Below are 72,089 nucleotides of genomic sequence, written 5' to 3' on the forward strand. Positions count from 1 at the left end.
TGCAAGGCAAGTGCCCACTACCTTCCCACCTCTACACAATCTTACTTTTGATGCAATTCAAATACATTCACTAGTTCAAGTTTATGCGTCCCATAAATTCGTTTAATGTTTTCACTATACATTAACTTTTACATAAGTTAGAAATAAGTTTAAAGTGTCTTTGCTAAATTCGACAAATATAACCTTGTAAGATGAAGTACCGTTTCCGGCGTATAAGACGACTGAATGTTTAAGGTGACTCCCTACTTTTCCTGTTAAAATATAGGATTTGGGCTATATTCACCATAAAAGACTATCTCTCTTTTAACACACACCCAATGAAAATTAAAAAACATGAGAAAAAGTAGAACCCTCAAAAGTTAACAGTATATTTTTAATAAAGCTAGACTTTGGAGTGCCAACAATCATTTTACATTTGTCATTTGTAGTGAGTGACTGTGATTTTTAAATTGTGATCTACATTGAGAGCAGGGAGAGAGGGGGTTCCTCCAAGAGCAACTAGCCTGGGGTGCAGTGATTAGTAGGACAGCTAGAGGAAGACAGAGTGCCTCCTGTGTCCCCTAAAAGCTAACAGAGGACTGAGCACCTGAAAGCTGCATACCCAGCAGCTGGATGAGATTTGATGCTGGGTAACTCAGCTCCTCTGTGTGTCCTGAAAGATTAATCAGGACTGAGTGATGATACCTAAAGCTGGATGGGATGAGGAGGTAAGAGGGTGGCGGATCACTCATCCCTGAAGCTGGAGTAAATTTCAGCATGCTATATACTGGTGTATAAGACAATCCCCGACTTTTAAGAAGTTTTTCATGGGTTAAAAAGTTGTATTATACGCCAGAAAATATAGTATCATTTTCTTTCCTTTTTTTTTTTTTGGTTTTTGGGCCACACCCGGCAGTGCTCAGGTGTTACTCCTGGCTGTCTGCTCCGAAATAGCTCCTGGCAGGCACGGGGAACCACATGGGACACCGGGATTCGAACCAACCACCTTTGGTCCTGGATCGTCATTTTCTCATTTTTGGATGCCAAAATTGTTTTGAGGATATATGTGTCTTAAATAACAATTCTATATTAGGGTATCATCTAGCATATTTTTGAGATGGGTGGTGTTAGATGATTATGTTAACAGCTTACTCCTTTATAATGTCATGGTAATCTTTTGTCAATGAAACTACAAATTATTTGTTTAATGTACAGCTAAACTCTTCAGGTTGGGGGTACTATTCATGTAGTTGATATAATCATTGTTTTTGGGGTCACAACTGGAGCTCAGGGGGCTTTATGTGGTGCCAGGAATTGAACCCAGGGGTGTTGCATCCAAGGCAGATGCTTGACTTGCTGTATCTCTGCCATAATCATTTTTGTAAAAACAAAACAAAATACTGTGAATCATGCTTTAACATGTCCTGTGGTGATCAGAAGCTACTTCTGGCTTGGTGCTCAAGAGTTGCTTCCAGGGCCCGGAGAGATAGCACAGCGGTGTTTGCCTTACAAGCAGCTGATCCAGGACCTAAGGTGGTTGGTTCGAATCCTGGTATCCCATATGGTCCCCCATGCCTGCCAGGAGCTATTTCTGAGCAGACAGCCAGGAACAACCCCTGAGCACCGCTGGGTGTGGCCCAAAAACAAAACAAAAAACAAACAAAAAAGGAGTTGCTTCCAACACGGTGGTTCATGAAGCCTTAGGACTCAAACCCAGGCCTTCCCACAGGTATACATGCACATGCAGAATCCCTTGAACTCCTCAAACATCTGGTCATTAATCTTATATAGTTGCTCATTACAGTCAAATACTTCCTATGATTTTGCCTTTACTAATTTTGAGTTATATTCATTGAACTCTTGAAAAGGAAGGTGTTCTTATAATAAAACCTGTTTTAAAAAGTTATAACCTTCTATGTTGATAAATTTACTGAAATTTTAAATTATCCCTTCAACTCCTTCATTTTCTGGAAGAATTTTTAGGATTGTTCATTCTTTTTATATTTGATTAAATTCTTTAATGAAGTCGTCTGGTCCTGAAATACTAGTGAGGTTTTACCGTTGAAATTTAATAAAACATAAGATGATTAACTTAGGCTTCCTCAATTTTGGTAATGTGTGCCTATTTCTTAGGTATTGGACACATATCATCAAAGAAATTTTGTTCATTACAGTTCATTCAAATTGAAGATACTGATGTATTCACAATATTGATATCTATGAAAACTAATATTCCCTTTCATTCTTTCCCTTCCTTTTAACAGTCTTATCTATTAAAGATTTATTAGTCTTTTTGAAGATGTAATTTGAGTTCTCCATTTTTGTGTTACTGTTGCACTTCAATTTTTTGTTGTTTTCTTTTAATCTGATTGCATTGGATTTAATTGCTTCTTATTAAGGTAGAAATCATGTAATTTATTTGACTTGACTTGTCTAAATAACAAACATTCAGTCCTACATTTTCCTTTCATGTTAACTTCTATAGAATTCCACAAATTTCATAATGTATCACTGGGTGCAATCCTGTAGGCATTGCTGTTCTGACCCCTATTTAGATTTGTTTGTGATCTCTGGTGCACCATAATTCAATATATGAGGGCTGTAATCAAGTGCTGTGATCAAGTGTGGAACTGATGGTAAGCACAAAGTGAATAAACCCTGTTATTGCAATGACAAAGGAAAAGAAAAAGTTTAAAAGTTAAAAATTATTTATTGTATAAAACAATACACAAGAATTTTAACATGTTTCTTGTTCACTGAAAAATGTAATTAAAGGTTCTGATTCAAGACAGCAACATAGGAAAATCCTGAAGCCCCTTCCTTTCAGAGACTAACTGTACATGATGTGGATTAAAACAAAATAATCCTGAAAATCAACTAACCTGTCAAATGAGAAGAAAACAGTAAAAAGTCTGAGATACACTCTCATAAACCAACCTTACTCTTACGTTTATAAGCAACTGATTCACTGTTTCAATTTATTGTTTTAAATATTTTTTACCTTCAGTGAGATTTATACTTTTGTATAAACCCAATTTTTTAGCTTAAAGAAATCCTTTATGTTTTTTTGTTTTTTGTTTTTTTTTTAGCAAAGCAAGATAGTTTTCACTGAATGAGACTTGCTTAGAAAGATGCAAGAGAGAGAAAAGGAAATGTGTTCAAGTGAGAAAATAGGCTTTTCCAGAACTGAAATAAAGAGAAAAACAAGAGAAATGTTTTTGAGGGAGAACATGGGCTGAAAGAGCAAGCCCCTGTTGATATTTCTTAAAAGTATACTTAGGAATTAATTTTTAGCTGTTATCTTGGGAAGCTCAATTCTTTCATCTACATGGAAGGTTGGTCAATAACTATGTTAGAAATCGTTCTCGAGAAGCAATAATGAAAAAAACCCTGATTCTGGTGTTAAGGGTAAGGCTCAGTGGTAGAACACTTTGCCTTCCATGCCTGAGGTCCTCAGTTTGATTCCTGACACTGCCAAAAAACTCAGATTACAATAAACATAGAACTATCAAATCTAGGGGGCATTAAGAACAAAGGATATATGGGAAGTTAAAGAGGAACTGGGAGCATTGGGACAGTATCATTAAGTTCAAGAGTTTGTTTTTTTTTCCTTTGTGAGGGGCTACACCAGGTAGCCCACAGAGGTTATTCCTGGCAGACTTGGGGGACCCAGGGATCGAACCCAGGTCAGTCACATGCAAGGCAAACGCCCTACCTGCTGTGCTATCTCTAGTCTTAGTGTGACTATAACATCAGTCTAAGAATGCAAGTTAAATTACCAGTGATAACATTTGATGGAAATTTTATATCTTTGAAAAATTCCTATCAGATTTTTAAAACAGTGAGGTCTGAGAGAAATCAAAGAAGAAAATGAATATTAAAAACTGCCATGATCAGTGGACATCTTATTTGTCTTTTTTTTGTTGTTGTTATATTTTTGGTAGTTCTATTTTAGATAAGGGTTTCTGAAACCCCATTTACAACCCTTTTCACATAAGAAATTTTTATGACTCTGGATATATAGAGATATAAAACAGGAATACAATTCAGGCATATATAGATAATTAAAAATATAGAAATTTTAAAGCTACATGGACTCAAGTTGGGGTCAAAACCCACAATTTATGAAACTGGGGGGTGGTTATTTTGTTTTTTTTGGTTTTTGGGTCACACTCAGCGGCGTTTAGGGGTTACTCCTAGATCTACACTCAGAAATCGCCCCTGGCAGGCTTGGGGAACCATATGGGATGCCGGGATTCAAAACACTGTCCTTCTGCGTCTAAGGCAAACACCCTACCGCTCTGCTATCTCTCCAGCCCCCGAACCTGGTGTTTTGATAATATAATGATAGAACTTTAATCTTGGTCTACTCCAATCTGAAAAAACTGCTCTGACTGGTGGCTCAGGAGTCAATTCTACCACACCCTTTATTCTAAAAATCCTGGAACATGAGAATAAAAAAAAAGTAAGTCTGTCCAGAAGAATCTTGGGAGTTAAAATGTTTAATTCTTAACTGAAATGTGTTATTAGAAACTACAAAAAACACCTAACTGAAACCAATGAAAGGCTACTGATTTCCAGAACAAGGAAAAGACATATAAATGTGAGAGAATGGTACAGTAGAAACTTTTCATAGTCCTCCCCTGCAAATTAGTCTGGTATTTGTTAGATGTTCTAGAAGAGCATAAGCATACATTTATTTTAGTTAAGCATTATGTATGAGATCTATATATATATACACACACAAATATTGAAAGTATAGCTATATACTAACAAAATCCAAATGAAAGTGAAATGTTCTCAATCAGAAAAATGATGACCCTTTGTACCATAAATAAAGTCTAGGCCTTGCACAAGGGCTCATGCGGTAGTAGAGCAGGTAGGCATTTCCTTCCACTTGCACTTGGCTGACCCCCAAGCACAGCCAGGAATGATGTCTGAGCGCAGAGCCAAGAGTAAGCCCTGAGCACCGCTGAGTCTGGCCCCAAAACCAAACAAGAAAGGACTTGTAGCCTTTGGCTAAAGCTCTAAAATGACAGTCATACAGTTCTAAGTAAAGTAGGGATGAACCCTATCTCTTGGCACAGGAATCTGAATGCGCTGAAAGAGAAGTGCTGAGAAGTCTTTATCCAGAATTACTTGCAGTCCAAAGATGATCTGAACATGGTTACGCTATATCACTTTCCTTAGGTATAGTGTTCCCAGTCTTTTTATTAAGAAATATTTTTCATTAGTTTCTATAAAAATGTCATGCAAAAAATAATCTTATGCATAGACTGGTAAAATATATTGTCATCGAGCAACAACATACCACTTAAATATTTGAGGCATTTTATTTAATAAATAACTTCAGGAAACAGCATGGTAAAAAGTGAACTATTAAAATTAAAAGGCACTTTAAACAAAAATGTGACTAGTAAGAAACAAAATGGGTAAAACAAGCAGTGAGAAATATACAGTGGTCTGTTAGAGCACTAACTGAAATGAAAGTAATGCAAGTGAGAGCTGCTGCTTAAGCCACAGTTCCATTTCACATGTTCCTAAAAGGCAAATTTACAGCCAACACATCAAAGAAACAGGACTAGTAAAAAGTCTCACCCCAAATTACAAACAATACATTTAAGGATTAGAGAAGTCATTAAAAAAAGCACCAGGCTTTAAACAAAATAAAATGAATGAAACAAACAGAAGTTCAGCCCTCAGGTCCCTAATTCAGCAAGTAATCCATAAATTAAGACCTTTATGTCAATATGCTAAATCAGAGACATTTTTTGCAATTACTACTCCTGCAAACTATTTACCCAATTTTGAATTTTGAAAGAAGGTATGAAAATGATCATAATTAACTCAACATCTGGATTTGACTAGTCCAGGAGGAAAAGGTCAAAAAGGCACAATGTGACCTTAACTGACAAGATTAACCATCCTGTCTCAAGTCTTTAGTCAGTCCCTGGCATTGATTATAACATTATTTTCAAAAATAATAAGTCTTTTAAATTATACATATTGTACATTTTCAAAACCTGGCAATATTTCCCTCAAGCTACCTAACTGTGACTATGAAAATGACTATCTTCATTCAGTGTTGCGAAATTTGCTTATTTTCCCTCATATTTCGGATTGACGACAGTTGTCACGGCACTCTTATAAATAGGATTTTCACCCTAAAAAGGAAAAAAAGGAAAAGGAATCATCATTTACTCTATTAAAATTGTGTTATTAGCTTATAAAACATCATAAAGTCATGTTCAGATGTCATTTGTGTTTTGTCTATAAAATATCACAATCGACATTTTTAAAAAAACCCTTTTAAGATAACGGTTTACAAAGTTTCAGAAAAAACTGAAGGTTTTCAACTGCAAGACTAAAGGTGTCCCAAGATCTGGCATTTCATTATTGAGTGCTGCTGCTGCTTCTACAGGCTTGGTTTAAGAAAGTCCTCCATGGCAGAGAATGTGGTATTAGATGGTTTCCGAATTCCTTTCTCAAAGAAGATTCAACTTTTCTGCCATCAGTTGCCTGAAGCTTAACTCCTGATTATGCATGAGGTCCTTGGAAGTTAGCAAGAATCCCTGTTTTTCATCTGTGCTAGGATGTACTCCTGGGGCTCTTCAACAGAAAGTTTCATGGGAAGGCAGTCACAGTCACTCAAGGTACCGCGGCTCATGCCTCACCAAGTCATCAATTGTATTGACAAAAATGCTTATTATAATGTCAACAAAATAATTATCATGAGATAATATCATGGTGAGTGGTTTAATTTTAATGCAATACTATATTTGTAAGTAAAAAGTAGTAAAAGCCAAGCCAAACTAAAATGAAACTTCTAAAAATCCAAAATATACCAACTGCGGTGCACTGACCAGAAATGTTAAGACAAAAAGCCAGGCCACCAGTTTCTTTTAAATTCTATATTATATGAAGACATACTTTTAAGTATCTGCTATAGAAAGTCAATTAAAAATAAAACCAAATATGGAGCTGGAACAATAGCACAGTAGGGAGGGTGTTTGCCTTGCACAGGGCTGACCTAGTGGATCCTCAGCATTCCTTTCTCAGCAGGTCCCCTAAGCCTGCCAAGAGTCCTGGGCACCACCATGAGTTAGTAGCCCAAAAACACAACAAAAAATACAACCAAATAATATCGCAAGAACGTATAGTAAATACAAGTGAAAAATTTGGGGGGAAGAAAGTAAGATTTTGAAATGTTAGTCTTGCTAAGCATGGAAATCAATTAACATTTTGGAAGTACAGAGAGAAATATGTATATTCTATAAGACTAATGAGAAAAAAAAGGGGGAGACCTAGGCTATTTTCAAAATAAAATTAACTAAAAAATGTCAAAAATTAAGCAAACATATTAAAGTTAAGTGTATGTCAAGTCAAAATGTATAGAAAAATAGCAATTTATACAGAAATACGTTCATCTGAAAGTCTTCATGGTCATAAAGTTGAGTATATGTTTTGGAGTGGGGAAAGGAAGGAAACAAATAATGAAAGCAGTGCCAAATCAGAAAAGAATGTGTTATGCTAAAAAGAATGAGATTTACCCTGCAGATATGAAATCATTAAGGGACATACAGAATGTAAGAAATACCAAGTAAGTTACCATGACTCCAAACCACCAGTTAAACAAAATACCAATCAACACACAGCAATGTGTCTTATTCTTGCCCCACTCTACCCCATAGAGTACAACTTGGCCAGATACTTCAGAAACATGGAAGAACTCAAGACTTAGAACAAGCAGTATTGATAGATTCTGGATGATTAAAAAATAACTATAAATTCTGAGCTCTATTCCACCGTAAGAGAAATAAAACACTTTACAGACATTACAGAAAACATTTTCCAATGGAAATAGGAAATGATCTAAGAAATTACACTTCTAGCAAGTTTATGGTCCAAGTAATTTATACATTTCATTTCTATCTTCCTATCTATATATAATGGTAGTACTTTCCATTCTTTCAAATAAACTACCACTGAGTTTCTTTAAATAACTCTTAATATATATCTCTAGTATGCAGCAATACATATTTTGGGAGATTATAAAAAATAATCAGAAAGAAAAATCAACTGTGTCCAAAGTACAATTTATATGGCAGAACTTACCTCTGGAGAAAAGTTTGTCTTTTCATATATAGAAACATTTTAAATTATCATTTCAAAGTCCATTCAAATAAAAGTTTAACATGCAAAATTAGAACAAGAATTAAAGTATTTGCATTAGGCATCACTCCCAATGACTAAAAGATTCCAGATTAGTTGCCACCATTCAGAATGCAACCCATCCCATCCCAACAAAAAGCAAAGCCTTGTAAAACCAAGAGGACAGGATTATACTGAGAAGTGATGTCCTCTGTTGTGCGTAAACTGTTATTCTTGCACTGACACTGCAATGGCTATACATATAAAGTAGTCTAATGCACACTGGTGTGTGATTAGGAATTTGCATTTAAATTTGCAAAGCAGCACAGGAGGCCAGTTCAAGTGGTTGGGTTTTGTGTTTGTTTGTTTGTTTGTTTGGGGGCCACACCCGTTGACGCTCAGGGGTTCCTCCTGGCTATTCGCTCAGAAATCACTCCTGGCTTGGAGCGACCATATGGGATACCAGGTGATCAAACTGTGCCTAGGCTAGCACTTGTAAGGCCTTACCTCTAGTGCCACTGCTCCAGCCCCTGGTTGTTTTTTTGTTTTTTTTATATATATACATTAACAATTCTGGTTAACCATTTAATTTTTTTGAATGTACCTACATGGTGTTCTACCACACTGAGATAAACAAAGCCTGCCTATCATCCAAAACATAATAAAGATCACTGGCAAACCTTGGTCTCCTATCAGAAATAATTCCAGGGTTTGTTTTCAATACTGGTGGCTCACTCATTAATTTATTTTCTAATTTAAAAAACTCTCAATGATCTGTTAAGTTACTTGTCTGGATTTCACTAGTATATAAGCATTAAGTTTCATTATTAATCATTAATGAAGCCCTTCAAAGTACACTGTATCGCACAACAAGAGTAAAAAATTCACCTTTTGGTAAGACAGTGAAATTTTCTTCATGAAAAATTGTTAATATTTAATTACTGATGTAACATGAAAGGTAAAGTAAAGAAAAACCCTAACAAATCTTTTTTTTCCCTCAAAACACTACTTCCTTCAATATATATATATATATATTTTTTTTTATTTATTTATTTATTTTTTTTTTTTTTTTTGGTCCACAGCCAGTGATGCTCAGGGGTTATTCCTGGCTATGCACTTAGAAATCGCTCCTGGCCTGGGGAACCATATGGGATGCTGGGAATGAACCCAGGTCCATCCTGAATCTGCTGCGTAAAAGGCAAATGCCTTACCACTGTGTTATCACTCTGGCCCCTCGAAATTATTAAAGAAAAAATATCCAGTGTCTGAAAATGCATCGATATGCCTGTCTGTGGATTTGATAATATTTTCCTCCTACTGAGTTAACCACCATTTAGAAAGCCTAAATATTGCTAGAAATAAAAGGAGGGGAAGTTGACAATAGGTATCTATTGGTATTAATCAAACCAGGAGTAGCCCTTGAGCATTGCTGGATATGACTCAAAAGCAAAACAAACAATAAATTCAAGAATCAATAACATTATAGTTGTATAATATAAAATGCTAGCTTACATTTTTTGTTTTGAAATTAAGATGTATTTATTTTTGCTAGCTAACCCTGAAGTTCAAATAATGTAGGTATTATTAGAGAAATACCAAGTAAAAAAGCATAGCACAACCATAACTAGAAACTGACAGCTGTAATTCGATCATCAAAAACAATGGCACCACATAACAGATTTTAATACTGACTGCATTTAAAGATACATAAAAACAAAGGTCTAGGAAGTGGAAGAGATGGAATTTGGTCCCAACCAAATGCTAACCATAACATTATTTCAACATAATACAGATGATGTTTCTACTCTATAAAGCGTATTTCAAAGCCCTTCTAAACACACAAATCCTAAATAAACACATATAGAAAAGTCATGTAAATAAAGCCACTTTCAGAAAATTGAGATAGTAGTAAAGGACACACAGTGCAAAAAAAAAAAAAAAAAAAAGATAAAGTTTACATGCAAAGACAGAAAGTGAAGGAAAATACGAACGGCAATTTAGAGACCAGCTTTACGTCCATAGTTTGGATTCTTGAATTTATTAATAGGACTCTTGTAAATCGGATTTTCTTGCTAAAGTAAAAGAAATAATTTCTAGTGATTTTTATCAGAAAAAATATATACATACATATAGTGTTTAAGCACCATAATTTTTTTTACTCTTTTAGTAAGCTTACTTGTCTGAAATTAATTTTAGCACCCAAACAAATGATGGTAAAATGCTAATGACAAAAAATATTTTACAATTTTAAATCATCACTGATTTCTTTTAAAAAAGATGACTATAAAAGGGTAAAGTATTTGATCATACAATCAAATGAATCTTTTTCAAAATAACAAGATTAAATAAACTACCACAAACTTAAAGCAATGTGTACTGGATAATTTGCAGACTAAATATGCCTTAAGTGTAGAGTTCCTGAAATATCAATGACATGCCAAGATTTATCATGCCCACTGGACCCCACTGCAGTCCCAAGAAACCACTGATTTCTGCCTTTTCTAGAATATCACTTGACTGAACTAAACAGTATGCTGCCTTCTGAATCTGGCTGCTTTCCAAATAAGACTTCTTCTTGAAAAAAGAAAAGAAAAACTATCCACTGAATAGCTTGCCGCACGGAAAACATTATTTGGAGCTATACAAGATGGGGAGGAGAAAAGCAAAACAGACTTAAGATAAAAATTATGAATAAATAAATGTAAAGACGATACCAAAAGATATTCATTTTTTAACTATCACAGTGATTTAATTTAGTGCCATTAGAAGATAAATGAATCAAAGATATATTTTTTATAAAGATAGATTCTTACATAATACTGCATTTTAATAGAACAAACTTATTTTAATCTAATGCAGATTCTTTGAAAAATAAACTATAGTAAAAAATGTGGGGCCGGAGAGATAGCACAGCGGTAAGGCATTTGCCTTAGATGCAGAAGGATGGTGGTTCGAATCCCAGCATCCCTTATGGTCCCCCGAGCCTGCCAGGAGCAATTTCTGAGTGTAGAGCCAGGAGTAACTCCTGAGCACTGCTGGGTGTGACCCAAAAACCAAAATAAAATAAAATAAAAAAAATACACACACACACACACACACACACACACACACACACACACACACACACACACACATATATAAAATTCCACTGATCAGTTTTAGAATGAATAACTTATTAGAAGTATTGTATTTATTTTATGAGCGACCTTACTATTTGATGCTTTGCAACTTACCGTATCCCATTTGGCATTCATTTTTTCCTTTTCAAATTTGGCAAATTCCCTTCTGTCATGAATTATCATCAAAAGCTTCCAAATTAAAAGCAATGCAAGGCCAATAAGAACAATTCCAGCCACAACACCAGCTACAATTGGTATGATGTCTGGTCCAGTGGGACATTCTGTAAAAAATTATGAATACACTAGGTATTAAAATATGCAGAAGTAAAAGAACAACATAGTATCTTTAAAACATACAATAATAAAGCCAAAGTAAGAACATTTGCTCCAAAGCATCCAGAACAACCTAGTGAGTTCAAAAGGTCAGAGCATATATAAAATCAATTACTGGAAACTGAAAACTAGAAAAATCATACCTTTGATAGCATGAAAAATAATTAAATGCTTGTGTATAAATCTAATAATAGTATGTATGATATTTCTTTTTTTTGGGGGGGGGGCATATCTGGCAGTACTCCTGGTTCTGGGCTTAAAAATCGCCCCTGGCAGGCTCATGGACTATATGGAATGCTGGGATTCGAATCACCAACCATCCTGGGTTGGCCGTGTGCAAGGCAAACGCCCTACCACTCATTGTATTATCTCTCCGGCCCCTGTACAATATTTCTATACTGAAAATCACCGAATACTAATGAAAGAAAGACCAGAATAAAAGTACAGCTATTCCATGTTTACTTATTGGAAAACTCAATATTGTGAGTTTTTCAATTTGATTTATAAATTATCTCAACAAAAATTGTGGGATTTTTATAGACAATAGCAAGTTAATTCAAAAATTCATGAATAAGCCAGAACTACAATGGGCTGGAGAGATAACACAGTGGCAGGGCATTTGCCTTGCAAGCAGCTGACCCAGGACCGACAGAGGTTCAAATCCCGGAATCCCACATGGTCCCCCGTGCCTGCCAGGAGCGATTACTGAGCGCAGAGCCAGTAGTAACTGCTGAGTGCCGCTGGGTGTGATCCCTCCCAGATTTTTTTTTCTAGAAATGCATATACCTGGGAACCCACATTATCCTATGTCAAGAGTAGTCTGAAGTAAGAGTGTGCAGTGTGCAATGTGTAAAGGAAATAGCCAGAAAGAAGCCCAGATAGAAAGTTGTTTAATCCTCAACAAAATTAAGAAAGGTCAGTCTTTTCACCAAATGGTGCTATAACAATAGGGCACTTGAAAAAGAGGAGGAAGAGGAGGAGGAAGAAGAAAAGAAGAAGGAAGACAGAAGAGGAAGAAGAGGAGGAAGAGGAAGAGGTGGAAGAAGAGGAAAAGGATGAAAAGAAGAGGAAGAAGAGGAGGAAGAGGAAAGGAAAAAGAGGAAGTGGAGGAAGAAGAAAAGAGGAAGAAGAACAATGCAGATACTAAGATTAATAAAAAATGATACATATACGAAGAAAAAAAACCCATAAAACTTCTAGAACAATGTTGTCTAAGTAATGCTCTCTGGAATCACTCAGGGACAACAGTAGTAGCCTCAGGAGCAACTGAGAAGCATTGTTGGCTCACTAGAAAGGTGGCACAAACTAGAGTGATAGAACAGAGGGTAGGGCCTTGCACGTGGCCGACCTGGGGTCCCCCAACCCTGAAAGAAGTAATTTCTGAGAGAAGAGACGGGTAACCTCTGAGCATTGTGAGAGTGGCCCAAAAACAAACAAACGAAAAGGTGGCAGATTCCAGGACTGCAGTGAGTTTTTAAAAAGGGGTGGAAATAAGTCGGGTAAGTGTAGGATCCTCTGCAAGAATCCCCAAGAAAAGGCCTGAGGCTGCACAATGGGCTGAAGGCAAAGCTCTGCACTAGAGGCTGAGGCTCTAGTGTCAGTAGGAGTGACCCCTAAGCACTACCACGTTTGGGCCCCAAACCCAAAATCCTTCCCTTCCCCTGCCAATAATAAAAACTGCCAGAGGAAAATCCATAGCTTGCAGGGGTCCTCAAACTACGGCCCGCGAGCCACATATTGTATTTATTCCCATTTTGTTTCTTCACTTCTAAATAAGATATATGCAGTGTGCATAAAAATGTGTTCATAATTTTTGTTTTGACTATAATCTGGCCCTCCAACAGTCTGAAGGACAGTGAACTGGGTCCCTGTTTAAAAAAGTTTGAGGACCCCTGGAGGCAAGGAGTCCTTATATTAACAGTAAAAGCAAGACACTTTGTTAAAAGAAAAACTTGAAAAGTTGCAATTCATCAAATTAAAAAAGCTTCTGGTCTTCAAAACCCACTACTGGAAAATTAAAGGACGAGGAAAAAATGAGTAGGTGACAAGCTTTGCAAAAATGCATTAACTTCAGTTGTAAAATATACAAAGAGTTTTTTTTGGTTTGGTGTTTGTTGTGAGATTATTTGGGGGGGGGGGCACACTCAATGATGCTCCTGGCTATGTGCTCAGAAATCTCTTTGGGGAGACCAAATGGGACACCAGGAAACTGAATTGCGGTCCGTCCAGGCTAGCACAGGCAAGGCAGACGCATTACTGTTTGCACTACTGCTCAGGCCCCGTTTGTTTAATCAAAACCAGGGTAGCCATATGCAAGGTAAGCACTCGGTACTATCTCTCAGCCAGTAACTAGATTTAATCGTCAGTTTCCATCCATAAAACTTAACTCGTTTCTTTTTTCTTATTTCTTTTTTTGTTTGTTTATTTTTGGACCACACCCATTGATGCTCAGAGGTTACTCCTGGCTATGCGCTCAGAAATCGTGCCTAGCTTAGGGGGGACCATACAGGACACCGGGAGAATAGAACCGAGGTCTTCTTAGGCTAGCACTTGGCCTTACCTCTAGCACCACCGCTCCAGGCCCTTTTCTTATTTCTTATATACAATTTTAACAAATTTAAAAATGCCTCAAAAAGTGCTAGACAAACAGTACAGCAGGTAGGTCACATGCCTTGCGTGCATCCAACCTGGATTTGGATCCCTGGCATCACATAAGGTCCCCTGAGTACACCAGGAATGATCACAAAAATATCTGGGTCTGACCTAAAACCCAAATAAATAAATAAATAAATAAATAAAAAGGCCTCACTCAACTTGAACTTAAAACTATCCAATTAGAGGTTAGTTCAGGATATCAGTGAAACTATCAGAAAGCCTAAATCGGAGAAATAAGGCATAAAAGAAAATGTAAGGAATTTTGACACAGATTCCCTCCTACCTGGGGTTTCTACAACGTAAACCATGCTCTCCTTGTGCCCGTGCACTGAGTATGTGAAATAGAACCAGCAATCATCGATATCCTTCTCCTTACAATGGGACATTTGGCTAAACTGCCCAGGTTGGGGCAATTTGTCCCGACTGTCAACTATGGTAATGTTGAAATGCGAACAATCTTGTTCACACGTGTCTTTCTTTTCTCCCTTATTGAAGACTCTGCACTGGACACAATCTCTGTTAAAATACAAATTGCAGTTAATTATACCATTTTTTGTAAAAATTCTCCGCATGAACATTTTCTAGGATAAAGCTAAAACCATGGGGGCACGGGGTCACATATAACTGACTGTGGAGGCTGTGAAAAATCTACCAACAACTCAAAATTTCTTCACACATTAGGACCAACAATTGATTTAAAACTAAACATAATAATGAATCCAAGGTGTTTCTGGCAGCATCTTGAGTCTCAGTGGTAGCATGGGCTCTGAACACACACAATCTCTACACTGCACATGTTCTCACACCTCCAATGACAAGGAGTGTTATCAGAAACACCACACCTTTGAGCTAGGCTATTATCTTTAACGGTTGCAGTGGTCTTTATTGTATGTGCAAAATGTCCTCTTACAGAAACATTATTTAATTATGGAAAGTTCTTCATGTAAAAACAAAGATGCACATCATGTCAGTAGTGCAAATTTGCTTTCATTAACAGCAAAATTCTATGTATACCAAAGAACTATTTTAGTGAATTTATAAATTTTTTTTGTTTATTTGGGGGGGTGGGGCCACATCCAGTGACGCTTAGAGGTTAATCCTGGCTATGTGGTCAGAAATCCCTTCTGGTTTGGGGGACCATATGGGGTGCCAGGTATCAAACCTAGGTCTGTCCTGGATTGGCTGCATGCAAGGCAAACGCCCTAACGCTATGCCATTGCTCTGCCCCCAAATTTATAATTTATTACAGTACATGTTTTATTTATATACTTAAATTTATCTACAGTAGATATACAGACACTGAATAGGTATATGCTTAGATATATAATAAAGATTTCTTGAGAACAAAAGTCAAAACCAAAAAAAAAACAAAAAACAAAAAGAAAATATTTAAAAAGGTTCTGTTAGATTCAAAATCTTTAGGCAAAAAGGTAGACAACATTTCTAAACTGGTGAATTTACCATCGGTAAATAACATTTTATTGGTAAATGAAATATAAAACTACCAGCATGCACGCTTTATGGTGTTGAGTTAAAACTCAACTATGATTAACTTTATTAAATCAGTGCCTTATTAAAAATTAATAAAATGGATCTATACTTTTAAAAACTGCTAGCTTAAGATGAGTTATAGGTAGACCCAATTTGTGGACTCAGAAACTCAGGTCTTTTAAGACTTGAACTGGTGCCAATACAGGCCCAGAAAGTACTAAAGCCTTCCTGCGCCTCCCCCTCCCCCCCCCCAGACACAAACACACACACTGTCCTCTGGAAAGAAGCTCCAGCAGAAACAAGGGCTGTGGGAAGGACATGAAGAAGGACCACCCAAAATTACAAATTCTTCTGACAATGCCATGGCAATGGGCTCTCATTTAAGAAGGCAGCCCTTGTGGGGAGGCTTGAGAGAAATTCTAGAAAACAACTCTAGAAAGACAAGCAGGGCACCTCCTCATTCTCGGGGTGGCCCACATCTCCACCTCAGATATGTTTTCTCTAGAAGGCACCATTCTCTCCTTATAATCTCAACTAACACTCACTTGACAAAAATATTGCTGGCTTTCAGTTAAAATTATATTTCCAATTAAACTTTAAAAAAGGAAATAAAGTAGTAAGATAAACTAGTTCTTATAGACAGTATCTCACAAAATATTTTAACCGGCAATTAAAAAATCAAACACTATTTTTTTGTTCAATAATATTTTTTCAAGGAGTAAAAAGTCTTCAATTTTGCTTTGAAGTACTAACCAGCAATTGGTAATGCTAATTTGACAAGGTGATTCTGTTATATAGCAATACAAATTAAAAGAAAAAAGCCAAAGGGGGGAAAAAAAAACCCAAAACCACTTTTCTATGAGACATTTCACTTTCATGTGACAAACACTAGCTATCGAGAAAGAATTTTCAGAAAAGTTTTTCAATGTAAGCAGGAGTTTTACAACACTGCTGTGGTAATAAGGTATTACAGTTAGGACAACAGACAGTAAAAAACTGTTTTCAAGAAACAAGAAATACTTACTTATGCTCAACACAGACACCAATGCAAGTCTGACACAACTCGCAAGTCGAACCTTGGAACTTTGGATCTGTGCACTTACAGGTACCACACTCACAGATGCCGCGGCCATTGCAGATCTGTCCATTTGAGGCCAGGCATGTAGTGGTATCCAAAGAACAGTCACACGCACTGCCAGTGTAGTTGGGGTTGCATTCACATACACGGCACTTGCAAACACCATTCCCTGCAGTGAAACATACATTTCTCAATACAAATATAAGAGCAAAATCTAGCACTGATTTAAAAGTGAAAACAGTTTAACTATAACATAATATTGCCCCTTTTGCTATTTATTCACTTTATTGTATCTGATGCATCATACTTTGGAACCCTTTCTCACCTCCACAAATCAAGCCATTAGATCTATCACAGTTGAAATTATCACACTCGCAGAATTTTCCAGAATAAATTTCATTTGTATTATCCCTCTTCCTACAAACACACTGTCCACAGACGCACTCTCCGTTGTTACTACAGATTTCTGAGCTGTTTTCTTTCCTGCAGTATGCATCCATGTCTTCACTGTTAACTTCATCTGTGCTACATTCACAATGCCTACCAACACGTCCCTCGTCACACCTAAAGAGAGAGTCCAAAATTTCAATCACAAAAAATAATTTCAAACAAGTCATACTGTGAGGAAAAAGGCCAGGAGAAAGAACATGGAGACTATACACAGTATTCTTACCCTTCAATTTATTATTTTACAGAGTAATCTTCATACCACAGATGTCATTGGTAAGCAAAACACACAGAAACACACACACACACACACACACACAAACACACACACTACATATGGAAAAGAGCCATAGGGCTAGGAAAAAAAACTTTGATAACATAATGGCATTATTTCCACCAAAATTAAAAACATGATCTGATAATAAACAGGTCAACAAAACATTATGCATCTCAGGATATACTTTCTAAGAGTATTCTAGCTAATATACCTTCAAATGATACATTACACTATTACAAGTAAATGATCTCTAAATATAAAGCAATAGCATATTTATATTATCAAGTATCATAAATTCACCCCAAAAATCAGATTCTCAGGTTGAAGAAAAAAGTAAACATAGCAACCAAAAATGTAACTATGGTGGGGGAAGGGTGATAGTAAATCAGGTCGGGGTTTGCCTTGCACACAGCCAACCTGGATTTGATCCCCGGTATTCCATATGGTTCCTGCAACCCACCAGGAGTGGTTCCTGAGCTCAAAGGCAGTAGTAAGATTGAGCACTGCTGTGTGAGGCCTCAAGCCCAAAAATAAGTAAATAAAAGTTTTTAAAAGTATCTTATGGCAGATTGTACAAGCATACTCTATTTTTTAGAACACCTAATGCTTAAAGACATAGAATACACTAATTCCCTAACAAGAATGTAAAAGGAAAAACAGTAAAAACATTTTCAACATAATTAATTTGGTTAAATAGTTTTATGAAAAGATGCATCGATCAGACTCAATCATGGTAAGTACACCATGTAAAAAAGTGTAAAATTTTGTTTTTATAACAGACAACCAATAATTGATCGGAAGTATAATCATTTGCTATTCTCCTAAGTGGAAACGCTTCAAAGTTGACATTTCTTTTAAATGCTCTCCCTCAATATCTTAAAGGGGAACATCTACTGAGAATGTTATTTTTTTCTCGTGTTTTTTGCTTTTTTGTTGTTGTTTTGTGAAGCAAGATACTTTTTATTGAACAAAATTTGCTTAGGATAAAGATGTGAGGGGAGAAAAATGGAAAAGTATGTGTTCAACAAAGAAGCTCATTCTTTCTGGAGAAGTCAGGCTTCTCCAGGGTGGAAAAAGCAAAGATACTAAGAGACAAGCAAATGAGATATGTGTTCAAAAGAGAACATAGGCTTGAAGAACATGCCTACATTCAATTTTAGTTTTTAAAGAACTAGAAAGAAAGGACATGGGGGTAAAGTGCTTGCCTTTGTATGCAGATGACCCAGGCTTGATCCCTAATACCCCATGTGGTACCCAGAGCTCACCAGAAATAATGTCAGAATTAGAGCAAGAAGTAAGCCGTGAGCACTACTGGTACAGCGCCCCCACTTAAAAAAAAAAAATCAGCCCCTCAAAATTAATTAAAAAAAAAAAAAGAGCTGCCTTAAGAAACAAAAAACAAGAAAACTTTAAATGTAAAGAACAGTCTTAAAGGTGGAAAAAGATAGACTGTATCTACCAACTATAGTATCATGAAATTAATCTTGCCCACTGATAACCATTCAAGCCAACACAGCTTTACTGACATTCTCCAACAACTGCAAACTTACCTGCAAGCTCCACACTCAAAAGTCCCATTTCCTTCATGACACTTGGGACTATGAGGAATTCCTTCCTTTTCACATTCACAATTACAGATGAAGTGAAGAATGATCTCTACCTCTTCGGTGAAGCCCAGAGGTTTAATTTTAATTGTTTCAGGATTCCTACTTGGGCATTTTTCTGAAGTTATGTTTATTTCAAATTGAACCTTGAAGATAAAAATAACAAGTTAACTAAGCAATTTATATCTACTGGAAATATTCGAACACTATTTGTTTCTGAAATAAAAAATGATAGTGTATATTCCAGCAATTATTTTCTTTTCTAGAGAAACTATTTCTACAATATATACCTCATCTCCAATGGAAATATTGGAGCATTTTCTTCCATTTTCCTCTGTTCCATTCACACCATTTTTGCAGAAAGATTTGTAACTTATTTTCACTCCTTCTGGCAACTTGCTGTTCTCCAGAATGACTTCTGAGGAAAGAGACTAAAAAAATAAAAAAGATGAATTAGATATAGAAATGCCAAACAAAATGATACTATAAAAAAATAAAGACAGAAAACCTTTAGGTCTGGTAAAAAACAAGTATCATTTATAAAAAATATTTGAAGCCAAACCTGACTAAGTGATAAGAAAGCCAAGAAAGCATACATACATACACCCCCACACACAAATTGGCTCTACTTAATAATAACTTCTTCAAAATAATGACTTCGAAAGACATTTGCTTCAATTATGAAGTCATATGGCCACATGGTACAGAAATCTGATAATGAGATCTAGTAACTCACAACAAGCATTTTCTTTTCAAATTGGTAATATAATATTAGTCTCCCTTCTGGCCTTACTATTTCCCAAAGGAAAATAAACCACTGTATAGTCTGGAAATAAATTTGATTAGGAACTATTATAACTCTGGCCAAATAAACAAATCAGGAATTGCTGAAGGGGGGATTCAAGCCAGTGTCCTATCAACAAATCTATCAACAGAACTTTAACAACAAATGGAAGGAAAATGCTGCATACCTAACTTTTAATAGAATTACATGATAGAAGTGAAAAAAAATTTAAATGACTTTTACAGACCGAAGCAATAGTAGGGCATTTGCCTTGCACATTGCTGATCTGGATTCGATCCCTGACATCCCATATGGTTTCCCAAGTCTGCCAGGAGTGATCCTTAAGCACAAAGCCAGAAGTAATCCTGAATGCTATCAGGTGTGGCCCAAAAACAAAAATAAAAAATTAAAGTATTCTTTAAGACAGAGAAGACATGAACAGCTACAATTTTGATAATCTTTCTAAACTTGTCTGTTTACTTAAAATGATTAGAAATCGATGTTGAAAGATGTTCTGAATCAAATTCTAAAAAGAGAAAAGAGCTCTTCTTTAATTTTAATTCAAATTCTCCTGTAAGTTAAAAAGTCTTTTATAAATCTTATAAAAAAGTATAGCTTTAAATATATAAGACAAAATTTGGGATAAAAGGGGTTTTCCTTTATATGCAGCTGACCTGGGTTCCATTCCCAGTATCCTCTATGGTCCCAAGCATTGGCAGGATTAAGTCCTGAATGCAGAGCCAGGAGTAAACCCAAGCATCACCAGGCATGGACAAAAAGACAAAAGGATAAGCAAAAGTTTTTCAAAGGGATGTCTTAGACTGTGGGCCACATGTTCAAACAGATCTTTTGCAAGTGGAAAGCCCTGGATTTCATACCAATTTCCATTCCATTTCCAGCAAGAAATCCCAAGCACCTGCTGGTATAAGCCTTATCCTCACAACTAATACCAAAGAGAAACTTCAGAAACTTTCGTTATCAAAGTAGATGAACCTTTATATGACACTGAGGAAGAAAAGGATTGAGCGAATTCTAAGTATATAAATGTAAATTAAGTGTCATATTTATATTCCAACAAAGAAAGTTACTGCTTACTATAATTCAAACATTTACTGGGACATTGTCCTCACAAGGCTTTATCATATTTATTTTTTAGCTTATGCCAATAATTATGCTTTTATGTCAGAATAAATTTTTCAACAGATATATAGCATTTAAATGTAATATAAATATTATATGTGAAGAAAATTTTATTTTATAGAAAGTTTTCTCAACAGGATATTGTACACAGATCTTAAAATATACTTACATTGTATGCATCAATGATCAACTGAATTACATTGCTAGAATTTGCAGATAATGTTCCTACTGCTGATTTAGGGATCAAATTTTTCAATTCCTGCAATTAAAAGATAAAGCGTTCTTTAAAAGCCCAGTTATTCAACACCTCCTGAGCATCTACTATTTCTTTTTAAATACCACTTCCCTATATATTTACTAAATAACTTGTCTTACTTGAAAGAATTCATTCTGTATATATGATTAAAAATTAGTAACTCAATTTTATAAAATACAAAGTATATTTTCTCACACTTTAATTCAGACACAGATTTACTTTTTTGGATTTTGGGTCACACCCAGAGCGCTCAAGGGCTACTCATGGCTCTGCACTCAGAAATCACCCCTGGCAGGCACAGGGACCATATGGGATACCAGGAATCGAACCACCATCTGTCCTAAATTGGCTGTTTGTGAGGCAAATGCCCTACCACGTACTATCACTCCGGCCCCAAGCAATGTTGTTTTTAATATCATACATATTTACCTTATAAACAGGCTGAAATTCCTCAGTAACTGCAAAAATCGTCTGAATGTTATTTTCACTAAGCTTTTGGACAAGGTGAGCAATTGAAGGGTAATCCTAAGAAGTAAAATGATAAAATTCAGTATGTATTAACATGTGATCTATTTTAATACTTTTTAAAGAAGCAGTGGTTTGTACACTTACATCTAACTCAACTATTGCTTAAAATTTGCAAACCTTAAAAAACAAGCAACTCCATCCAAAAAAAAAAAAAAAAACAGACATGTCCTCAAATAAGACAGACATCAAATAGGTAAAGTGTTAGTCAACATCAGGCAAATAGAAGCAAAACCACCATGAGATATCACTTCATACCTGTTGGACCAGCACACATCAAAAACAACAGAAAACAAATAGTGCTGTGTATATGTGGGAAAAGGAACCCTGAGTTACTGTTGGTAGGAGTGTCATCTGGCTCAGCCACAATGGAAAATAGGATAGAGCTTTCTCCAAAAAAATTAAGAACTGAGCTTCCTAATGACTAACTTGGTAATTCCATTTCCTATCATCTTCTCACAATACAAAAACAGTATTCTGAAAAGATATTTACAATCAACACCACTATTCACAAGGGCTAAAATCTAAAAACAACCCAAGTGCTCAAGAATAGTAGAGTGACTAAAGAAATTGTGTTGCATATACAGAGTGGAGTATTGCTCAGTTCTAAGAAAAAAAAAAAAAAAGAGAATATATGATATGCCACTATCTGGATGAAAACTAGAGGATATTATCAGCAGAGGGACAAACAGAATAATCTCTCATATGCAGAATATAAAGAAACTAGTGAGAGATTAGCAACTAGTCAATGGCAAAGACCCTAGAAGTTGGCCAGCAAAACTTGAGTTTGCTTAGGGTATGGGAAGGAGTAGAAAGGGGTTTTGAGACGTTCACTGAGGAACATTAACCTGCAGGTAGTGGATCTGGTGCTGGGAAATTGTGTACTTGAATCTTTTTTATTAATAATATCATGGTGCTTGTTCCTCTTGAAATAACAAAATTAAAGTAGATAATGTGTATGTATGGATTTCTAATCCTTTTCTTTCTTTGTATAAAATAATTCACAATATAAAGTTTCAAAACAAGGTTTTGGAGATGCCTCCCAAAGGAAAAAGCTGTTCTGAGAAAGAGGAAAAGGGGAGAGGAACCTCTGGAAGTGACAGTGCTGACAAGAAGGCTCGGGGTCCCAAAGGTGGTGGCAATGCAGTAAAGGTCAGGCACATTCTGTGCAAAAACATGGAAGAATCATGAAGCCATGGAAAAGTCTGGACATGCAATTTAATGAAGTGGCCAGTATAGTGAACATAAAGCCAGGCAAGGGGTGACTTGAGTTGATGACCAGAGGACTATTTGAAGAAGCAGCATTTGCCTTGCCTGTGAGTGGTCCAGGTAAACCTGTGTTTACAGGCCCTCCAGTTAAGACTAAATTTGGTTATCATATTATTATGGTAGAAGGGAGAAGATAAAAGTGTATAAGACGTTGAAAAAAAGTTTCAAAACAAGACTATACAATATTATATACCAGTGCTATGAAATTAAAGAATTGCCAGAAAATAAAGGCTATATTAGGAAAAAAAAAAAAACAAAGTTTGAATTTCTAAAATTTTATTTAACTTTCCAATTTTCCTTTTCAATAGAGGTAAGATACATCCATTTTAAAAATCATATGCAAGAAGTATAAACAAGGCAATTATTATTTAGAAATAAAATGAGAGATATGTAAGCAAAAAGTGAAGTGAATGAACAAAACCCCCAAAATTGGAAAAATCCATACTCAGTCATCTACATACTCAGTATCAAGTACTAAAATTGTGTAAGAACTCATTCCAAAGGTAAGGAATTAATTAGTTATTACTTACATAATAATGACTCATCGTGTACACATTATTCTCCAGATGGCACTGCCCGTCGTTTGGTAAGACAATGCCACCAAGTTTTCCATCTCCAGCAAAGTGAAATCCAGCATCCGTGGAGAACACCAGCAGCCGGGTAACATTCCTCCAGCCAATCAATGACTTGTAAAGAAAAGGATATTAAATATTACAAGAAATTCAATGTAAATCTTCTTAATCTGCACACAGGGTTCTCTAAACACTGCCAGAAATGGATTCTCAGCACAGAGCCAGAAGTCACTGAGCATTGCCAAAATAAAAATTCTTAACATACAACTCTATTGATATAAAAAAAAAATAACACAGCAGTTAGTGTTTATTAAGTACTTAAAGGCACTTTATATACATGTTTAAACTTCACAGAAGTCCTATGAGGTATATATCTTTTGTTACTCCGTTTTAAAAATGGGGCTGGAGAAATAGTCCTGAGCACTGCTGGGTGCAGCTCAGAAACAAAACAAAACAAATGAATGAAAAACTCTAGAGTAGCTAGTAAATAAAATCCTCAGATTGGTAGTGAAAGGAAAATCTGAAGCCACATTTTAACAATCTAAAGAAATATCTTAAGCACTACACCACTGTACTCCACTTATAATCCTAGGTATCTGCTAGAATCTTGCAAAAAATTAGTTGGAAAATAATCAATCATTAGAAAGCATCTTGAATCAAGGAGTTCTTTTGAGGGATAGGGATACTCTTAAGTGTGAAAGGGGAACTGTGAGGCACACAGGGAGGGAAAACGAGGCACTCTAATATAGGACAATAAGTCTTAGGACTTATCCACATCGAAATGTTTTCTAGTTTGATCTTCAGAGATAACATTTGGGCCATCTCAAAATTCTTAGCTGGCCACTGATTCATAAAATTCTAACCACCATTACAAAAAGAGATGAGACTACTACTTGTAATAAAAATGTTGCAACTGAAATCACAAATGTGACTTCAAAATCCAAGTTTTCACATTTCTTACAAACTAGGACTTAAAAGTCATTTCTTTTTGAATTATCAAGATCTAAAGATGTCTTTCAAAGACAATGAGCAAATGGAAAACACACCAAAGAAAATAGTACATAAGTAGCTGTTTGCATTTTAATGCTTTCAATGCTCCTAGTGGGATCTCAGAAAACCTCAATTCCATTTCTGACACAAAAGCCAAAAAGTCAGAATACTTGGACTGCTTTTCAACCCCAGTTAGATTACATAGGCCAAAAGTGCCCACTGTCAAATGCTGAGCATTCTAGCTCTTAAAATTTGTATAGTGGGCTCAAGAGATAATACAGCTGGAAAAGCATTTGCCTTGCATGCAGTAAACGATCCAGTCTACCACATATGGTTCCCAGAGCCAGCCAGGATCCTGGAGCACAGGATCCTGTGTAAGCCCTGAGACAGCCCCCCAAAACTCACACAAATGTGTATTTAGTTTTGCTTTGTTGTGGAGTCACACCATGAGGAACACAGTGCTTATTATCATTATTGTGGTGCTCAGGGGACCATTGGGGTTCCTGAGGATTAAACCGTGGTCTGCTGCATACAAGAAAAAATACCTTACTTACTGTATTACAAATGTGTGTGTGTGTGTGTGTGTGTGTGTGTGTGTGTGTGTGTGTGTAAATAAATGAATGCACTTACTCCACAAACCGCAACTTGCATAATGGCATCAAAGCCACCTTCCGGAGAATCCAAATTTCCAGATATGCGCTGTTTACCAACAAGGTCATTGAATACTTCTCCTTTGTCAGTAAGACTAAGCACATTTTTATAGCTGAAGGGACTGGTGCAGTTCTGTTCACTTGTGCAGGGATTCCTGAGTTTAGCTGGTGTTGTACTAATATAAGGCATCACAGTTTTCTCCACAAATGAGCCAAACCCTGTAAAGAAATTGTTTATGTAGATACATGGAAACAGATACATGGACGCATGAACTTGCATTTAAAAAAGTGACTATTATCACCTGGTAGACAATTTTTTCATAATAATAAAGTTATGCAGAATACTGCCTAATTCATTACTAATAAGGTAAAATATGAACTTTGTATGTTTATAATATTTATATGAATTAACAAGGGCCAGAAGGATAGTACAGTGAATGGGCAAACCTGGGTTCAATACCTGGCACCCTATACGGTTCCCTGAGCTCCCCAGGAGTTATTCCTGAGTACAGAGCCAGAAGTGTAACCCAAAAACAAAGAAACCAAATAAAAAATAATAAATCCTTTGACAAACAGCACCTTTCTATCTTGTGACATAGTATGTGTCAAATAACACAGTAGTGTTTGTACAGGGACAACAAGGAGGCAGGTACATTATCAGATGTGTGACAGCAGTCAGTACTTAAGGGACTGACTTCACTCAGAAATAAAATGATAAAACTGATTTGCTAGGCTGCAATAACAGTAGTGTAGGGTGCTTGTCTTGTAAACAACCAATCTAGGGTTGATCCCCAGCACCATATATAGTCCCCAGTATATCATAAGAAGTGATCCATAAGCACAGAGCCAGGAATAAACTCCGAGCACCACCAGGTATGGCCCCCAAACCAAATACAAACCCTAAATAAATGGCCTGTTAGACTCAAAACTATGTTGTAAAAAACAAGAAGTACCAAGAATTGCACAAATGGGGGCTTCAGTGACAGACAGTGAGTAGAGCACGAGCCTTGCATGAGGTTGACCCAAGTTCCATTCTTAGTACCCCATAAGCACCCCATAAGTCCAACCAGGAGTGAACCCTAAGCACAACTGAGTGTAGCCCCCAAACAAAAGGAAAACCAAAAATTACACAAAGGAAAATGATTAACTTTCTCAATAATCCTACCAATGCGAAAGTCTGAAGTAATCCTCCTCATTTCATTCATCAGGTCTGTTCCAAGACTTTTCACGTTCTCCAAATCATCTTTCATAGAGTAAGAGAGGTCCATCAAGTAGTAGAGATCAATTGGATAGTCTTCAGCTCTCTTGAATTTTAATTTGAATGTCTGAGGCTCCCCTAATTCAAGAGATTAGAAAATTTAAGTTGCCTTACCAGCAATCAAAAGCAAGGGAGAAAAACCAAATAAATTGTGTTTGCAAAGCAAATCATTTAAAATGAAATATATCAGAATTCATCAATGTTTCAAATAACCTGGCAATTCTATAAGGCAGCTCTCTTGGATGTACACTCAAATCCACTCAACAAAATTTTAAAATACCAACCCCTAAAAATGTAAGATGAAAAGTCAATATCCCCAATCCAGTGAGAAAAACAGACCATCAGTCAACTGATGACTAAAACAGAGGGAAAAAAAATAGATGGAACAACATAAATTAGCCTAGAATGAGAACGGTAAGAAATTATATGACACCAGAATTAGTAACTGAAATGGACTGATGTCATTATAGATAGAATAGAATAAGTTATGAATAGTTATAAATTATATCTACAGAGATTATATCTATCTGAATAGATATAAATTATAAATAGAACATATTATAAATAGAATAAACTGAAATATATTAAAAAATAGATTATATGTTATCTGGTGGAATTATGATGTTCTCTATTTAGTGGAATGCTACTAAATAATAATAATAGTGGAAATTGGAGCATTAAGCAAAATGACTTTATAAATGAATAACACCATTTTGTTTAAGATTGTCTGAGAATTTATTGTTCTCTTTATTTCTTTAGATGCAGTTACCACAAATTCCGACAAAAATCTATCTTGGGCTGGGCAAGAAGGGCACTTGTCTTCCATGCAGTGAACTTGGGTTCAATACCCGTCACGCCATGTGGCCCCCTGAGAACACTGCCAAGAGTGATCCCTGAGCAAAGATAGATACAGAAATAAGTCCTGAGCAATGTTAGATGTGGTCCATAAACAACAACAACAACAACAACAACAACAAAAAACCACTTAATAATATTACGTTTCTTTACTTTCTGTTATTATACCCTATAAGTGGACCTTTTCATTTTTAAAACACATGAAATCTAATTCTTTATGTATCTAAACAGGACTCTATTTCAGACATAATGCAACATTTATTATCAATATTAACATGTAGATTTAAAGCATATGTGTCTTAGAAATTATGTCTCAAAAATGTCTTTCTAAAATTAAACACATTCTATATTTCTATTTACATGTCAAAATAAAATCTTCAAAAGAAGCCCTAAGAGTTTTCTCTGCTCAGAAACAGAGTCAGTGGGCCCGGAGAGATAGCACAGCGGCGTTTGCCTTGCAAGCAGCCGATCCTGGTTCGAATGTCCCATATGGTCCCCTGTGCCTGCCAGGAGCTATTTCTGAGCAGACAGCCAGGAGTGACCTCTGAGCACCGCTGGATATGGCCCAAAAAACAAAACAAAACAAAAACAGAGGCAGTGAGTTTACAGTACCTGATCGCAGCTGCAGGACCAACTGCTGTGGCTGTATCTGAGTGATGTCTTCCGGAAGGAGTTTCTCTGCTGTTCCTTTGCTCCGGTTGGTCACATTTTTATTTTTCTTGATCTTTTTTGAGCCCCTGGGGTTTTCTATGTCATTTGGATGGCAACCCTTCTTTTTTAAAGCTTCTAAATCATCACATCGTGCAGACGTAGGCATTCCTTCTTGTAAAAATGTCTAAACGATATATAAAATACAAGTTACTTTAAAGGTTTATGAGTCAAGTTGTATAAATAAGAGTATATGACCCAATTACAAAAATGAAGCGACACATAAAATGAAATTTATTTCTGCTTTTAAATAAAATTTAACTTCATTCAAATTCTAAGTGTTTTTTCTTAAAAGCAAGAATCATTTTCTAGAAAGTAAAATCTTCATTACCTATATATTATAAATTTATATTATAAATGTATTTATTATTCTTTATGATTGAATTAAATATGCATTTAACTGTTCTACTTTGAGATCCAGAGAACCTAACCCAAAGAAATTTCTTCTGGGGCTAGAGAGATAGTACAGGGGTAATGTATTTGTCTTCTTTCTATGTGGCTGACCCAAGTTCAATGCCAGGAATCCCATATGGTACCCAAGCCCACTAGGAGTGATCCGTGTGCACAGAGGCAGGAATAAGTCCTAAGCTCAGCCAGATGTGGCCCAACACCCCCCAAATTCTTTCAGTAAAATCATTTATAAAACATGATTAATAATTACTATTAAGGAATACACCACAAATAGCAAGTGTTTTCCCAATAAAAGTCCCTCATATTATATAGCATTTCCATTATAATAATATGAACTCAGAATGTTTAGAGAAAATATGTTATATTAGAAGCATCTCAATTAATAATGCTACTTTTAGAAAGAAGACAGGCTGGAGATACAATACAGCAGATATGGTGCTGGCCCCCAAACCAAAACATAAATTAAAAAATTAAAAATAAAACGAAGAAATGTTGCAAAGTTTCTGTATTCTTGAAGTTTTTGAATTCTTATTTTTTAAGAATTCTGTATTCTTAATTTTGAAAAAAATTGCAAGGAGCTAATACTATTATAAACAAGCTTTTAAAAACTTAAATATTAATTATCTAATAAGAGTCATGAATATATTTCCAAGGGAGAATTAATGAAAAATATATGTATACATGTGCAAATAGTGGGAGAAAGGGAGAATGCTTCAGAGCTGGAATGCAGGCTTGTATGACCAGAGCTCTGTCCTGGCATCACAACCTCCTCCCCCATATAAACATGGCCCCTAATGGTCCCAACACTGCTGTGTTCAAAGACAGTCGTATTTCTGAATCCTAGAATCTGTTCATCAGATGACCAGGCCAAATATGATAATCGGCAGTCCAATAAAACATATTAAAGTGCAGTAAAAATGTCCAAAGAGCAAGCTTATGGTACTGATGCCTTACGGTAAAATTCGCAGTATTGATGTGATTTCAAAATGTATTTATACCTCAAACAACAGGCATAATTTTTTTTGATCACAGACTAGAGTGACAGTACAGCAGGTAGGGTGCTTATTTTGCATACAGCCAAACCAGTTTTGAATTCTGATATCCCAGATGGTCCCCCATGATCACCAGAAGTGATCCCCTGGGTACAGATTCCAAAGAAAGTGCTGTGCACATCCAGTGTGGCCCCCAAAACAAAAAGACTCCCCCCAAAAATTTAAGTTTTATCAGATAACTTGAAGAAGTAAAAAGGCTACTACAGAGATATATGCAAATTATTTTCTTTTCCAGGAAAGTAAAATAATGTCATAAACAGAAATTTGCCTAGGGAAATTTGAGGGGGGAAGCTACAAGCTTTTGTTTTAACTATAAAGAACACATGAGCTTCTTTATAGTAGAATAAAATCATATATAAACTTTTTTCAATAAAAGTTTTCATGATGTGTGAGAATAGAAGGAACAATGACATCAGAATGTGCATATGTGGGGTATGTGTGTATATCTCTAGATATGTAATTTGAAGGTGTGCACATACAATTAATTACTAGAAAAGATTCACTTTATATTTAGTGGAACATAGACTATTCTTGGTTTTCTTATTGTGAGATAACATCCACCAGACACTGACTTCCAGAGATGGCCATTAACCCCTGGATGACATCCCAGGGGCTTAGGGAGCTATGCAGTGCCAAGGATCAAACCCACATGGCTCTACTACTTAAACCACATATTCATCCATCTCTGTACATTTACTTTTGGCCTTGGATGAGAAACCTCTTATTTGGAGTTACTTTATGTTTGGTTTTCTTTGGCTTCTGTAAATCAACTTCCAGTTTTATATTGCTGTAGAAAATGAAAATATTGAAGCATACAGAATATACAATTATTTTGTTACTTGTTTTAATTTTTGTGTTGTTGTTGTTACTGTTTTTGGCCAAATTTGCCGTGCTCTATACTCAGGGATCTCTCCTGGTGGAACTAGAGGGGCTATATGCGATGCCAGAGATCAAACCAGGATCAGCATCATGCAAAACAAGCATTCTGTCTGCTGTATTATCTCTCTAGTCCCCATTAGCAGCTATTTTTAAAAGGAAACATAACTACCGTATGTTCTGGCATATAAGACAACCCCCTACTTTTCATGTTAAAATATAGGGTTTGGGCTATATTCGCCTTTCAAGACTACCTCTCTTTTAATGCACACCAAATGAAAATTAAAAAACATTAAGAGAAAATAGTAGAACCCTCAAAGGTTAACAGTATATATTTAATAAAGCTAGGTTTTGGAGTGCCAACAACCATTTTACATTTGTCATTTGTAGTAAGTGACTGTGATTTTTTAATTGTGATCTACATTGAGAGCAGGGAGAGGGGGCTCCTCCAAGAGCATCTGGCTAGGATGCAGTGATTAATAGGACAGCTAGAAGGAGACAAAGCTCCTCCTCTGTGTCCCATAAAAGCTGAGCAGAGGACTGAGCACCCAAAAGCCGCATACCCAGTGGCTGGATAAGATGTGGAGATCGGTATCTCAGCTCCTCTGTGTGCCCCAAAAGATGAATCAGGACAAGCAGAGAATTGAATGAAGATGCCTGTCAATTGGATGTGATGCGGCTGTAAGAGGGGGGGCAAATCACTCGTCCCTGAAGCTGGAGTAAGTTTCGGCATGCCGTATACCAGCGTATAAGATGACCCCCAACTTTTAAGAAGTTTTACATGGGTTAAAAAGTTGTCTCGGGGCCGGAGAGATAGCATGGAGGTAAGGCATTTGCCTTGCCTTGCATGCAGAAGGACAGTGGTTTGAATCCCAGCATCCCACATGCCCCTGCCCCCCCCCTCCATTGCCTGCCAGGAGCAATTTCTGAGCATAGAGCCAGGAGTAACCCTTGAGCTCTGCTGGGTGTGAACCAGAAACCAAAAAAAAAAAGTTGTCTTATACAGATTCAATTGAAAGAGACTACCAGAAACAAAATGAAAATATTTCCAAACCTAAAATACTATTCAAGGACAAGGAATCTCATGCCATTTTTTACTTTCAAATATTAATAAGAAAATTAAGGTCCTAAGTCCCATATAAAATTTTACAAAACATATTCCAAAATAGCCTTCAATAATGTATGAACTACTGTACTGTACCAATAATTATCACTCCCTGCTTTTTTGGGCCAAAAATGGGTTGATAACCTTTTAAAAATAGCTTTACATAATGACTACGCTCCCCTTTTTGGGAAGAAAAAAAAAACACAAAATCTGTGAAATACAGTATTAAAATCAAGGGCTAAATTCAAAAAAACAGTTTGGCTAATAATTGAGAGATCCTAATTCCAGATAAATCATAAGTTATTAATTGAATTTTAGCAAAATATCATTTAAAACTTTCTAAACAAAACTAGTTAAAAGTTCAGTCCTAATTGTTTCAGAGACACAGATAAAACTAGGTTTATCATGCTCATTTTCGTAAATGAAAGAGCTGGGGGAAATATGGAGAGCAAATCAGTTTAACAAACTGCCTGAAATAATTCACCCACCCACCTCTTGCTCCCTTTTCTTCATTCCTACTTTAATTCTGGACTGACACAAGTGAGCAGCCATAAGATTTTTCAGAATGATAAAAAAATTTCTTGTTTTGTCTTTTCTGTGATCAAAATTGCACAGAAAAACCTGGTATCTGACCAGCTAAGTATATAAATTAGGCATATGAAATATAAAAACAAATAAATTTGACCTCCTAACATTAACTACTCATCCTGAATATATTATGTATCTTTGATCTATCTTCTCTTTGCCTCCTGTTCTGACATTAATTCATTATTTGATGAGATCTACAGAAGGTACATGGTATACAACTAATTACAGATTAAAAAAATGGATAAACTTTTAAAAAACCCTATCTTTTATCAGGATGAAAGCCAATTCTAACTCAAATATAATTAAGATTAGTTTACTTTCTTACATGAAAAAAGGGGAAAATCTAAAACAGTCTAATGAAATGGCAAGGAATTGGAAGGAATGGGGAGCAATCTTAATAGAAATATCAATGGTAGGGGGTGTTCTTGCTATGACTGAAACCCAAGTGCAATTATATTTGTAATCACAATGCTTAAATTATAAAAAAAAAAAAGGAAAGAAATATCAATGGTGGCCATAATGTTTTGTGACCTATTTTTAAATTTTTTTATGAGCTATACTAAGATTAATTTTAACAGTATACAGAAAACATTATTAATGATTTTATCACTTTTCAAATTTGAGGCTTTACCATTTGGACCACTCAGATTTCAAGTGCTCAAGGTATATCTACAGTGCCACTGCCAGCTGAAATGTACAAATCTCAATACAAGAGGTTTTTAACCATGTTGCATTTCATTAGGTTTCTTAAGCAAAACCCTCTGCACACCAGTCTATATGGACTCTCAAGCAACAATCACTGCACGAGTTAGCAACTTTCAATGTTTTATACCTGTAGACTCTGGTCCACTGAGTTAATGACTGAAAACTCACTACTTTAGACCATCACACTTTTACAATTAATGTTTCCTAAATGAACACTGACTTACGTGAAAACTCCTGTTTAGCACTTCCTCTGGATACAGCACTGGACAACAATAAATTATTAAGAAATAAATGGAAAGAAAGAGTGATCTTACTTACTGAGTTTGTGCACCATCCACAATTTGGCCCTGCTTGTATACACTCTCCACAAGATTTGGCATTTGCTTTTAAACATTTATTTTCATCTGGCATAAAGGAGAAAAGAATAAGAGTATTTTCGTGAATTTTTCAACAGTAAAATAATGGAAAATCAGGGCCATAAAATGTAATATATATTGTTAAAAAATGAATGGTTAAAAATGAGTATGAGCCTAGTTACCAAGCTCACTGATTTAGATCAAAGCCCAAACAAAATCACTAAGACTGTTAGATCACATTGTCACAGAGCATCATAAACAGACATACTAATTTTTCTTTTCTCCTGCAAAGACAGGTATCATTAATCTCTCATTCTTCTTTTTCAAATGAATGTTTTAAGAATTGTCACACTGAATGGTCCCGTCAAAATGTTTACAACTGTGTAAAGTATCATTTGTTTTCATTAATTCATACTAGCCCTCACTAGCATATTCAGCAATGTAATTTTAAAATTGTGAAATATTAGAAACAGCCATATTCATACAAGCCATGAGCCCATTATTTTTCAAGTTCTGTTCTCACATTCTTTGACTTTACTGATAGAACACCACACTTTTCATGTGGAACTATCTCTATATATACTGAACTATAGTTCAATAGGAAATGTCTCTAATATATACTTATAAATTATAAAGCTAGAGATGGAGAGCTAGTATTATAAGCCAAGGGATGGAGAGCTAGTACATCAGGTAAGTTGCTTGCCTTGCACATGTCCTGGATTCGATCCACAGCACAACATATGGTACCCTGAGCACTGCAAGAATGATCTCTGAGCATAGAACTAGAAGTTAGCCCTGAACACAGCCAGTTGTGGCACAAAATAACTTATACTCATAACATAGGCTCCTGACAGTGAAACTTAGAAAACAGAAAAAAAAAAAGAGCATTAAAAATTAGAAATCATCCATTCAATAAGAGGTTACTGTACAATTTGTGTCAGAAATCGCTCCTGCAGGCTTGGGGAACTATGTGGGATGCCAGGAACCAAACCTGGGTCCGCCTGGGTTGGCCACATACAAGTCAAACTCCCTACCGCTGGGCTATCACTGTGGCCCCTCTACTACGATATTATTCCTGTTCTATGCAGTACATTTTTCATATTTGAAGAACAGAACTATACATCTATTTCCAGATGTAGCTATATTTCATTAAAAAGTGAACAGTTCCCAGCTTTTTCAGATGAAGTCAATAATTTACTAGATCTTTAGATCAAAAAGAAAAAAAATTCTTCTACAAAGTTTATTGTTCCTTAATTGGGGTATATGTGTGTGAGAATGTAACAGGATTGGGCCATATCCAGAATATTCAGGGCTTAATCCTAGTTCAGGACTTGGGGACTTTATGGGTTTAGGGATTGAACCTAGGTTGGCCACATGCAAGCAAGAACCCAACTCACTAAACTTTCTCCAGTCCCTGGATTCATTTATTGTAACAATAATGACCAATTCACAATGCACAAAATATTCACTTAGTTTTATTCTAAGTGTAAGGTAAGTTTTGCTTGCATGCATCTCAGAAGATCTTCCTATAATAGAGTCTATTATATTTTATCATTTTACTAGCCCTGGGACCTATCATCATTCAAGATAGCAAAGCTGAGGGCTAACACAAAGAGTCCTGCAGGTCACCATTAGCACCTTCCTTTTACATAGTGAGATGGGGCAAGGGAAGAGCTTCAGAAAGAGTACTTTGGTCTGACAGAGGTTTTCTATAAACCTAACTGGCCAAAAAAAGTAACAAAATACTAAAAAAATAACCCCTTTACCTGTTTGGCCAAAAACACAGCAAATTGAACTGCACAGGCCAATCCAGATGATCAGTTGCAAATTCATCTGAAATAGAATATATTTATTAACATATTAATAAAAAGAGTCAACATAAGAATACATTTATCACAAACATTTCCATTCACATTATCTTAAGAGTTCTATACATATTAACTCACAGACCTATTCCTCAACACCTCTCTATAATCTGATGCTTCCTAGCTACGTCTCTTTTACCTCATAATGAAAACGTCTATGCCCGATTCCTGGAATCCATTCTTTGCTTTCTCTAAATCAATGTTTCAACATTTAACTTTTAAAAATTTTCAATTAACCTCCTATATCAAAAGCCACAGAAACTTTCTACAACCTAAAAATTTCTCAGAAATTCATTCTAATCAATAATAAAAAATAAAAAAATCACAAACACATATGAGCATGCACACACATATACACACAAATTCTAGCAAAAATACACACATACTTTGGTCAATGAGATAAAGGCCAGCTTTATCAACTTGATGGGTTACGACAATCATTAAAATAAAATGCAGTCACTTCCACAGACTTACAGAACATTTCTAAATGCAAAGTATCTACTAAGTTAACAGGTATGCAAACATAATAGTAAAAAAGCATAGAAAGTAAGGAGAGCTTAAAGATAAAAATTGATATGCATAGTACATCAATGATTATGAGCTTTTCTCAGTTATTTTATTTTGTTTGTTTTCTTGATAAAAACAAATATTGTGGACAAACTGTGTGGATTTCTTGGTAAATTTTCTTTAATAAGAAAAAAAAATAGGGGCTGGAGAGAGAACATGGAGGTCAGGCGTTTGCCTTGCATGCAGAAGGACGGTGGTTCAAATCCCAGCATCCCATATGGTTTCCTGACCCTGCCAGGAGCTATTTCTGAGCACAGTACCAGGAGTAACCCCTGAGCACTGCCAGGTGTGACCCAACAACAAACAAAAAAAATTCTTTTAGAATCTTCCATCTTCAAGTGTTTCCATGTTAAGATACTATTTCCAAAGCACCTTGAGAATACACTCAAGTTGTGCTCAGACCATCTGAGATAATTGAGTTTCCTCAGCTATTAATATTATCTTTAATTGGATTCCCAGAGAAAAGCAGAAAAAATAACTTGCATAGAAATCTACTTTGCAACTTATATCAGGTTCTAAAACCTATAGTTTTGCTTACCAAATACCATCTTATGACTATATCTAAGAAACTACTAAAAGCTGAATTTGACTGCAAAATATCTAGGAGATCATTGCTTAAGACCTGCCTAAATAAGTTTAATGTGTGATCAACCTTGAAGACTACAAGTAAATGCAATATAAAAACATTTTCAATTCCAAAGTACTGACAAAAACAAAACAAAACAAAACAAAACAGGAAAAAGACTTTTTTATTTATTTTTATTATTTTGGTATTTGGTCCACACCCGGTGACATTCAGGGGTTACTCCTGGCTATGTGCTCAAAAATCGCTCCTGGCTTGGGAGATCATATGGGACACTGGGGATCGAACCTCGGTCCATCCTGGGGTAGCCCCATGCAAGTCAAATGCCGTACTGCTGTGCTATCGCTCCAGCCCACAGGAACAAGGCTTTAAAAAAAAAAAAAAAAAAAAAGGAAGACTAGTGAGTCTGGGTAATTTCTAGATAAAAATAACTGGCCAAGAATTTGTTCCAAATATGGGCTGATGACAGATGTTTCTTCAGGACACTAGTATGGACTGCCTTTAGACATCTCTCAAAATATCACACAACTCAGAGAATCAACCCTAAACTGATTACTAGATTAGTAGAGAACATTTCCTAACACAATCAGGCTACGCATCTTTAAAGATTAAACACCATTTTCTTTCCTCTTCTTTGACAAACCAAAGATTATATTTAAACTATCTTGACCTTCAAGGAGGGCCCTAAACCTATAAGCAAGAAAAGCAAGGCTGCAGTGTTGAACAGCTGAGAGAACAAGGGGAACAGCTGAGAACAGTTCAAGGACAACTGACAACTTTCCCTTTGCCCGGCAGCACACTGACAGAAAACAAAGAAACTATGAGGAAGATGCTTAGAGGAGACCAGGGTGAACAGAGGTCATGAGGGAAAGTAGAGAGCGGGGCAATAACAAGGGATGGCAGAGAAGATTCAACTGCCTCTCTCACCAACCCAGATGATCTCAGAAAGAACTGGAGACCCCATACCTGTAAAAGGAAGGACATTTCCTGGGAGAGTACATATCTCAAACTGAGGCCTGGAAAATAATTTTATCAATACCTGAATGCCCATTCTTGGTCTTAAAGCCTAACCCTGAAGATAAGGTCTACATTTCAGATGATTTGCATGGGATGCCACAGAGTTTGTTATGATGGGACAACTGGGAATACTTTCAGATACAACCCTATTTCTATCCGGTCTCCTCTTCTTCCTTATTAAAAGGTCTAGAAAGGGATATCCAAACTGGCTTCCATCTCAAAACTTTTTTGACTCCTTTTTCAATCTGCTTTAGTGAAAGCATCATGCATATGAAACTGCTGCTAAGCAAGGAAACTTTCTAGGCCTATCTTACTTTCTGCATTTATTCACTCATTCATTCCAAAATTAGATGAATACTTAAAATGTGACTTGGTAAAATACCGACAGGTTTATGTAGAACAACAATCGGTACATTCCAGCACTGTATTTTAATATAAGATATTGTTATCTTAACATAAGCTCTATTCCCTGGACTTTACAGGTTTTTCTACCTCTCTGGAAATTTGCCCAGTCACAAAAGGTTTTTTTTTTTGTCCACTCTGCAGCTACAAAGATCATTATCCTAGGTTTCAGCTCAAAGTAAAAAATATAATTACAAGATGATGTGATGGGTTCTGTATCTAGCATATGAACAAAAGGACAGAAGACACTGAGGACACAATTGCCAAGGTCATAGGGATGGCATTGTTTCCACTAGACCTAAAAACACAGAATAGGCAGGCAGACAACTAAAAACATTCCAAGGCTGGGGCCAGAGAGATAGCACAGTGGTTAGGGCATTTGCCTTGCATGCAATGACTCAGGTTCAATCTGGCACCCTATTTGGTTCCCTGAGCCTACCAGGAGTAATTCCTGAGTGCAGAGCCAGGAGTAACCCAAAACAAAAACAAACAAACAAACCAACCAAAAAAAAAAAAACATTCCAAGGCTTACACACAAGCACAGGCCAGAGTGGAAAAACATTTCTCTAATTTTATTTCTAAACATATTCAACTGATGACTCCTCTCTGCTCACCCCACTCCACCTCCAGAGTGGTACCACCCCACTCTTTTTAAGGGAAAAGACTAGAAAATTTATATTTATACATTATTACTTGTAGTTAAAGAAAAGACTAGAAAATTTATATTTATACATTATTACTTGTAGTTAAAGTTAAACAACATGGCAATGTACACATAGCAGAGAATTAGAAGGTAGCAGGATGGTAGTTAAAAATACTAAAGTGACTGCCAAGATGATGGTAAGAGGCAACTAATGATGAAATTCATGGAGCAGTGGACAAAACAAGTGATTTTCAAGGTGGCAATTTTTATTATTTTTTTGCTTTTTGGGCCATACCCAGTAAGCTCAGGGATTACTCTAGCTATGCGCTAAGAAATCACTCCTGGCTTGGGGTACCATATGGGATGCCGGGGGATTGAACCACAGACCGTCCTAGGTTAGAGCGTGCAAGACAAAAGCCCTATCATTTGTGTCACTGCTCTGGTCCCTAAAGTGGCACTTCTAAAGTGAGATCTGAATGATGCTTACATAAAAGTTCAGAGAAAAGAATACAGAGAAATTGTTTCAAATAGAGGGAACAGAAAGAATTGAAGTTGTGGCTTCAATTGAAATGGAAGGCTTCAGGGTCGAGTGGTGGCACAAGCGGTAAGGCATCTGCCTTGCACATGTTACCTAGGATGGACCGCGGTTCAATCCCCCAGCATCCCATATGGTCCCCCAAGCCAGGGGCAATTTCTGAGCACATAGCCAGGAGTAACCCTTGGGCGTCACCAAGTGTGCCCCCCCCCCAAAAAAAAAAGAAATTGAAGAGTTTGTTTTAAATATGTGTGGTACAAATTGCCTTTGTGAAACTCTGAAAGCTACTGGCTTGGAATTTAAACACATGGGTCTGGAAGGGGAGAACAAGATTAGAAATACACCCAAGAGCTGTCACTATACAGCACGTACATAAAATTATGAACATTGATGAGATGGTGGAGAGAATACTTAGGAGGGAGGAGAGCCAGCCAGGCTTGCAGTGGAAAAGGCACAGGACAGCCAGAGCCAGGTGTCCCAGGAGCAAGCTAGCTGCTGTTCAGGGCTCAAGGGGTGCTGTGACCCTGAGAACAGGGACAGCATCTTTCTTGGCAGTGCAGAAGCTAAGAATCTGAGAGAGAACCTGACAGCCTAGGTTTTTTTCTTTCTTTCTGAAATTGGAAGCACCAAAAGAGGTGGGTTAGGGAGTCAAAAATTAGGGTGATGCAATGGCATTATAAAACACACCTTCATTCACAAAGGCACTGGTAACAAAACACCTATTTTCTTTTTTTTTTTTTTTTTTTGGTTTTTGGGCCACACCCATTTGACACTCAGGGGTTATTCCTGGCTATGTGCTCATAAATCGTCCCTGGCTTGGGGGGACCATATGGGACGCTGGGGGATTGAACGTGGTCCTTCCTTAGCTAGCGCTTGCAAGGCAGACACCTTACCTCTAGCACCACCTTCCCGGCCCAAAACACCTATTTATTGAATTACACTAAATTGTATAGCAAATCAATCATATAGCAAATTCTCAAAAATTATTCAAAAACTGAAGAAAGGAGTTTTTATAATGTGTACAGACACTAAATAGTAAAGTTAGTATAGATACTAATAGTGACTATGTCCAATTAATCTAAGAATATATAAGGTTTAGGGCATTGAAGCTAGTTCAACAGCCTGGTGCAATGTATACTATATTCTTTATTCCACAGGCCCAGGTTCAATTCTCAGCATCACAAGGTTCTCAAGCAGTAGGTCAGGAGTAGGCCCTGAGCACTGTCATGTGCCTCATGTGCCCTCCCCTCCCACAACTCCACCTTCCAAAAAAGAATTTATAATAAACTTCAAATGCGATAAAAACGCAAGATGTTTCCAGCTCTTAACACTTTCTGAGATACACTCGTAAATACAAGGGTCAGCTGGTAACTGAGTCAGAAGATGGATGACCAGAGCAAAGAGAATGGGACTGAACAGTGATAACCAAGAAGAGACAAGGTCAATACCAGGATCAGTGCATGGGTGAGCTTGCTGAGAAACAGAATTACACAGATAATCTGTCCAAAGGGAGGCTTATCAATAAAGAAATATGCTTGTGTATCAATGCTTAACCCACAGAAAAGCTTACCCCCAAACAACAAGAACTCTTTCCTCACACTTCCAAGAACTGTAGTCCATCTGACCAAGAGCTACTGACAGCCTCACATCCCACCGACCAAGGAAAGGGTCTGCTAGGAAAGCCGCAGGACCTAAAAATATGAGGAACTTGAGGAAACAGATATAAGTGACTCACAGCAGTGGCTGGAATGAGAGATCAAGAAGATATGTTAAGTGTTCAAAGGTCAGGGAATTGAAAAAATAAAAACAAAGAAAATACTGGACTAGAGTGTAGAGATGGATCACTTGTATAAGCACTCAAGGCCCTACCGACAACAAAATTAGAGCGAACAGCTGGGAAGAAATATAAGCCTATAAATTTCAATAAGTCTACATTGAAACAATCTTTGTTTAAAATAAAAGATTTCGGGGGCCAGAGAGATAGCACAGCGGTAAGGCGTTTGCCTTAATCAAGGGTCTCAAACTCGCAGCCCACTGGCCACAAATGGCCCTCTATACAACATTTTGTGGCCCTGCCCTAGAGGAATCTTTTTTTATTTTGTTTTGTTTTGTTTTAGTTGTTTGGGTCACACACCCCAATGTTCAAGGCTTACTACTGACTTTGCACTCAAGGATCACCCCGACTTTGCCTCCTGCGGCCCCCAGGTAAATTGAGTTTGAGACCCCTGCTTTAGATGCAGAAGGATGGTGATTTGAATCCCGGCATCCCATATGGTCCCCCGAGCCTGCCAGAATTGATTTCTGAGCATAGAGCCAGGAGTAACCCCTAAGCATTGCTGGGTGTGACCAAAAAAAAAAAAAACAAAATAAAAAATAAAAAAAAAATAAAAGATTTTGGGTTATGACTCTGACTCATGTATTGCAGTATGTGGTTGGCTTGCCTATGAACTGTCCCCTCCTAGAGGTTATTTCTCTATCTAAGACAATTATTTTTAGTAACTTAAGAAATAAAGATGACCTGATGATTTTCTGATTTGGAGTCTCTAAAAAGCCACAAGGCCAACCAGGGCAGGCACTGTGCTGCGCCTTTCACATGTCTGAGAGCAGCCTGTCTGTGTAACTGCTCAGCCCAAATTTCTGAGCTGCCACTAACTAGATGGTATTACTGACAAGATCTTTGACCTGTGCTTTAGTTTCTTCATCTTTAAAACAGAGATGAAAAATACTCATCTTCTTAGATTATGTGAAGTTGAAACATCTGGCACACTTAACTAAGCCATTATTATTATTTCTACAGACTAACTGAAATTCAATAAAAAATTGAATTTAAAAAGAGTAACTCTATGTTTTAAAGTTTTGGGGGTTCTTGTAGTTATAATTTTGACTGGGAAATTGAACAGTCTATGCTAAGGGAAATATACAATGAAATAAAGCATATAGTGTACTGCTAAGAAATGTTATAATATACTACAATTGGGGACTTGTGGACAAAGTAATTGTACATGGGTTCTGCCTTATTTTTCTTAATGTTCTTTGACTGTAAGTTCAATATTTAGGCATCAGCAAGGGAATTTCTTTTGAGAACTCTGTTTATGGGCGATTGTCCTTCCACTGTAACTTTACCTTCTCTTCTTTGCATCATTGTTCTCATAATTAAAAATAAAAAAAATTTAAAAAAAAAAAGAAATAGGGGCCGGGTAGGTGGCGCTGGAGGTAAGGTGTCTGCCTTGCAAGCGCTAGCCAAGGAAGGACGGCGGTTCGATCCCCCGGCGTCCCATATGGTCCCCCCAAGCCAGGGGCGATTTCTGAGCACATAGCCAGGAGTAACCCCTGAGCGTCAAACGGGTGTGGCCCAAAAATAAAAAAAAAAAAAAAAAAAAAAAAAAAAAAAAAAAAAAAGAAATAAAGCATAAAGTGTCAAGGTTTAGAAAGAACACTACTGTAAACAAGAAATACAGATTACTACAGCTACTTAGATACCTATTTGATACCATATCACTAGATGTATGTAAATAATGAATGCATAATTAGTATTTAGGATTCACATCTGACTGACCGCTTAATGACTGTTCCATTATAGTGCTTTCTAATAGTGTCCCCAAAAGTTTGTATACAAAAAAAAGGAGTCAAAAAGCCAGCAATTAGGAACTTGTATGAGATGAAATCCAAGTTATCTCTAAATGTTACTGCTGTACACTACCCTTAAAAAGCTACTGGCAGGGGCCGGAGATATAGTGCAGCGGCGTTTGCCTTTCAAGATCAGGACCTAAGGTAGTTGGTTCGAATCCTGGCGTTCCATATGGTCCCCCGTGCCTGCCAGGAGCTATTTCTGAGCAGACAGCCAGGAGTAACCCCTGAGCACCGCTGGGTGTGGCCCAAAAACCAAAAAAAAAAAAAAAAAAAAAAAAGCTCCTGGCAAATAATATGCCTCAAAAATAGAATGAAGGAAGGATGAATGACTAAGGGTCTTCAGTCCAGGAAAAGCAAACCTGGAAATGCAGGCAGGGATCTTACTAGTTAATAGAAATCTGCTTCATGGCATACTCTAACTATTAAATGCTGCCTGGTGAAGATGATTTAAATAAGGAGCCTGTGGTTTCCCTTCAGAGGCCAAGTAGTGTGTGCAATTCAATGTTAACTAGTAACAAAAAAAAATTATCTGGGGCCAGAGAGACAGCATAGTGGTAGGGCTTTTGCTTTGCAAGTGGCCAGCCTAGGACAAATGTTGGTTAGATTCTTGGCATTCCATATGGTTCCCCGTGCCTGCCAGGAGCAATTTCTGAACACAGAGCCAGGAATAACCCCGAGAGCCACTGGGTGTGGCCTAAAAATAAAAAAAAAAAAAAAACTAAAAAAAAACTATCTCACTCTTATTTCAACATCTTCAAATAACCTTAAGAATGATAGAGAATAACTGCTATCACCTCCACATCATTTTACCTGAACTATTCTTTTTATTTGATAGATGAAACCAAATCACAGAAAGGTTTGGTTTCGACTATTTCTCCAAAGTCACACAGGCAGTCTTGAAACCAACCTTGCATCTAAATTCAGAAACTGTGACCTGACTTCAAACAATAATATTTGAGAGCTGACATAGTCGTTACTAGTTTAAAAGAGCATCCTTCTCATTGCTGGCACTGAGTCAGGGCACAGATAAGGAGAGATTGGGCAAGAAACAGCTCAATGGAAAAACACATACTTTTCATGAATGAACCACTGATTTCTATCACCTGTACATCATACATTCACAACACACACAGGAAAGACTTAGAATGTTCTCTAAATGCATTTCTTAGGCATGGAGGCCAACAAAAGTTATTTTGATTGCTAAATTTCTTGAGTATATATCCACTGGGTTGTGACTTTTTTTTTTTTTTTGGGTCACACCCGGCAGTGCTCAGGGTTACTCCATCGCTCCTGGCAGGCTCGCGAGACCATATGGAAGGGGTCTCAAACTCACAGCCCGAGGGCCGTTTGTAGCCCTCCGTACAACATTTTGTGGCCCGTGGCCAGCCTTCAAATATCGCAGTATTCGCGATTATTCGCTTACCGAATAATCGCAATAAAAATTGCATTAGTAAGAAAAAATCGCATTAAACATTCGCATACCCTGAGCAGTTCCGTTTGGGGTATGCAAATGTTTAATGCGATTTTTTGCGATTTTTTTCTTACTAATGTGATTTTTTATTGCAAATATTCGGTAAGCGAAATCCCTTATGCAGCCCTGCCTCACCCCTACTTTGCCTCCTGCGGCCCCCAGGTAAATTGAGTTTGCGACCCCTGCTATATGGGATGCCGGAATTTGAACCATCGTCCTTCTGCATGCAAGACAAACACCTTACCTCCATGCTATCTCTCCGGCCCCGGTTTGTGACATTCTTAATAGCATTTTTAGGTACCACATTCTATTTTACATAAGTGATCAAAATTGTTTCTTTGAACAACACCATAAACATCTCTCCCAAAACACTCCCATTTTAGTAGTTAATAACTATAAAAACGTCAAAATTGTACACTGTCAAAAATTGTACATGATTCTTTTAATCTCTACTGTAATTTCCATCCCCAGACATCCATTATTTTAATACCTACTAAAAACTCAACTTCATACATGAACAATTTTATGCTCTGTTCATACTATTTAAAAACCCTGATTATTGGCTAAGCTCCTTAACTTGCACATCTGACTACAGTTCAATCCCCAGTACCCCTAAACCCCACCAGGAGTAGTCCTAAGCAGTCAGAAATAAGCCCTGAGCACTGCCAGGTGTGGCTCACAACCTCCCATCCAGAAATATACTGATTTTCAGTAATATTTTTTAACAACATCACAAAATGTGGCATTTCCTTTTATATTTACAGATAAAATCCCTATTTTATTTGGATACACACTATACCTGTAGAAATCAAACCATTGTATGTTACAGGCTTTTTTAGTGCCATCCACAAAAAGGGCAAACTCGCTCAGGGCAAGAGCACTGTTCCCCTTGACAGGAAGAACAATTAAAACTGTTTCTGTCTTGCTGAAGAGATGTATGATGGGGATTATAAGGAGCTCTAAAGCCCATATAATAATTTAAATAATGATTAAAATTTAGCAGGAAGGATGAAGGAAGAAAACTAAAGTCAAAGAAAGCTAATATATTCCATGTCATAGATAGAGGCAACTAACGGTTCATTTGATCTTTCCTCACAGTGGATAAATGCAAGAGGCAGCCTGAAGCCCTAAAATTCACCACCAGAGGAGGTGAATTTTTAATATCTACTTGATCCAATAGAGGGGTAAAAATAAAACTTTTTTTTCTGAGCATGTTGACCTCTTCAGCTAATGGGCAGCAACTAAGATTTGGAGACTCCTGGGCCAGAGTAATGGGACAGGGTAGAGCATCTGCTGAGCACACAACCAATCCATGTGCAACTTGCCTCAATCCCTGGCATCTCATATCCCCAAGCACCAGCAGGAGTGATTCTTTAGTGCAGAGCCAGAAGGAACCCCTAAGTATCACTGGGTGTGGTCCTCGTGCGCACGCACATTCTCTCTCTCCCCTCCCCTCCCCTCCCCTCCCCTCCCCTCCCCTCCCCTCCCTCCCTCCCTCCCTCCCTCCCTCTCTCTCTCTCTCTCTCTCTCTCTCTCTCTCTCTCCCCCCACCCTCTCCAAAAAAATGAGATTATGGAATTTAAAATCATTGTAGGCCCAGAACCCCCAATCCACAGCTGCAAGGGCAAGATAAAGAATGAAATACACTGTATGTTAGCAAATTTAAAACCCTCAACAGGAGGGGCTTGGACCAATAGTATAGTAGTAGGACATTTGCCTGAGATGCTGCTGACCAGGTTTCGAACCCTGGCATCTTATATGGTTCCCCCAATTCTGACAGGAATAATTCCTGAATTACAAAGCTAGGAGTAAATCCTAAGTACCACGAGAAATAGTTTCCCTCATGGGAAAAAACAAGTCTCAAAAGGAGAGGTGAAAGGTATGGAACACAACTACAAAATACCTCCTAGAAGTCAAAAAGTGAAAGAAAAGTAGAGGATCACCTCTGAAAATATGAGAAACAAGACAGGCATTACATTCTTCAAGGAATTAAAAAATGTCCCAAATCTATATTTTTACATATATCAAAAATAGATCATAAACAAGGAGAATGTATAGTAAGAAAGGAAATAAAAGTATAACCTCCCCAGAACTCATCAACACAAGAAATAGAATCATGATAGGAAGAACAGGGTTGCAGGGAGGGGTGAGGGAAAACAAAATCAGAGTTCAAGCAATTTAGAAGTAACATAATGAAACGAAGAGCCCATGAGGATCCAATAACCATAACTGGTCACCAGCTCCACACCCCAAAAGAATAGCCTTATGTGAAAACGAAAAATAAATATAAAATTAACCATTAATATGGGCACACATAATAAGCTCAACTGTTGCAGAAGGGCTTTAAAATCAAGATGAAAAACATCAAATGCAAAATCAAAAAAAAATAAAAAATCTCAATAGAACCAAAAAGCAAACAACACCATTAAGCTGTAATATTAAGGACTAATTTGAAGTAAGCATGAAAAGTTGCCTGAACTCAATTCTTCCTGGATCCTTCCATTCAAAAGACAACATCAAGAAAGTGATGAGACAGACAGGTATACAGCTCAAGCAGTTAAGCACAATGCAGTCTTGCATGTACCAGATCTTGGGCTTGATCTTAATATTACAGTTCCCAGAGCACTCACCGTGTGGTCCCCACAAAAATAAACAAAAATATCAAGTAACCAGGATTTTCTAAATCATTCTACTGAGTAGGTCTGTCTTTATATTTGTCATGCCTACAAAGTATTGCCTTTCCCTGTGAAGGGAAAAGATGAATAAATTAGCAACAATTTGGTGAGAAATTTTACTTTGGGACAAGTTCACAAAATAGCCTCCTGATTAAAGGTAAATAAAGACTCGATAGCATGATTCCTTCCACATCACTTCAAATGAAAATTGTAAGCTGGGTTCCCTCCTTTGTTTAATTTTAGCTACATTTTAGGTAGCTCACTCAGAAATTCTTATTGGCCAAAATGTCAATACACCGTGGTCTCATTTTATGTCATATCTATTTCCAACTCTGTAGTAAAGTAGAAGAACAGTACATGGTATATTTTAAATACAGGAATTAAGACACTTATCTTGCATCCTACTAACCTCATTCAAATCCCTGAGCACTGCCGGATGACTCCTGAGCACATGAAAGAGTAGCCCCTGAGCACTGCTGGGTGGTGGACCAACCAATCCCCACCACCAAGAAAGAGAAAGCCAACTAATTATAGGTCCCAAGAGAAAACGTCAATTCCTTTCTAAATCTATTTAGCAATAAGCTTGGAATATTATCTACCCAACAGCTGTTGTGTCAAGATAAAATATCATCATGAATGTGACAAGTATTAGCAACAAATACGTTATAGTAAGTACGGCCCAGTTTACTTGATTGAGTTTTCTTCTTGCTCTCCAATTACCTGGCAATAAGCATTTCAACATAGAAGAATCTAAGTAATTATTAAATAATGAATTGGAACCTATACTTCTTTACTGAACATACAAAATACACTATGTTTTTGCTGTGCTAACCTCCTACAACACAGTAGTAAAACTGTTCTTTTCCAACTACAATCTCTAAGAATCGAACTCTTTGGAAAGGCACTAATATCGAAATCTGAAATGAATAGTAAGCCATAAAGTATCTGGAAACTACAATTTCTATTTCAGATATAAAAGCTTATTTACAGATGCATTTAATAACATTATACTAAAATGGCTTGCATTCATCAAATAGTATATGTCTGTTTCTTTTTTTTTTTTGGTCACACCCGTTTGATGCTCAGGGGTTACTCCTGGCTAAGTGCTCAGAAATTGCCCCTGGCTTGGGGGGGACCATATGGGAGGCCAGGGGATCAAACCGCAATCCTTCCTTGGCTAGCGTTGCAAGGCAGACACCTTACCTCTAGTGCCACCTCACCTATGGCGAGATGTATATGTCAATAAAGTTGACATGTAAATAAACTTCACTGTTCCACTGAAACTACATTCCCTACAACAATATAAATAAAAATTATTCTTATCTTTCTAAGTTATTTTTACCTTCTTTAGCTCTTTGTTGCAAATCAGCCCCTGAAGAGGTTGACTGATGGAGGGATGGAGGATGAGGTCTTTCCCCTCCAGCTCGGAGCACGAGTCTGCCACCCTGTCTAGCTGACGGTTCTGAGGTGAAACGGCGGGTAAACAGCTCGCAGACAGTCAGGCTTGTGGAAATATTAGCTTTATTCGGTGGACAAGACTGAAGTCCAAAGCTTCAGCATCAGTTCCAGCCAAAAGCCCCTCGCCTTCCATAGACCCTTGTTTTTATCCCCCAGAATCAGGTACCACCCAATGGTGGGATCAGATACCACCCAATGGTGGAAGAAGAATCAGGTACCACCCTAGGGTGGAGGCAGAATCAGGTACCACCCTAGGGTAGGGCACAATCACCGATCAGGGTAGGGTCAGTAACATAATAATCCCCTAAAATATTTACATACACAACAGCTCTTCATATCTTTCTGCAGAAAGAACTCTTTATAGCTCCAAAATATGATCTTGCTAGTGTCTGTAAATGACAAAACCTCAGTGATGCACAATAATATAATATTTGAGAATGCTCCCAAACAGTGTTCAGGAGGTTCTAGGGATTGCTTTTAAAGATTTCTATCTAACAATGTGGACCTGAGAGTTCAGTGTTCAGGCCCAGCAATGATGGTGCCACCATAGTCAGGGGCCCTAGTGTCAGGGATAGAACTCAGGGTTCAAACACTCCAGCCACCAATTTAATTTAATTTAATTTAATTTTTTGGTTTTTGGGTCACACCCGGCAGTGCTCAGGGGCTATTCCTGGCTCTATGCTCAGAAATTGGCCCCAGCAGGCTTGGGGACCATATGGGTGGATTTGAACCACAGTCCTTCTGCATGCAAGTCAAATGCCCTACCGCTGTGCTATCTCTCTGGCCCAATATAGTACTATTTTAATTCAAACTTATTGCAACTTTCATTAATTGTATTTTCACTCGAACTCTATTCCTATCATTGAAGATCACCAGACTAAACCAGGAGAACCTTTACTTTCCATTTTCTTCATTTACATGGTGCTTAATAAGGAACAAAGCAGTTCAACTTTTGCTAAATTAGACTAGATTCTGATTCTGATTCCTAACTATACCATCCTCTGACTAAGTTACTATCTGCCATACCTATCTTTGCTCAGAATGGCCCCAAGCTTATACCATACCACTTCTCTTCTGTAATCTTCCCAAACTATTAAGTCAATGATGATATTTTTGTCAGGAGACATTACAGAATATTATCTGGTACATCACAAAAAATATTCTTTGCTATTTGTTAACATAGAATAAGTTAAATTTTTATAGCTAAGTATTACACTGGAAAGCAAGAACCATGTCAAAACATGTTTATTTGCTTTGGGACTCACCTGACAGTGATTCGGGCTTACTTCCGGCACTGTGCTCAGGAGTTCAGGCTTGAAGGGCTTGGGGGATAGTAGTGGGTGCTAGGAAGCAGACCCAGGTTTGATGCATGCAAGGTAAGCAGGCTATCTGCAGATTTCAGTGGGATAGCAGACTATCCTACCTACCAGACTATCTCTCCAGCCCCAAACTTTGTAATCTATACCCAATCAATTGACTGTTTTTCAGATAACTGGTCATTATTATGCCAATAAAATGTATTAATACACAACAAGCACATCCTGACAGAGCTAATAGACTTAGATAATCAGCTTTGCCAAGTTTTCTTACAGGGATCATTTGACACATGACCTACTCTCTGACCACAACACAGACATGGGGTTGTTCAGGGAAGAATGTGCAACGCTCCACAGAACTTGGGGGAAGGCAGCATCTCCTTCAGACCTGAGCTGATGATTTGACAAGAAGCAGAGAGCTTAGATAAAGTGCTGGAAGTAGTCCAATAAAGGCCAGAACAGAACGCAGTACCTGTGAAACCCGGGCTTGCCACTTCCCTATCAAGACGCCTGTACTGTTCCTACAGGAATGTGTCTAAGTACCCTATCTGCCCTTTTGGTTTTTACTTTCAAACATGCCAACTTTAGAAGAAACGCACGCACGTGCACACATACACACACGCACTACTCTTAAAACTGTCACTCAAAGAAATTTGAACTTCAGAGAAGAAATTGAGGAAGAGCAATTTCTCTATTCCTCCTCCTCAACCCAGTCCTTAACTCTCCTTTGAAGTTTCTCATCTGCAGTTATTATCAACTAATACGGACTAATAATTCACAAATCTAAATCTCCCGACAGGACTTTTCTGAGTCCCCATTCTGTGTATTCCACTCCACTCTTGACATTTCTGCCTGTAGCCCCTGGTTACTTCAGAAACAAAACAAAGGAGACATAAATTTACAACTTATCCTCCTGCCAGTCAACTAGCACCACCTCGTGGCCATGTTGCCTATCCTGGCCAGTGGCACTACCTAACCGGAAACCTTTGCCACTGTTTCTTTCACTGCTTAGACACAAAGTTTACCAATTCTCCCTCCCAACCTGTAATTCTTGCTCGCCCATCAAAATCATTGCCTTTGCCAAAAACCTACAGTCTTTAATGATCACGCACCAACTCTAATTAAAAATTTTTTGTACATACATGTACCCAAAACATATGCACATATATTTACAAATTAAAACACATATGTAAAATGCATAGATATTAATAAATAAAATGCATAAATAATGGAAATAATAAACCTTTAAAATTGAAGTATGGTATTTAAATATATATAATATAGAGTCTAATATTTTCTTCTTAAACTCTTAGTAAAGTTTTTTTTTTGCTTTGTTTTGTTTTATTTTGATCACATTCAGTGGCGCTCAGGGCTCTGCCTTCTGGCTCTACTCCTGGCTCTGCCTTCAGAAATCGCTCCTGGTAGGCTTGGGAAACTATATGGGATGTCAGGACTTGAACCACCATCTGTCCTAGGTCGGCAGCATGCAAGGCAAATGCCCTACTGCTGTGCTATCTCTCAGGCCCCTCTAGTAAAGTTTTATACTTCCCTGGCTCTGCCTTCTGGCTCTACTCCTGGCTCTGCCTTCAGAAATCGCTCCTGGTAGGCTTGGGAGACCATATGGGATGTCGGGACTTGAACCACCATCTGTCCTAGGTTGGCAGCATGCAAGGCAAACGCCCTACTGCTGTGCTATCTCTCAGGCCCCTATAGTAAAGTTTTATACTTCCCTGGGTCCCAGAAACTACACTTGGAGCCTGTGAGATTGATCTTATGAGAAATATAAGCAAGTGTATAAGTGCACATGTATATGGATACTGTACTTTTTACTGACACATTTCATAAAGTGATCTACATGCTAAACAAGTTAACCTTACTTTCCAAAGCCATAAGTCAAAATTAAAGTTTATAGTTTATAGATAGACAAAATTTAAAGATAGACTTCTTTTATAAAACTTCACACTGTGTTACTTTATAAAAAAGGTTCGGCTATGTAAATGTTTCATAACTAGCTACCTTTTAAAAGATGAACTACTTAGGGGCCAGCACAATAGTTACAGGAGATAGGACACTCAGTTTGCATGAGGCCAACCAGGGTTCAATTCCCAGCGTCCCATCTGATCCTCTAAGCACTGCCAGGAGTGATCCCTGAGTATAGAGCCAGGAGTAATTACTAAGCACAGGCAGGTGTGACCCAAAAAACCAAAACAAAAGACCAATTATTTATACAGTGTGGCTCCTTTTGGACACAACTCCTCAGTTATCTACACTGTCATTCACCTACTGAAAGCTGCTAAGGTTCTAGGATTTATGGAATTGTAGGCTTAATTTATATACACAATATAATGCTGTTTCAGCCATCTGCAACTACATTTCAGGACCCCGAAGACACCTCTCTTCCTCTGAACCCCCTCTCATCCTTCTCTAGGACTCCTACCTCTGCAACATTTAAAAAAAAAAATCCCAACATTTTTTTTAAAAAGTTCAAATAGACAAAATAAAGTACAAGTAGTACATTACTTGCATAATATAGGTGTCCAGGAGTCTACCCCCAACCCAAAAGATCTCAACTCAATAAGCAGAGTAGGAAACTTTTCTAAAATTTAGCAGTCTGTACAAATGAGTAACTCTCAAATGAGTAACTTGGTACACACAGAGAAATTTAAATTCTTGTTTTGGGGACACAAGTAGGCATGCACAAGGCTTGATCCTCACTCTGTGCTCAGGGATCTTGCTGGAGGGCTTGAGGATCCTATGGGAAGCTAGTCAACCTTGAACAAGGGTTATTTGCGTGCAAGGCAAATGCCTTATCAGTATGTAAGGCATACTTTACAATGTATGACCTCTACAATATATCTCAGGCCCAGAAAAATTTAAATTCTTAAAAACCCAAAAATTCCAATATTTTTATCATATAGTTTCCTCTCATTCTAGCAGTCTAATTAAGAGCAAACCAACACATTTACAGAATTATTTTTTAAAAAAAAATGTCTTCTTTAGACAATTATACCATATCCCTGCCATGAACCACAAAGAAGCCTAACAATTACAAAATTAAATGACAAGCAGTCTGAAAATTAATTATTCAGTAGTAGAGCATGGAAGAATCTGAGCTTAACCCACACACAAAAACAATCCACACATACACACACACACACACACACACACACACACACACACACACAATCAACATTTCAAAATCTTAACCTTGTAGATATGTGACAATTTGGAGTCTACTTGTTTTCTATTTTTGGTCTTACTAACCACATCCCCTGTCCTTTTAACATTCTAATTACTTCTTCCATCTCACACCGATTTTAGGCTAAGAATTTTAGGCATTTCTCTTCCAAAGGCCTGTCATCAAAATACCAATTTGTTTCATATTTTTTTAGTAATTACTTCATCTTAGCCTGTCACTCATTTAATTCTGACCAATGACATAAAGTTATTTTAAAGTCTGAGTATTATAGTTGGCCTCTTCAGTAAGCCCTGTTGTCTGTTCTGAGGTCATTTCCAGGATGTATGTCCACAGAACTATGAACTTAAAAGCAGTCTATTCACAATCTGCTCTAAAGACCATCCATATGCAGTTTAAGAAAAATACTTCATCAAAACTTATGCAGCACTTATTTTTGTAACATCAAAACAGCAATAAAAACATGATATCCAGTAACCAATATCCTTAAGAGGAAGGCAAACTTTAATGTCAATTATATTCTAACATTTAAAAAAAAAATCTTTTTAGGAGCCAGAGAGAGTACAGTGGATAAGTTTCTTGCTTTGCTGGGAGCCAGCTAGGGTTTGATCCCAAGCAAACCGTAAGGTCCTGAGCACAAAGCCAGGAGTAATCCGCGAGCACCACAGGGTGTGACCCAAATATAAAAAAATCAGATAGGTTAATATAAGGAGTGATGTAAAGAGTTCCTCATTTCATACATTTCTTTTTCACACCTATGCCACACTAAACTTCCATAACTTGGGCTCTCGAGCCAGACACTTCCTCCTAAGAAGCACAAGCAAATTGTGCTCCCTGTACTCAGCCTCAGTTTCTTCTTTTGTAAAATGGGGAGAAATACAACTTTCCACTGGACCAGTTCCTAAATGAAAGGAGAAAATACCCCACCCTTCAAAAAAAAGGGGTGTATGTGGGTGTGTGTGCTAAAGCAAATGTCTTTTATTTTGGAAAAAGTGTGTGTGTGTGTGTGTGTGTGTGTGTGTGTGTGTGTGTGTTAAAGCAAATGCCTATTATATTACTTTGGAAAAAGTGTATGTGTGTGTTAAAGCAAATATCTCAAATTACTTTGGAAAAGGGGTATGTGTATGTGTAAGCAAATGTATGTGTGTGTTAAAGCAAGTGTGTGTGTGTGTGTGTGTGTGTGTGTGTATTAAAGCAAATGTCTCATGTTACTTTGGTTATTTGTGCCCAATTGGGAGAAGAAGAAAAAAATCTAATTTTCCAGTGATCCTACTGAAGAACTAGATAGAGCCTCTTTTTGACCCCAAAGCGCAAAGCTGATGAAATAAAAGCTCTGAAGCAACTAGGGAAGGATGTCCCAGAAGAAAGGACAGACGGAGGGGCAAGAGCCTGGCTTTTGGGCGGGGTCCAGGGGGGGGGGGCCTGGGTCAGGTCCTGAGTCCTCCTCCTGCGGGAGGGCGCGGCTCCTTCCAGCCCATTGCTCCGTTGGCGGCGCTGCAGCCTTGGAGCAGCTCCCCGACACTCCAGGCGGCTTTTAGAAACATCCAGTGGGGGGAAAGAAGAAAAAAGAAAAAAAGAAAAAAAAAGAAACCAAGCAACAGTGCCAACACTGTGCCTTCTGCCTTCTTTTCCTTTCCTAGCGGCTCTCTGACGCCAAGTTCGGGGTGGCACACCCACCCCACCCCCAAGGCCGCCCTCCATCCATCCCCGCCCCAGGCAGGCCTTGCTCGGGGCTTAGAGGGGGCTGAGTGAGAACCAACTTCTGCAAAGTTGGGAAGGGGAGAACCCATTCTCCATTCTCGAGAGGAAGGGGTTCCCCACGAACGGGAGTAAAAAAAAAGAGGGGTTGTAGAGTGGGAAATAAAAAAAAAAAAGAAAAAGAAAAGGGGGAGAGCCGGAGAGATAGCCTGGAGTAGAGGTAAGGCGTTTGTCTGGCATGCAGAAGGCCGGTGGTTCGAATCCCGGCATCCCATAGGATCCCATAGGATCCCCTTCCCCCTTTGAGCCTGCCAGGAGCGATTTCTGAGTGTAAAAAAGCCAGGAGGATGAGCGCCGCCGGGGGTGACCCAAAAACTAAAAAACAGAAAAGAAAGACTCCAGGGCGGAGGAAGGGGAAGATGGAAGATGGCAGATGAAAGATTCCAGATTCCAGACTCCGAGAGCTGCCGGGCCCGCTCAGTGTTCAACGAAGCGGCCTCCACGCAGCCGCGTCCTCCCGGGGCCCGCAGCACGGCGCCTCGGGGTTCACTCCCTAAGGGTTGCCCCCCAGAACTCGGGCCATGCCATGCCATGCAAGTGTCAGGGGGCCCTGGGGATCCCGCCTCGCCACTCGGGCCGCGCGTGGCCCCCGGACGGGCGGGCAGAGCGCTGGGGCACGCGGCGGGCACGGCGGGGAGCGGCCGGGCCCGGCCTTCCTTCCCTTCCCTTCCCTTCCCTTCCCTTCCGGCCGGCGTTGGAATCCGAAGCCGCGGGGCGGCCCGCCCAGCTCCTGGGGCTCCCCCAAAGCGCCCGATCGCGGTCCGGCAGAAGCTCCCGGGAGGCCGTACCCGTTCCCGTTCCATCCCGCCCCGGCGTTACCTTCTCCGGCAGGGCGTCGGGGCCCCGGCGCGGTCCGCTGCGCTCCTCCCTCCCTCCCGCTCGGCCTGGACTCAGCCCGGCTTCCTCGGGCTCCCGCGTCTCGGGCGCCGCAGGCGGCGGCGGGGCAGCGGCGGCTCCGGCTCCGGCTCCTCCTTCTCGGGGGCGGGACGAGGACACTCGGCCTCGGCCCCGGCCCCGGAGCGGCCTCTCTCTCTCCTCTCCCCGGCAGGAAGCGAGCCCGGCGGCACCGCCTCCGCCTCCTCCGTCTCCTCCTCCCCAGGCCGGCCCGCCGCCGCCGCCGCCTTCTCCGCCCTTTCCCGCCGGAAACGCATTCCAGCCGCGGCCTCGGCCTGGCCCGGTCTAGAAGGAGCAGAGAGGCAGGAAGAGCGCAGCGCGGCCCGGACAAAGGAGGGCGCGGCCCTGCCTCAGTTTCTCTCTTTCTCTGGCGAGGGGAGGTGCACCCCAGGTGCTTCTTGGCACGAAGGGGACAGCCTCGAGTGGGTTTTTTTCTCCCCCCCCCCAAACCAAAGGGGTGTGTGTGTGTGTTTGCACTCGAACCCCCCCCCCCACAATGCTCTCCTGGCCCACTGTGGGTTTGGAACTTTTCACCAGGCCCAGCAGGTTGTGGTAGGAGTTGGACTCCATCCACGCGGGGTTTTAGTAGGACTCCAAATCTTGCTTTTTGATTTTCTTCTTGAATTTAGAATGATGATGATGACGGTGGTATTTGGCCTCGCACAGCTCCCGACCCGGGTTCGAATCTGGCGTCCTCTAGCTAGGGTCCTCTGAGGAGTGAACGTTGAAGGCAGAGTCTGGAGTAACTAACCCCTGAGACTCACCCAGGCGGTGATCCTCCAGGATAAAATTAAAGTTTTCCTTTTGGGAAAGAGAATTTGTCAAAGCCAATCATTTTCTTTTTTTCTAAAGTGAGGGTGTGCTTGAGACTTGGGGCTATGAGAAAGGTGAAGCGTTGGCCAAGAGGTGGGTGTCTAGAAAGGGGGATGAGGACAGTTTTAGGGGAAAAAATGGCAAGTTGGGGAGCAGCTTTTGCCCATTATGTTGGAAAGCCATTTGTGGGCTAGCGGGAGGAAAAGGAAAAGTTGACGACTTCCAGCGCAGTGCCCGCCCATCTCCTCCCCTCACTTTCCCTAGGAAGGGGAGTTGCTGAAGATCATTTAAATAACAAGGAAGGGTCCCTCAGGGAGTGCTGATGCAAAAGGAGCTTGCACCCCAAGTGGTCCCCTCTGACTGCCAAAAGTGGGGCTCCTGTGCAGACCTCACCTATAAGGCCTGAGCACTGCCAGGTGAGGACCCAGACCAGAGGGGTGGGGGAGAAATAGGGAAACATTTCATCTATGCACAGCCAGGCAAAACCCCCGTCCCTGACCATATAAGACTGAAACTCAAAAATGGAGAATTAGCTACCACCACTTACCCTGTCCCAGACCTCGCCCTGTGACCCCAGGCACCCTGTGAACCCTGGTGGGAACAAGGCACTTCTGAGATTTATGAATCCCTCAGCCTGTGTTTTTTCACTTGGGGGAAAATTAAAAGCTTCCATGCCTATCGGGCTATTAATCTTAATATATATCGTGAAAAGAAAGTCTGAAAATTTTGCACCTATGAAGTCCATTAAATAAGCCTGATTACCCCCACCCCACCCCAGTGAATGAATGACTAGGCTTGGAGAAGCTAAAAATGTTTCTATTTAGTGAAGCTGTCACTAGACCTGAACATTGTTTTAATTTTTTATTGGGGGTGATACTAAGCAATGCTCAGGAGTTACTCCTGGTTCTGCATTTAGGAATTACTCCTGGTGAGACTGAAGACCATATTGGGCAAACACCCCACCCACCACCCCATCAGCCAACCTTGGGCAAGGCAAAGGCCCTACCTGTTGTGCTATTGCTACAGTCTCTCAACATTGTTTAATTGAAAGGTATTGATTAAAGAGTATTCTGATAGATATTTTCTGACACCACTGTTCAAAATTAATCAGAATTGTCCAGATTTTAGCATAAGATCTAGCATAACTCAGTTGATTCTCACTTTCTCAGAATTCTCTTTCCTTTATATGTGTGCGTGGATGTGTGTGTCCAACTGTGGCCCTCTTCTGGTGCTTTTTTCTTCCTATAGCCCCCGCCACTACTAGTTGTACCCATAGCCTTCTGCTATGTTCCTCTTTTACAGTAGTTTTGCCTGTGATTCCCTTCGTATATATCCTGGATGCCCACAGCAGGCCAGGGAATGCTTTTGTACATATTTTGAGGAACAGTCATTGCTGCAACAACATTATGAAGTTGACATTAACATTCTTAAGGTAACTTAGTTTAAAGCAGTCTAATCATCTTGTCAAACATTCTTAGAGCCCTTATAATAAGAGGTCAGATACTTGATAATTGAATTATTATATTAAGCGCTTTTGCTCCCCCATGATTGGACCAGAGTATATAGCTAAAGTAAAATGTGAGAGCACACTTCAAAATTATGTACAAAAGTCATGAGTTTTCAGAAAAAGGGAAAGTGGAGTTTCTGTAAGGAAAACAATATGACTATACTTGTGGTTTCATATAAGTATAAAGAACTGGACAATGAACTGAGTATATAACTGGAATTTTTTTGTAAGTAGGAATACTGCAAATCATACTGCTAGATCATATGATAGATAGAGTTGTAAGTATCATTAAGATAAGTTGTACCTTATCTACACCATGTCTCCAAAATTGTTGTCTTGGGGCCCGAGAGAGAGCATGGAGGTAAGGCATTTGCCTTGCATGCAGAAGGACGGTAGTTTGAATCCCGGCATCCCATATGGTTTCCTGAGCCTACCAGGAGTGATTTCTGAGCGTAGAGCCAATAGTAACCCCTGAATGTTGCCGGGTGTGATCCAAAAACAAACAAACAAAAAATTCTTGTCTTCTGTGTCACTAAAAGGACTAAAAGTAGGCTTTGCCTTTAGTTTTTGTCACCAAACTATTACATGCTCTTTAAAATATCTTTTAATTCACCTATTGTTTTCCAGGGTCAAGTTTCAAAGCTGCTCACCATCAAAAAATTGATTGGAAACACAAATTCAGTTTAGAATTTAATCCTAAACTCTATTTATAATTAAATGATAGACTGGCATAAATGAAAGTAACTACTAATATTTAATACTGATACCAGAAAGGTCAACAGCTTCACTTGGTACCAAATTATCTCTCACATACAGAGGGATCACTATTTGATTATTGGTCCTTCAATCTAGTAGGTTATAGTTTTATACAAGGTTATGTAGTATAGGACTGGGGGTAAGACTGAGTCTTTGTGGGTTTCATGAATGAATATTTATCTTTCTCTTCATGGCTTGAATACCTTGGTTTGAACACTTTCCTATTCAACAACAATTGTCCAGCCACAGTCACCCGGTAATAAAGAAGGCTTTTCAATCTTTGAGATGAAACAACCTCAAACACTTGAACTTTCATGGCAAAAAGTTTGGTATATATAAAAATCATTTTGCAAGTGCAGTAATTATCAGAGGGCTAGGCCCCATAAAAAGAACGAATGACCAGAGAGATCGTACAGGAGTTAAGGCTCTTGCCTTGTATATTGCTAGCCCTGGTTCAATCCCTGGCATCATAAATGGTCCCCCTGAGCTCTTCTAGGGGTTTACTCCTGACGTGAGGAGCAAGGAACTCTTAAAGCACCTGCCTCACGTATGACTTCAAACCAAGAAACCCTATGTGAATAGGATAAAAGATAAATAAATGCATGGTAGCTATATAAGAAACTGAACCAAATTTTCCCTGGTGTTGGCTGGCCATTGACTAGCATATTCTGACAATCCATATCAGGTTTTTGTTTTATGTTTTTGTTTGTTTTTTTTAGCAGAGTGACTTTTTGTGTAGTGTGCCCAAGATAGCTTGTTTATTGTTCAAGTATGGTCATGTGTACTTTTCAAAAAGTACATTTTCAAAAGTGCTTCTTGATATTATCATAAATTTATAATGGTCTACTAAGAGAAAGATTGTTTAGACAAAGAGGAATGAAATAAAGCATTTTTAGCTATTAAAGGGGATGTACAGGATCCACTGTAAAAATCAGATTCCATATTTATAGTGAAAGTCAATTCCAAAATTAATGATAAGAGGAAAAGTGTGGGATGAATTTGCTGAATTACCGTATGATGATGAAACCCTACTATGAGCAATAAAGGAAAATCCTTAAAAGGAGCCCATTCACTCAATATGACCTGGGTTTTTAATACCATTTTATTTTATAATTATATATAAGAAATATATATTTATTATATATAATTTTATTATTTCTTTTTTTTTTTTTTGGTGTTTGGGCCACACCCGGCGGTGCTCAGGGGTTACTCTTGGCTGTCTGCTCAGAAATAGCTCCTGGCAGGCACGGGGGACCATATGGGACACCGGGATTCGAACCAACCACCTTTGGTCCTGGATTGGCTGCTTGCAAGGCAAACACCGCTGTGCTATCTCTCTGGGCCCTAATTTTATTATTTCTTATTATAAGATATATATTTCATATATACATGTATATATGGTTCTGTGAACAAGGATCACTCATGGTGATGCTCAGGGGATTATACATGGAGTAAAAGATCGAACCCAGGTCTGCTGCATGCAAGTGTCATCCTGCTATACCATTTCTCTGGCCCTTTAATACCATTTTAAATGCATGTGAGGATTTCAAGAGAGAAGACTGATTGACAACAGACCAGTTTAGGTGAGATTTAAGCTACTCTTTTTAGAAATGTTCCTAAAAAAATAACTTAATATGGGGCTGGAGCGGTGGCGCAAGAGATAAAGCATTTGTCTTGCCCACGCTAAACTAGGACAGACCAGTGTCCCATATGGTCCCCCAAGCCAGAAATGATTTCTGAACGTGTAGCCAGGAGTGACCCCTAAGCATCACTGGGAGTAGCCAAAAAACCAAAAATAAATAAATAAATAACCTAATATATGTTCTCTAAGGACCTGCTCCCACCAGATCCATAGATAATGTTAACTCCTTTAAACATTAGTTTTTTTTTTTTTAAAAGAGAGAGAGAGGCAAAAGGACTGGAGGACTAGGACAGTGTGTAGGACACTTGCCTTACATGCAGATGACCTGGGTTTGATCCCTAGCCCCCTGAGCACCATCAGGTGTAGCTCAAAAAATAAAAATAAGTAAGAGAAAATTATAGAGAGAGATAAAAAAAAAGTGAGAGAGAGTAGTGGAAGGGATAGAAGATAATAGAGGTTTCTGTTTGGTGCTCTATCATAAAGATGCTCTTTTTTATTGTGACGTGTCTCTTACCCTTTCCTGTGAAATTCCCCCTATGGGCTTGTATGCTTGATTGAAAAATACATAAATAAAACAGCTCTGGAAGTTATTATCATTTCAAAAAAATGAGTGAGTCAGTTCTTCCAGTTTCTGTTTTTTTTTTCTGTTTCCATATAAGTAAAGTGCAATTAGTCATGTAATGCAGAGAAATTAGTCATTTATTTATCCTGCAACTTTTTCTAATTTGAACTAGGTCTTAGATTTAGTGAGCATTCCTTATACCTTATAATAACCGCCAGGGGAACCATGAAAACTTAAGATTGCCACAAAGCAACCACTAATTGTGTGTGTACATAATATATGTCCATACGTTTAACTGTCTGTCCTCCGTGCTTTATTTCTTTGCTTATTTAAATGAAAAGTGGAAACTGTCAGAACAATCTGGTTTGATTTTCAATGTGTTCCTCGGACTTTAGGCTGGCTAGCAATTAAATCTTCCTTTTGTAGATAGTTAGTAGTTGCTGTTTAAGGCTTAGAAGAATATGGTCTCTTAGAAGAAGGGCCGCCTCCCTGGGGCTATTTCCTGTTCTCCATATATAGTTTCCTTCTTTTGCTCAGTTCAGTCCAAGGAATATTGCCGCCACTGGGTGTGCGCGTTCCCCTGCCAGCACTCAGATGCTGAACATTTTTTAAGAGCTCAGAGGGAACAGTGTTTTTAGGCAGCTCTTCTCAGATACTGAGTTTCTCCAGCTGGAGAAGGGAATGTGCCTTCCCAAATAAGAATGAAGAATATGCCAAATATAAGTAGTTGAATAGCACTGGAGTTATTTTTAGAAACCAGGGTCACTCCATACAGGAAATGATGGTGCTACCAAAGTCTGTAGCAAACATTTAAAAGACATTTTGCCTTCATCCTTTAATACTTGTATCTAAAGAAAAGTTGGCAATTTGAATGAGGAACAGCTTATTTTTTTAACAGCTTATTTTAGGCCCAATTTTTTAGGGAGTTGGAAGGTTAGGTTAGCTACAAGATACATTTGTTTGGTAAGAAAAGTACTCTTCTGGGGCCGGAGAGATAGCATGGAGGTAAGGTGTTTGCCTTACATGCAGAAGGTCATTGGTTCGAATCCCAGCATCCTATGTGGTCCCCCATGCCTCCCAGGAGCAATTTCTGGCATGGAGCCAGGAATAACCCCTGAGCACTGCCGGATGTAACCCAAACCCCCCCCCCACACACACACAAAAGAAAAGTACTCTTTTTCCAAATTAATGTCTATAACCAAAGATCAAAGTTCTTGGTATGTGCGATATATGTGTGGGAAAGTAGGAGTGCTTAAATCCCCCAAAAGTTATAGATAGAATTTTCCTTTCATATAACTGTGCAAGATATATATTATGTGTGTATGATTATGCATATATCATATGATATGGTACATATTATATATACGTGTATTTTTGCAAAGAATTCTCATTTAGGGGCCGGAGAGATAGCATGGAGGCAAGGCGTTTGCCTTTCATGCAGGAGGTCATCGGTTCAAATCCCGGCGTCCCATATGGTCCCCCGTGCCTGCCAGGAGCAATTTCTGAGCCTGGAGCCAGGAATAACCCCTGAGCACTGCCGGGTGTGGACCCAAAAACCACAAAAAAAAAAAAAAAAGAATTCTCATTTAAAAGATGTCTTAACCTCAAAATATTATGTCATTATTTTAAGCACAGATATAAGCAATCAATCATTTTGTTTTGTTTTGGGACCACACCTGGTAGTGCTCAGAGCTTATTCCTGGGTCTATGTTCAGGGATTCCTCCTGGTGTGTTCCACAAATGATCATATAGGTTGTTTTTTTTTTTTTTGGTTTTTGGTTTTTTGGGCCACACCCAGCAGTGCTCAGGGATTACTCCTGGCTGTCTGCTCAGAAATAGCTCCTGGCAGGCACGGGGGACCATATGGGACACCGATTCGAACCAACCACCTTTGGTCCTGGATCGGCTGCTTGCAAGGCAAATACCGCTGTGCTATCTCTCCGGGCCCTGTTCTTATAATGGGTCATTTTTATGTAAAAGAACCTGAACACATTTGTTGTTGTTTCTTTAGAATTTTGAGCTTTAATTAGTTACTCCTATTAGCTAAAACAGTTAAACATCCAAATATTTTGTTATACCAAGATTTTCAGAGCAGTTTTGTTTAATCAGTAGGAGACAGAACAGACTAAAAGGATAATCTTATGATCATACTGTAAACTCAACAGTGTTTTGTGTCCATTTGCTTTTTGAGCTAAAATAAATGTCACGGAAAACCTAAAACGTGCTTATTAAATTTTCTCCTTTACATACTAGGACATAAATCCCCATCAAATTGTATTTAAAAATCATCCTTATATTAAAAAGCCCTCTTGTCAATTTTCAATTGGATTAAGATAAGAACAAAACTACAGAAATATTAATTATATTTACTAAGATATTTTCCATATGGCACTGAGAAGAACAAGCCCTGTGGTACTTCTACTTTAAGATTTCTGCATTGTTTTTAACTGATGTCATAGGCTTTTTGGTCTATGATCATAAGAATGCCCTATTTAGAATGGCAGCCGCCACAAACCTAAAATATCAACTTAAACTGTTTTGCTCTTACAGCCAGAACTTCAGCTATAGAAATAAAATCAAAATGAGATTATAAATCACTAGGGTGAAACATTTGGAAAAAGCGCATATGCTAAGAGACTGTTCATGAAAATACACACACACAAAAAAAAACTTTAAAAATAACCTAATTTTAAAATGTGTCAAGGGATTGAAATGATAGTACAGTAGTTAAGGTGCTTACCTTGCCACACAAACACCCACATTTGACCTCCAGGATCTTATCTTGTATCCCAAGCCCTGCCAGGAGTGATCCTTGAACTCAGACTCAGGAGTAAGCCCCAAAATGATTGTGACTCGTTGTGGCCCCCACCAAAAAAAAAAGATTTAAAAATAATATGTCAGGGACTTTATGAGACACCTTAAAAATAATGTTCAGAGCCAGAGAGAGGCTCCAAGGGCTGAATACATGCTTTGCATGTAAGAGGAGTCCGAGGTTGGATCCCCAGTACCACATTGTTACCTGATTACAGCCAGGAGCAGTCTTTGTACCCAGAGCTCTTCTTAACCCCTGTGTACTGCCAGATATGGCCTACCACCACTACCAAGAGCCATAAATATTGTAGAGTGATCAGTGGTCCTGATTTCTGATTCAATCCCTGACACAGCATGCATACTGAGTATCTTCAGGTGTGACTTTGGTAGCCATGATAGTCCCGAGCAATACAGGATTCATACAACATAAAGTCCAAGCAACAATTGTGTTAGACAGTTCATTGATCAATTGTATTAGACAGTTCAGTTCAGTGTGGACTCAGGTCCATCCCTGACCCATCACACTGAACTGTATAACCCAATTGATTATTGCTGGGAGTGGTCCTTGGTCTCCTGATTATAGCTTGCTAGCCTTTCCTGTCTGCCACCAATAAATAAATAAATAAATAGATAAATAAATAAATGAAGGAAGTAAGGAAGCAGAGATGGAGCTGAGCAAGATAAGTATATGGAAAGATCTCTAAATCATATGGCATTAGAAAATGGCAAATTTCTTGCACAATAAAATACAAATACAGGCCTGCCACTCGTGATTTCCTGTGCCATAACAAAATGTATTCTCTAGACAAGCAACTGAAGGGAGCTCTGCAAGTACAAAAAACATGTGAGCACTTCAGCTAAGTGGGTGAGCACTACAACAAAGTCCACAACCCCCAACAATTACAACAACCAAGTATATGCAACCTGCAGTCATTACAATAGCAATGAAAGGAAGGGGGGAAAGAATATTTGAACATAGGAAAATGTTATATCTATTCCTATGTCTACTGAAATAACATTTATTATATCCACTTCTATGTCTAATGCAATATAATTTGCAATAGGTAAAATATGGAAGCAACCAAAATACCAGCCAATAGGTGGGTGATATATACATTTATAAAATGGAATTACATTAATCTATTTTTAATCAGAAAGAAAAGATAATTGTTGAATTAGTTCACCCATGCAGATAATATAAGCATATAAAATCAAAGAAAAAAATTAAAAGACAAACTAATAGTACTGATAGAATAGTTAAGTTAGCCTGAGGAGAGGGAAACTATGTGGGAGGAGGAAAAGATTTGATGCCTATAAAGAGTTTAAACAGTTAAAACGAACAACAACAACAAAAACTCAACAGAATACTTACAGAAAGAAACTATTGTAAGATTTAAAAAGCTGTGTAAGAAAAACTCACAATTAACATCATACTTAATGGTGAAAGATTGAAATCTCTCTATCAGATTACTAACAAAGATGTCTGTTTTGCTGTTGTATTCAGTATTGTGCTGGAATAGTTTGAACTGATCATTCTGGACAACAACTGAGAGCTATGCATGGTAAAGTGATACACATGGTATCCCTTCATTAGCAATTATGAAAACCACAGTGTCATAAAAGGAGAGAGAGAGAGAGAGAGAGACAGAGAGAGAGAGACAGAGAGAGAGACAGAGAGAGAGAGACAGAGAAGTAAAATGTCTGCTCCAGAGGCAGGCAGTTCAGGATGGGTGGGAGGGCAACTGGGTACATTGGTGGTGGGAAATGTGCACTAGAGCAGGGTGGTGTACATTTTATAAGTGAAACTGAATCATGAACAATTTTGTAACAATGGTGCGTAAATAAAATAATTATAAGAGTACAGTGCTAGAAGTTTTAGATAGAACTTCCAGTACTATACTGCAAGTACTGGATGGAAGCAAGAAAAATAAAGGATTCCAAACAAACTCAGCAAAGTTGCAAGATATAAACTCACTTGTTTAACACAGGGGCATCTCCTACCCTGAACATATGTCATGTGGAACTAACTTAGACCCCAGAGAATTAGGCACTGATCGGCCAGCCTTGACTCCTGGATCCCAGACATAGAAACGACAGAGTTCTCCACAACAGCTCCAGGAACCAAATCCCCTCCAGGGCATCCATAATGCTGCTCAGACACCAACATGCACCAGTATGACTACAAGGAAATGGGAACAACTTGATCTAAGAGCAAGTTGTCCTTCCTCACCAGCCAACGATAAGACAAAATCAGAAGACATGTCATGTTCGATCTGTGCAAAAGCCAAGATCACTATCTACAGATGACTGGTTGCTACAACCAGGCATAAACTGTAGGCATCCTGAGAACAACAACAACAACAACAATAACAACAACAACAAGCTCTAGCCTAGCTTTTGGTCTATGATCTGTTCAACAAACAAGATCAACAACAACAACAAGCTCTAGCCTAGCTTTTGGTCTATGATCTGTTCAACAAACAAGATCTCCAATTCCAGAGGTCTAACTGAGACAATCGCAACTAAACGGATCTTCCGGAAACATAATGAAAGACATAACATAACGATAGCCAGGCTCCATCCTAGGAACAGCATAATGACCAAGACCACAACTACAGAAGATGGATTAAAAAGACACTGAAGAAGCATAACTGCACAAAGAAAGACTTCATCATAGCTTCTTCCTTGAGCTGTACAGACACCAAGATCTCTAGATACAGAGGTCTGATCTTACCATACATGAAGAAGCAGAAGCCTTCCATACACCACAAAAGCACAGAGGGGAGAGTAAATGATCATGCAAGGAGTCTATAGTTAATCCCATGACAGTATACTTCAGGGGTGGAGAAACCCTGAATCTCCTAGGCCAAGGGAATTCCCTCTGTAATATCCCCAATAGTTACTGTGCCTATGCGGGGGGGAGCACAAAATAATCATATTATCCACATATATTTATTTATTGATTTATATTTTTTGACTTCTTTATTTTGGTGTAGATATTGAAGTTGATGTCTCCAATTTTACTTTATTTTTCTCTTTCTTTTTGCACTCCGGCATGTTTTGATTTCAGGACCAAGACTATTGTATGGTGCTTATCTTTATTGCTGTAGTGCTCACTGGATATTTAATTTGATATTTCTTTCTGTATTGTTGTGGTGTTTCAATTACCTTTTTCATGTCCTCTCTCAAACTGAGGTTGAAAGCCTCTAGAAGGACTCCGCCCATTTTTAGCTTATTTGATTTTTCTTTTCTTTTCTTTCTTTATTTTACCCCATTCTATTGCTTTTCTTTCCTTCAAACAAAACCACATAACTTGAATTATCTAGCTCTATCTCTCAAATAGAGGGGGAAACAAGGGAGGGTACCAGGACCAGAAAGATATATGATCACTAACAGTAAACTAGACAAAGAGGGGACCACCTATTCTAGTAGCCCGGGGGGTGATGGTGGAGGATATGGGTTGCAGAAAGGGAATGGGGATGGGTATTCCCCTGATTCAATGTTAATATGTACCTAAAATACTACTGTGAAAGATATGTAAGCCAATATAATCAAAAAAAACTAAAAAAATCACTTGTTTTTATAAAATAATATAACTATATTCAAATATCAATTAGATTTATAATAATATAAAATAAAATGCTTAAGAGTAAGTTTAATCAAGGAGGTGCAAAACTATAAAACATTGCTGAAAGAAACTAAAGAAGATATAAACATGTTATCCCATGTTGTAAATAGAAAGATTTAATATTTACGGTAGTCTTCTTATCCAAAGCAATCTATAGCATCCAAGTGAAATCTCAAAATTCCAGTGTTTTTTAATAGAAATATCCTAAAATGTATGTTGAAACTTAAGGAGCTCTTTAAAAAGAGCCACAATTGAATGTCTCTTACTTCCCAAATGCAAAAAGTTTTACGCAACTGTCAGGATCAAAATAATGATACTGCCATAAATCTTACATATGTGCATGTGTCATTATCATACCAATATGATATAAACATGCAGTACAATGGAAAAGAATAGAAGGAAGTATACAAAAACATAAATTCATACACATGTATTTAAAAAAAATTTTAACAAGACAATGGAGAAGTCATCAGAAAATAACATTGAGAATCTACATAGAAAAGCATAAAATTGGATCCTCAATTTGTATTTATAACAAATTAAACCAAAATGGATCAAAGACCTAAATGAGAGGCCGAGGGGCCAGAGTGGTGATGCAGCGATAGGTCATTTTTTTTTGCACACACTGACCTAGAATGGACCGCGGTTCGATTGCCTGGCATACCATATAGTCCCCAAGCCAGGAGTGATTTCTGAGCACCAGGAATAACCCTGAGTGTCACCGCGTGTGGCCCAAAAACCAAAAAAATAAAATAAAATAAAATAAAATAAAATAAAATAAATGAGAGGCCCAAAACTATAAAACAAGAGTACATCAGGGGAAACCTTTCTGACATTGAATTTAACAAGGAATGTTTTGGATATAAATCCCAATACAGGCAAAATTAAAAGTTGCAAAAATGCAAATTGTACTATATCAAGATGTAAAACTTCTGTGCAAATTATCTAATCAGAGTGAAAGTTAACCTATGGATTCTGAGAAAATATTTCAATGTCACAGAGTGATATAGAATGTTCAAACAGCTCAACAACAATAAAAAATCTAACTTAGAAAATGGTCAAGGGACTAGAATAGATATTTTAAAAAGAACATATACAAATTAGTAGCAAGCATTCTGATAGATGCTAAATATTATTTATCATTAGGGAAAAGCAAACAGAACAAAAAGATATACTACAGTCATTAAGATAATTATTTTAAAAAATAAAGAAGACTTGTGTACACAAGGATGCAGAGAAATTAAAAATGTTCTTATGATGCTTAGGAATATCAAATGACATAGCCTCTACCAAAAAAGGTAAAGAAGTTGTTTTTTTTTTTTTTTTTTTAAATGACTAGATGGGGCTAGAGTGGTGGTGCAAGCAGTAAGGCATCTGCCTTGCCCACGCTAGTCTAGGATGGGCCGTGGTTCTATCCCCTGGGCATCCCATGTGGTCCCCAAAGCCAGGAGCAACTTCTGAGTGCATAGGCAGGAGTAACCCCTGAGTGTCACTGTGTGGACCAAAAAAAAAATTAAAAAACGACTAGATTTACCTTATGACCTGATTATGCATAGGAATATCATTCTATCAGAAAGTAAAGAAGTTTTGTTTTTTAAAAATAAGGAAATGCACAGAATCCAGAATCTTTAAATACAGGAACCTGACACCAACAACAGCTAAAGTACAGAAAAAGCTTCACCAGGACCATAGAAAATGACTCGGATTGGACAGACTGGTATGCCTGGAGCCCAGAGTTGGTCTTATGCCAATTAACTTCTGGGTGAAGCCTACTTGTAATCAGGCCAAGGATTTTTTTTTTCCCGGTTTCCCACATTTTAGCTAGGCCTATGCAAAAAAAAAGGTGATTGCCACTTTCACACCTTTACTACTGTATTTTTTTTAATACATATCCTTTAAGAAAGGAAAAAACCGAGCTAAATGAACTTAAAAATAACTTTAGTAGAGGATGGGAAGGGGGGGAATTAGGGGTGGGAATATTGCACTGGTGAAGGGGGTGTGTGCTATTTGTGACTAAAACCCAACTATAATCATGTTTGTAATCATGGTGCTTAAATAAAAAAATTAAAAAAATTAAAAAAAGTAAGGACTAGATTAACTATATGATCTGGATTATAGAACAAATAGAATCAAAACTGGGCCAGGGAGATAACACAGGAGTTAAAATTTGTGGTACAAGATATAGCCTGCCAACAGTATACATGGTCATTCCTGAGCACAGAGTGAGAAAGAAGTTCAAGAACGAAAGAAAGACCGACAGAAAGACCAACAGAAAGAAAGAAAGAAAGAAAGAAGAAGAAAAAGAGAAAGAAAGAAGAAAGAAAGAGAAGAGGAGAAAGAGAGAGAGAGAGAAAGGAGAGAAAGAAAGAAAAAGAAAGAAGAGAAAGAGAGAAAGAAAGAAGAAGAAAGAAAGAAAGAAAGAAAGAAAAGAAAGAAAGAAAGAAGAAAAGAAAGAGAAGAAAGAAGAAAGAAGAAAAGAAAGAAAGAAGAAAGAGAAAGAAAGAAGAAAGAAAGAAAGAGAGAAAGGAGAGAAAGAAAGAAGAAAGAAAGAAAGAGAAAAAAGAAGAAAGAAAGAAAGAAAGAAAGAAAGAAAGAAAGAAAGAAAGAAAGAAAGAAAGAAGAAAGAAAGAGAAGAAAGAAGAGAAAAAGAGAAAGAAAGAAAGAAGGAGAGAAAGAAAGAGAGAAAAGAGAAAGAAAGAAAGAAAGAAAGAAAGAAAGAAGAAAGAAGAAGAAAAAGAAAGAAAGAAAGAAGAAGAAAGAGAAAGAAAGAAAGAAAGAAAGAGAAGAAAGAAAGAGAGAGAAAGAAAGAAAGAGAAGAAGAAAGAAAGAAAGAAGAAGAGAAAGAAAGAAGAAAGAAAGGAGAGAAAGAGAGAAAGAGAAGAAAGAAAGAAAAGAAAGAAAGAGAAAGAAAGAAAGAAAAGAAAGAAAGAAAAGAAAGAAAGAAAGAAAGAAAAAGAAAAGAAAGAAAAGAGAGAAAGAGAGAGAAAGAGAAAGAGAGAGAAAGAGGGACTGGAGAGTTAGTACAGCGGTAGGGCGTTTGCCTTGCAAGCTGCCTACCCAGGACCAAAGGCGGTTCGATCCCGGCATCCCATATGGTCCCACATGCCTGCAACGAAGGAAGGAAGGGAGGAAGGGAGGAAGTAAGGAATGGGGGAAAGAGGGAACGAGGGAAGGAGGGGAGGAAGGAAAGTGGGGAGGGGGGAGGTAGTAAGGAGGGGAGGAGGGGAGGAGGGAGGGAGGGAGGGAGGAAGGTTATCTGTTAAGAGGAAAATAGGAATGACTTTGCTGGGGTTCTTGTGGACAACTCTTCGTTTAAAATATCTCAAATGTGAACATCCTGGTGCCCGCCTCACTAGCCTGGTGAGGCAGTAGAAACTTCCTTGGACATTGTTCAATAACTTTGACATTCAAGGACTCTTTATTTTCTCAGACTTATAATTACATGACTGGGCTGGTTAGAGCCAAGAATGCTCTATACCACTGATTGCTTCAAAGCAGTGAGACCTATTTAATTTGGTTAAAGTTCAAAAGCAACCAAGGGAAGATTAAAGGAACAATGACTCAAAAAAAAAAAAAAAAGCACTGAGGGGGAAAAAAACAACCAATACCACCAGCACAAGTGGGATTATCGAACCAAGAAGAGTCAAGACTGGGTACTGATAATAGCTTTCAAATACCACTGGGCTATGTAAAGTAGAGGCATTCAACCATTTTCCCTTTGACATTCAGTGTGCCAGGGGGCCTCTAACCAAAACTGGCAAGGGAGGGGAGCAGGACTTTGAAGAGATCACTCATGCATATAATCAAGATACAAAAAATGAGGATCATGTGAGAAAAGGAAAAGAGGAATGCACCCAATTGGTGGTCTGATGGTTGTGCTTATAATTGAGTGCCAACCTGTGTTGTGTGGGAGATGGAACATCAGACATCTCTGAACCCAGCCACTAGTGTTTGCTGGTGGACACATGCAATGTTCACTGGTTGTGAAAGTTTTCAAGTGTAACCAGAACTCCTTTTTGCTGAGATGATGAGGCCTTCTGTGGGATAGTGAGGAGGACAGAGTGAAGCCACTTTGCTAATTGCCAACAACACTAGTAAAAGTGTTGAGTAGAAGGCCCCACACAGTATTCACCCGTCTCTAGGGAATAAAAAGTTGACTGTTAGTGTCTATGATGAAAAGGAAGAAGTCTAAAGAGGGACAGCTCTGAGCCATGAAAAGAAAGTTTAATGTGAGCTTCTTGGTGGTGGGGAAAGGTTGTAAGAGAGGTTGGTTCTGTGAGGAAGTAGGGAAGGTGAGACCTCAGGCCCTTACCTGACTGTAAGAGAGGGAAAGCTTGAGGGCTGGCTGAAAAGCTGGTGATTTAATGTCTGTGAACTTTTTTTTTTTTTTTTTTTTTTTTTGGTTTTGGGCCACACCCGTTTGATACTCAGGGGTTACTCCTGGCTAAGCACTCAGAAATCGCCCCAGGCTTGGGGGGACCATATGGGACGCTGGGGGATCGAACCACAGTCCGTTCCTTGGCTAGTGCTTGCAAGGCAGACACCTTACCTCTAGCGCCACCTCTCCGGCCCCAATGTCTGTGAACTTAATGAGAATTTAATGCTTCCTTCCTCCTATCACCTGAAAGTGAGAATGTCTCCCAGGGTGTCATCCAGTGAGTTCCAGATTTCCAGATTTCTTCCTTCTTTCATGGTGGAGAAACTTGATCAACTTCATCCTAGTTTCCTGTTAAAAATATTGCTGAGTAGGAATTACTCCAGAATTTGCACAATTATCATCCTTAGAGATTTTGGCATGTAGCTTATATTCTTAATTGCCACAAAAAAATAATGTAGTTAAGTCATAGTTTAATTGTGAGTAACACACCAGCTGATTTCTCATGCCCCTGAGCCTTTTTGATTTTCAAAACTTTGGATGCGCTCTTCCTGGGGTTATTATAGAGAAATGTTCTGGCTCACACAAGCCTGGCAAAGCAGAAAGTTGTTGACCCCAAGCTCCCAGATGTCACAAGAAAAAAGATTACATCTATTTGAGATCAGAGTTTATTCAAAATGAGGGACTAATCCTGTTGACAGGCCAGCAGTGTAAAGGAGAACCACTATCTCAAGCATGCTAAGTCTTGCAG

At 38.2% G+C, this 72,089-nt stretch overlaps 1 protein-coding gene and 1 pseudogene across 1 annotated transcript; one reads left to right on the forward strand and one right to left on the reverse strand.

Annotated features, from left to right (window-relative positions):
• Positions 1–5,293: 5,293 nt before the first annotated feature.
• ITGB1 (integrin subunit beta 1) lies at positions 5,294–55,213 on the reverse strand. The gene is made up of 16 exons (XM_049777166.1): positions 55,170–55,213; positions 35,001–35,067; positions 33,197–33,282; positions 28,046–28,268; positions 26,486–26,656; positions 25,301–25,539; positions 23,639–23,794; positions 21,744–21,839; positions 21,228–21,317; positions 19,425–19,565; positions 19,081–19,280; positions 17,132–17,370; positions 16,753–16,975; positions 14,521–14,753; positions 11,364–11,530; positions 5,294–6,143 (listed from the first exon to the last, which is right to left on the reverse strand). Exons 2-16 carry the CDS (start codon positions 35,065–35,067, stop codon positions 6,078–6,080), a joined length of 2,397 nt encoding a protein of 798 aa, XP_049633123.1. The 5' UTR covers positions 55,170–55,213; the 3' UTR covers positions 5,294–6,077.
• LOC126013946 (peptidyl-prolyl cis-trans isomerase NIMA-interacting 4-like) lies at positions 22,875–23,245 on the forward strand (annotated as a pseudogene).
• Positions 55,214–72,089: the final 16,876 nt, after the last annotated feature.

This window comes from Suncus etruscus, chromosome 7 (genome assembly GCF_024139225.1).
Source record: "Suncus etruscus isolate mSunEtr1 chromosome 7, mSunEtr1.pri.cur, whole genome shotgun sequence".
NCBI classification, from domain to species: Eukaryota; Metazoa; Chordata; class Mammalia; order Eulipotyphla; family Soricidae; genus Suncus; species Suncus etruscus.

Coding starts and splice junctions, on each gene's coding strand:
- ITGB1 (XM_049777166.1), bottom strand. CDS start 35,067: ATGAATTTGCAACTGATCATCTGGATTGGCCTGTGCAGTTCAATTTGC. Junction 21,840..23,638: donor ACACGATGAGTCATTATTAT/GTAAGTAATAAC, acceptor TTTACTTCTTAG/GATTACCCTTCAATTGCTCA. Junction 16,976..17,131: donor TAATGGCTTGATTTGTGGAG/GTGAGAAAGGGT, acceptor GTTTCACTGCAG/GGAATGGTGTTTGCAAGTGC.